This window comes from Setaria viridis, chromosome 2, assembly GCF_005286985.2.
Source record: "Setaria viridis chromosome 2, Setaria_viridis_v4.0, whole genome shotgun sequence".
Taxonomy (NCBI): Eukaryota; Viridiplantae; Streptophyta; class Magnoliopsida; order Poales; family Poaceae; genus Setaria; species Setaria viridis.
Window position 1 is genome coordinate 19,618,404 of NC_048264.2, and position 72,089 is coordinate 19,690,492.

At 45.6% G+C, this 72,089-nt stretch overlaps 1 pseudogene; it reads left to right on the forward strand.

Moving 5' to 3' along the window:
* Positions 1–30,927: 30,927 nt before the first annotated feature.
* Positions 30,928–53,156, forward strand: LOC117844170 (cycloartenol synthase-like; annotated as a pseudogene).
* The last annotated feature ends 18,933 nt before the right edge of the window (positions 53,157–72,089 follow it).

Genomic DNA, 72,089 nt, shown 5'->3' on the forward strand with positions numbered 1-72,089 from the left:
TAAATAGCCATCTTTAGAGATTTGTAAACAACACATCAATCAATACAAACAAATCTACTTTTTCATTGCACTTTACTTTCAAGTCGGCGACTTCGCCAATACTTTTCTTATTTCACGAGTTCGTACAGGTTGGCAGGGCTGCATCGACACGATCCCCGGCTGATTCTGTAAGTTCCGTTTATCGAGTAATATCTAAGCTTTAACTTCGGCCGCATCGCTGTCGTTTCGTTTAGATTTATTCACAAGTTATCGACATTTACTAGAATTATAGGTGTTATCTAATGTTCTAGTTTTATCATCAGTTATCCAGCTTGAGATTTGAACTATCGGCTCTATTTTTGTTACTTTTCATTCATCATTATCGCATAGCCGATTAGATCTATTTCAAGTGTTGCTTCCCTAGCTTTGTCTAGTTTACTCTAGTAGTTTTCTTCGCAATCGCTACGTGATTGTCGGCTGTATCATAGCCGATTATCTTTATATAGCAAATCGGCCGATTCGCTGATACGCTTTTCGAGATCAGAACCTTAGCCGATCGGAACCCCTGAAATTTGACATGTTTTCTTCCTTGCCAATCAACAGGTCAGATTGGCTGGCACGCCGCACGAACCGCACCAGGGCGATCACCCGAACAGGAGCTAAGCAGATTCTCCCGGGTCGTGTGTCCGATGCTAAGGGTCAATCGACTGACTTTTAGCGCCAACACACTTTTGGCACGCTCGGTGGGACAACCTCAACATCCACCATGTCAAAAGCTGCCGAGATCTCCGAAGACAACGTCATCGAGGTGACGGAAGCAGATCTCAAGGACGACCAGAAAGAAGAGTTGGCAAAGTAGATGGAACAATACAGGAAAACATGCTTGCAATCTTTCAGTCGTACCAGGAGCGGGGAGACCATCAAGAAAGCTCCTTTTCCAACTCCCGCCAGATCACCATCGCTGAGGATTCGGCCAAGATGTCTGACATGATCCAACGTTCTGTCTACCAGGCCTTCATCGATCAATCCCTGGCGATGGCTAACACGGTGTATAGTGCCGTCATCAGCTCCCTGGCCAATGGCGCATCTCAAGGATATCAGGGGCCAGCGTACGCCCCACCCATCGCAGCCCCAGTCAGGAGCTTACCAAGCACATCTCAATCGGCTCCTCAGCCGATGCCAACACAGCATGGAGGACACAACACTTCACCGCCTTCAATGCATCCAGGATACAACGGTGCGCCATGCTTTCAATCACAAGCACCGCCGCATCCTGCTCAAGTTTCCTCCGTGCAATCATTGCCATCAAACTCAGTGCCTTGGGGGGCACCATCGACAGCGGCCGTTCTCGATTAATCGGCTGGCTATGGAGGCTCTCCGATCCAGGCACCATTCCAGTCGGCCACCCGGCTGACGGTTCCACAGTATCAACCGAACACGTCAGAAATCAGCCGGGGGGCAGACGCTGCTGAGGAACTCCGAGGTGCGGCACCAATGATACTGTACGATGAGATGGCCGGTTCGCTGCGCCATCAACTGTCATCTGCTCAGTCGGCCACGTTGCCGCAGAATCCGCTGCACGCTTTGATTCATCACCCGGTCGTCCCGCCGCTGATCCACCAACATGTGCCGATTCCCCAGCCAGTAATTCATCAGCAGCAAGTAGACTTGATGGCAAACATAGCGGAGGTGATTCAAGATCAATTCGGGTTGAAGCCAAAGGTACAAACTTACACGTACAAAACGCCATACCCGCCTGCCTACGATCTACTGCCGTTTCCCCATCGGTACAAAGTTCCCGACTTCACTAAGTTTTCGGGGCTGGATGACACCTCAACTGTGGAACACGTAAACAGATTCATCATCCAATGCGGGGAGGCAGCTACACAGGATGCTCTACGGGTGCGTCTATTCTCATCATCCCTACCCGGGTCAGCTTTCCAGTGGTTCACGACGCTACCGCCCAATTCCATTGTCACCTGGACCAACCTGGAACAACATTTCCAAAAATACTTCTACGTGGGAGTCCATGAGATGAAGCTCTCAGATTTGACCAGCCTCGGGCAGAGGAGCGACGAGCTTATGACCAATTATGTGCAAAGGTTCAGGGAAGTCAAAAACAAATGCTACACCTTGATCCTGACCGATACGCTTCCTAGGAGTTCGAGAGTCTGAGTCAGATCGTCCACCGATTGTCCGGTCAAGAAGTACGCCCCTTTGATCAGCGAAGAAATTTTCAGAAGAAGGTGCCATACTTAGAGGGATCTGAATCTGAGGAGGAGGTGTTAATCGGCCTAGTAGAGTGGGTTAAAGGAAAAAATCCGATATCATGTCCTTCCGGGAAAAAGGAACCGGAGGCGTTCGGTTTTGACACGTCAAAGGCCGACAAAATTTTCGACCTACTTCTCCAAGAGGGGCAGATCAAACTCTCCTTATCATACGATCCCATCGGTCGAGCAGCTAAAAAAGATGAAGTATTGCAAATGGCACAAAGCCACGTCCCACGACACAAACGAGTGCAAAATCTTCCACCAGCAGATACAATCGGCCATCGAGCAAGGTACGCTCAAGTTTGAGGATCCGACAAAGCCAGCAAAGCCAATGAAGATTGATCAGCATCCTTTCCCTACTAACATGGTTGATACGGGAAGAAACGCGCTTCAAACCAAGGTGCTGATGTCGGAATCAGCTAAAAGGAGCGGCGCTGTGGACCTCAGGAATCAAGCTACGGTCGAAGACGTCAAGGGGAAGAGACGAGTTGACGATGAGGATGAAGGATCGGAAAGGCCGCGCAGACCTATTACCTCCCAGTTCTTGCTCAACAAATATCACCGGCAATAGGAAAGTTCGAGATATCGCGAAGAAATAATGCGACGACACGAAGATCATTGGCGGTGTCCTTTCTTCATCCATTGCTGGGAAAACAACCTCAGGTTGCCATCAGCCGACAATTGCCCAGAATGCAACGATCCATACCGTGGTAATCGCCCGTTCAAGAGGTCTCGCTCTAGGGACAGAGGGTCAGAGCCAATCAGCAGAAACTGGCGCGAACAAGAGGATCGGCGCCTTTCAGTGCGTGATCGGCTGGGGGGCAGAGTTGACCGGTATGATCGGCCAAGAGGCAGACTTGAACAGTATGATCGGCCGGAGGGCATGTTTGACCAGCACAAGCGACCGGGGGGCAGAGTCAGCGTACACGATCGGCTAGAGGAGATGGCCGACGCCAAGGTGTCAGATGAAAACCCCCTAGGACGGGAACCGGACTGGGAACGCGCTAGACCGTCGGCCAAACCGGTGAACCCCAGATGGTGCCCTGATGGATTGACCAAATCCCAAAAACGAAGGATCCAACGTCTACGCCAATGGGAACAACAGGAAGAAGAGCAGCGACAGATGGTGGATAAGAAGGATGACAGATCTCGGGTTTGGCGCCCCAAAAGAAACGACAAAGAGGAAGGCAGCAATTAGGAATTGGCAGTTGACGTCAGCATGGTGTTCATCTTGCCGATGGAGTTTATGGCTCCCACCGATCGGTATGACACGACGAAGATGGAGGAACAGATGGCACAATTGGCTTTGGAGCCAATGACAGCCACTTTTGAGAAACCTGAAGATTAAAAACGGCAACACCTCAAGGCACTGTTCCTCAAAGGACACGCCAATGGTCGACCTGTCACCCGGCTACTAGTAGATGGAGGCACTGCAGTCAACATCATGCCGTACGCCATGTTCCGTAAACTCGGTAAAAGCGATGAAGATCTGACCAAAATGGACATGATGCTCAAAGACTTCGAGGGCAACATGTCTCCTGCGCGTGGGGCGCTCTACGTCAATCTCACCATCGGCAGTAAGACCCTTCCCACTACTTTCTTTATTATTAATGGCAAAGGGTCCTACAATATGTTGCTCGGACGCGATTGGATACACGTGAATTGCTGCGTCCTGTCTACAATGCACCAATGCCTCGTACAATGGGTCGGCAACAACATCGAGATAGTCACCGCCGATTCTGCCTACAGTGTTGCTGCAGTCGATACGCAGTAGTGGAGCTGCGAACACGTCAAGTGCATATCCGGAAGAACTTGGGACACCGATTTCTTGAAAGTGTTCGATTTTGGCCTACAGCCGATCCAAGCAGTCGGCTCTGAAGATTCAATTTAGATGGATCAGTTCGTCCGAGAAGATGGGAAGCTGGGGCACGGGTTTCGTCGGCCGATTCATTAGAGATGATAGATTTAGGTGATGGCATCAAACCAAGGCCGACGTACATTAGTGCTAACCTGGATCCCGAATATAAGTATAAATTGACAAATTTATTAAAATAATTCAAAGATTGTTTTGCTTGGGAATACCATGAGATGCCTGGTCTAGACCGGTCCATTGTTGAACACCGATTTTCTATAAAGCCAGGATATTGGCCATATCAGCAGCCCGCACGACGATGCAATCCTAAAATTTTACCTGATATAAAGGCCGAGATTACAAGACTGATTGAAGCAAAATTTATTCGGCAATGCCGTTACGCCGAGTGGATCTCTAACATTGTACCCGTATACAAGAAAAATGGAAAGCTACGCGTATGCATTGACTTCAGGAACCTTAATCAGGCTACGCCGATGGATGGGTATCCAATGCTGACAGCCGATGTTTTGATAGATGCCGTCGCGGGACATAAAGTCATCAGTTTTATGGACGGTAATGCTAGGTACAACCAAATATTAATGGCCGAAGTAGATATTTCGAAAACGGCTTTCAGGTGCCCAGGCGACCTCAGTTTATTCGAGTGGGTAGTAATGACCTTTGGATTAAAGAACGCCGGCGCTACATATCAACAGGCTATGAATTACATCTTCCACAAGCTCATTGGCGTCCTGGTGGAAATCTACATCGACGATGTCGTAGTCAAATCAAAAGGGCATCAAGAGCATCTGGCCGATCTGCGAGAAGTATTGTAATGCACAAGGAAGCATGGGTTGAAAATGAACCCGAACAAGTGTGCATTCGGCGTATCGGCCAGGCAATTTCTGGGATTCATGGTTCACGAGTGCGGGAGAGAAGTCAACCGAAAAATCATAGCAGCCGTCAATAAGGTTGTGGCCCCACAGAACAAAATTGAGTTGCAATCCCTAATCGGCAAAGTTAACTTTATCAGAAGAGTCATATCCAACTTGTCCGGGTGTATTCAAGCCTTCACGCCATTATTGAAGTTAAAGCCTGACCAGGAATTTGTGTGGGGAGAGGAAAAACGGAAAGCACTGGAAGACATCAAGCAATATCTGATCTCGCCACCTATATTGGTCCCACCACAAGCTGGCAAGCCGTTCAGACTATACTTATCGAACGATGAATGGGCTATCGGATCGACGCTGGTGCAGGAGTTCGAAGGAAAGGAGCGGGTAATATATTATGTTAGCAGAAGACTTCTGGACGCCAAGACAAGATATTCCCCGGTAGAACGGCTATGCCTATGTCTTTATTTCTCATGCACCAAGCTCAGGCACTACCTGTTGTTGGTAGAGTGCATAGTCGTATGCAAGGATCACGTGGTAAAATACATGCTATCATTGCCGATTTTGAAAGGATGAATTGGAAAGTGGATCCAGGCTCTATCAGAGTTTGACCTAAGGTACGAATCGGCCAAAGCTGTCAAGTGTCAAGTCATGGCCAATGTCGTGGCCCAGCACTGCGGACCGGAAATCGCTGTCGTTGAGCCAGTTCCATGGACTCTATACTTTGACGGTTCGTCATGTGGGGTCGGATCAGGAATCGGCATCGTTCTCATATCGCCTCGGGGGGCAAGTTATGATTTCTCTCTGCCGATAGAAGCATCCGCGACCAATAATCAAGTGGAATACCAAGCTGTCCTAAAACGCATTCAATTATCGAGAGAGATCAAAGCCGATGCTGTTGAGATTTTTGGGGATTCCATGCTCATCGTAGACCAGTTAACGGGAAGATCTGAATGTAAAGACGATGTCCTGAGGATCTACTATGAAGATTTCCTCCAACTCTTAAAGGAATTCAAGTCTACGGTTATTGAGCATATTCCCAAAAGTTATAATGAAGAGGCTAATAGGCTTGCCCAACACGCGTCCGGGTATCGGCCGATTCAAGGCACCATGACTCTGGAACTCACGGCTGACGATTGGCGAAAGGAGATCACCGACTACCTAAAGGATCCCTCCAAAAAAGTGGATCGGCGAGTGCGTTTTCAAGCGACAAAATATGTATTACTCGAAGATGACTTGTTTTACCGAACGATTGATGGGGTGCTGCTCAAATGCCCGGGGACGGAAGAGGCAAAGATCTTGATGGGGGAGATCCACGAAGGCGTGTGCGGAGCTCACCAATCGGCTCATAAAATAAAGTGGATGATTAGGAATAACGGATATTATTGGCCGACGATACTCGAAGACTGCTTCAAATATTAGAAAGGGTGTCAGGACTGTCAAAAGTTTGGCAACGTACAACGTGCGCCAGCGTCGGCTATGGATCCGATAATCAAGCCATGGCCGTTCAGGGGTTGGGGAATAGACCTCATCGGACAGATTTATCCTCCATCAAGCAAGGGACACAAGTTCATATTAGTAGCTACCGATTACTTTACCAAATGGATGGAGGTGATCCCATTAAAGGCCGTGACATCGGCCGCTATGGTCGATTTCGTAAGAGACCACATTGTATATCATTTCGGTATCCCTCAAACCATCACAACTGACCAAGGGACGATGTTCACTTCAAGAGAGTTCGAGGAGTTCACTGCCGATATGGGAATCAAGTTGCTGAATTCTTCTCCATATTATGCTCAAGCTAACAGCCAAGCTGAATCGTCCAATAAGGGGATAATTAAATTTATCAAAAGGAAGATTGAGGAACAACTTAAAAGTGGCACTTGTGTTTGACCGAGGCTTTATGGGCTTACAGGATGGCCTGCCACGGGGCCACTAAAATATCTCCTTATCAATTGGTGTATAAACGAGGTAGTGTTGCCTTGAGAATTAAGGACGGGGTCAAGACGCACATCGCTTCAAGATCAGTTGATGGCCAATGACTATTTCCTCCTCATGAAAGGAGAGCTCGATGATTTGGCAGGTCAATGATTGAGGGCTCTGATCAGCATTGAGGAGAATAAAAAGAGGGTGGCTAGGTGGTACGACAAGAAGGTCAAAGTCAAGCAATTCTCCCAAGGAGATTTGGTATGGAAGTTGGTACTACCGATAGGGTCCAAGGATCCCAAGTTCGGTAAATGGTCGCCCACCTGGGAAGGGCCGTACAAAATTGGCCGATACGCCTCGGGAAACGCATATATACTGGAAACGATCGAAGGAGAGGAGTTCACAAGGGCCTTGAACGCAAGATATCTGAAGAGGTACTACCCTAGTATATGGGTCGATGCATAACTAATGGTGGAATGTATCGAGATGGTGCGGCCAACTCCTATTAGATTTGATAGCCGATGCAAAATAATATCGCCTTAAGAACAAAACATTCGTCTGATCTGGCCGATTTATTATTCGGTACAAACAACGGGGTACATGGCCGACATGGTACAAGTCGCCCTTAGAACAAAAAGTACCAACACATCTATTAACCACGCTTTTTCTTAAGCTCCCTCTCTACCCGACATAACTCTATCAAGAGGCGGATACTCCTTTCCTCCAAATCCTTCATCGCGGCTTCAGCCTCAACTTGGCGAGGAAGAGGGTGGCTCCGATCAAGCGGTGGTTGAGACGTTCCTGCTGCAGCGTCTTCAAGGGTGACTGGGCGAGGGAGTGGATGACTCCTTTCGATTGGCAACCACCTGGAGCAATTGGCGTTGATGTGATCCCAGATCCTCTAGACTTAAGCAGGGATGTGATCCCTGAGGTCTTCGCAATGGGCTCTGATCAAATCTTTGTCCTCCTGCAACAACGGTTCATCGGAGTGCATGATCTCGATCGCCCGTTCCAGTTCGGGACTAAGGCGTCTCGACTGAAAAAATTGACAGATAACCGCTTGACGTCAGATTGATCAAAATGTCAGACCGGGGAATGGAGGGCGAAGGAAGCTCGTACCTGGTTGACAGAGAAGGAGGAAAAGGAGGAAGACGAAGAAGACATTTTGGTGAATAGTCTGATGGTATGAACTACTAGAAGAGAAGAGGACGAGCGAGGCGAATGCCCTTGGAAACAATACGGGGTCTCGTACTTATAGAAAGAAAAGGGGTGAGAGTTTGGTAAGACGCGTCCCATCAGAGTAATAGGGGTAATAAATGAAAGGCCACCACAAAGGATGGGTCAGGATTGGATCCGCACGTCAACGGTCAAAAGACATTAATGTTTTTATAGAACGGCCAATACTTTTATAGTTCATCTAAGGAGGGCATTAATAGCCGTAATCGCTCGCTGCCTAACCTGATCGGCCGAGTCTAAAGTTCGTTGGTAGTCGTCGGTCGATCCAGGGACTTCTGGCATATGGCGATGGAGCTTGATTGCTTCATGGGCCAGGCTCTACCTCTCTTGCTTTAGCTCGGTGATAACAGAAGGGAGGTCTTGGAGTTTTTTCTCTTTGATGGCTATATCCTTGGTCACCTGCTCCAGCTCCTTGGCGAGCTCTGCCCTTCGGCGCTTGAGGCGGTCTATAGCACCAACAATACTCGGGCAGGAACTTTCAAGGAAGTTGATTCGGTGATGTACATCTTGGGCTCGGTGCTTGTAAGAATCTTCCTCCTCATGAGCTTTAGCTAGCTTGGCGCGATCGGCCATGTGGTGCAAAGCCCTGAACACTGGAATCCGCATTGATTCAATGTATGTGGCGGGCGTCAGAGCTTCTTCCGCCTCTTCTGGGACTCGGCCGCTGATATCACTGAAGAGCTGCCGAATCGGCGATGCGTCCTCCACCAATCGGCTGATATCTTCTTGGAGGAGGGTCCGTATGCTCTCAAGTTTGGCGCGGACGTCATCGGGGATTGAGCTCAGAGTGACCTGACGTGAAGCAACCTCCTCGTCATCAGAAAGCGCGACCGCGAAAGAGAAAAGGTTGTTGTTGGGAGTATCTTGTTCCTGTGGAAGAGTAAAAAATAATAAGTATAGATTAGCCGATGGCAATGGGAAATCGGCCGATTTGGGTGATGAGTCTCTTACCTCTTTGAAGCGGATTTCTTCTGCTTGTGCCGGCGAGAGTGCTACCCTTGGTTCAGGAACTGGTGCGACCAGCTCATCAGAAATGGAGGATTCGACGATTATTGGTGCCCTGCTCGGACAGGCCTCCTGGAAAGGTACGAGGAGCAAATTCTTATGAGTATAATATAGATGATTAGATCTGATGACATGTGGTGATTGCCATACCTCCGTGGGTTCCCTGGCCGATGGCTTTTGAAAAGGTACAATTGACGTACCAAGGGTAGCCTGCATCAGAATCGGTCAAGCTTTTGATTAAGTATCAAAAAATTGAGTTAAGGGATTCTTTACCTCGGTGGGAGGAATTACTGGCACTCCAATTTCTGCTTGGGGTGTGGCCAATTGCTGCGGAGGTTGCTGTCGGGTGATTTGTGCAGCCTGATAGAAAGAAGTTAATATCGGAGGAATACTCAAAAAGGCATAAGTGCGAGGTTACCTGGATAGCTTCTAATAGCAATGATGCAGCGGCCACTCCAGCTTCTATAGCAGCTTGGGGGTCAACTTCTTCGATGACCGGAAGAATCGGCACAGCCAAAGATTCAGCCGATGCCGCCGCCGACTGATCGGCCGATTCTGTGCGGGCACGCACTCGGCGGCTCGTCTTCTTTAGAGTTGTCTTCGGCGTTTGTTTCAATCGGCCGGTGGTGATGTCGTCAATGGTTGGGGCGTGATGGCCGATGAGTGGGAATTCCGTATATGAGTAGCGGTTCTCTATCGGCCTGCCACTCCGGCTACGCGTTGGAGGAAGTCGACTCTCGGACTATAAAAGAAAGTAAGAGTTAGTGATAAAATTTGTAGCATAAGAAGGAAAATGACATAGAAATCGGCTGAGGGAAAAGTAGTACCGCTGCATTCGGGTCGATGTTCTCAGGATCCAGATCATTGCAATATGTCACGGGAGACGCACAAAATAGATGCTGCTTCTATTCTTCCCACCATAATTTGAATGGTTGGACAACAAAAGGAGCTACTATCCAGTTGTTCAAATTGATGGTGCTAGAATCGGGCACTCGGTTGCACAGCCGACTGTAGTCAAGACCCTTGGTGAGCTCGTGTCGGAATTTCACGCGACTGGCGAAGTAGACTCGAATCGGCAGCTGACCTAGGACAAACTGCCGTGCCGCAACTGATGGATTGTAAAACTCGTAAGTAGGGGCATTCTTCCCTGAGAAAAAGTTCACCAGTAAGATCCCTGGTTTGATCAAGATGTCCGTAAGATCATTATCAAAGGTGTTGGACGTCGAATCATAATAGAAGGGGAGCTCAAAACACGGCTCTGTCCTCTGATACGGGTACCAGCTGGTGGTTTCTTCACTGAAGTTGTTGTAGAAACATCTGAAATATTCGGCTACTTTGGTGGCAGTGAGCTGGCAACCAGGGAAGACTGATGCTGCATCGCCGAAAGAAGTGCATCGGCGTCGTACGGTGGGGTTTTCTTCTGACTCAATGTTGGGGAATGTCATGTGTTCCACCTGATGCTGTGAGATCTTGCTCATATACAAATTGAGCCAGAGATTGATGAACCATCAGGGGCCACCTGGGTTTCCAATCGGCTCTCCCTTTGATAGCTTGACGCCGATTTGGTGTAGCATGTGATAGGCCGATCCTAGTAGATGCTTCCCAAGGGGGACGGAGGCTCCTCTTGATAGTGCTTCGGCCAGAGCTTGTGTATTGGAAGACGGACCGACTGCCCTGCCGCAAAAAAGATGTTTCTCCAGCCACATCATCAAGAAGGCCGCGTATTCTCTCTCGGAAACTGTTCCGGCCTTCATGTTATTTTTAATGTACCCCTTCCACCCACCGATTCCTTTTGTCTCCAGCCGATAGGTCGGCTTGACCAGATTTTGGAAGGGAGTATCGGGGGAAGAAATGTCAAGGCCGGTCAACATCACAACATCAGCCAGAGTGGGGGTCATGGGCCCATGGCCGAAAAGGAATGCGTTGAGGGCGTCGGACCAGAAGTAGGAGGCTGCCATCACCAAGGGTTCATTTCTCTGCATCTGAGACAGAGAAAGATTGATGCACTGGCCAATTTTTCGCTCGTCCCATTGAACTCTCTTGGAGTTGGCTACCCTTTGGTACCACTCTTTCCAACCGGGGGTTTCATTCGGCCAAGATCTAAAGGTGCCCGACCATTGGTCCGAGTCCATTGGTGATTGTTTAAATGGAATTCTATGAGTCTCTAAATTTATCAGATCGGTTGGGTCTGGATTCCCCATAGGACCTAGACACATGAGGCTAGGGGCTTCGGAAAGGCGAATGGTGATTTGGTGTCTGACCGCCTAAAAAAGGTAAAAAGGGAAGAACTAAGAATGGATCTAAAAAAAATGCGTGGACGGTAAAAGTAAAAAGAAAAGTTCCAGATGAGTACCTCCGGGATGAAAGTCATCGTCGCCGACGGGCTTGCTGGTGGAGCTGCCGCCACTGATGAGGCCGCTGGTGGAGCTTCCGTCGCCGATGGAGCTGCTGCCACTGCTGTTGGAACTGCCGGCGGAGTCTCCGTTGCTGGTGGGGTTGCTGACGGTGCCGCCATTGGGAAGATGAAGCAGAATGCGGATGAAAGGGGGATCGCCGGAGGATGCGGTTGGAAGCAAAAAGGGTGCCGGAAGAAGATGGGAGTTAATGCGCCGAAAAGGAAGTTACTGGCTTGTGAAGAAGAAGTGCGGGGTATGCCAGTATTTAAAGGCGGTCTGAGAGGGGTAAAGGCAGGATTTTTACCGCACCGTCTACACGAATTTCGGAGGAGCGGTTGTCTCAAGCGCCCGTTTCGAAAAGATTGCAATCATCATGTAGAAGACCATGAAACGGAAGGAGATTTGTGATGCGTTTGTTTCAGAGGAGAAGTTGAAAAAGAATTTTGAAGTAAAAGTCATGTGTTGATGCCATATTTTGACACATATGGAATCGGCGCCAAGGAAAGAAAGGATTGGCCGATGCGGCAGATTGAAAGGTCATGACTAGGAATCGGCCGATTGGTGTTGCCGTTGGGAATTGGCCGATTGGCGCTACAGTGTTTTGGCGGACGGAGTTGATGGAGATCAGCCGATTGGAAGGCTGGAGCGATTGGGCCAATATGGGCTTAAAGTGGATTAGAGAAAGAAGATGGAGAAAGATTGGCCCGTGGGAGTACAATAACCAACTCCGATATGAGTTGTGCTTGTAAATATTCGTTTTTGTTTAAAATTAGAGATAGATCCTAGTCGGTTAGAAAATTGGTTGTAACAAACTATAAATAGATCCTTTAGAGATTTGTAAACAACAAATCAATGAATACAAACAAATCTACTTTTTCATCGCACTTTACTTTCAAGTCGGCGACTTCGCCAATACTTTTCTTCTTTCACGAGTTCGTACGGGTTGGCAGGGCTGCATCGACACGATCTTCGGCTGATTCTGTAAGTTCCGTTTATCGAGTAATATCTAAGCTTTAACTTCGGGCGCATCGCTGTCGTTTCGTTTAGATTTATTCACAAGTTATCGATATTTACTAGAATTATAGGTTTTATCTATTGTTCTAGTTTTATCATCAGTTATCCAGCTTGAGATTTGAACTATCGGCTCTATTTTTGTTACTTTTCATTCATCATTATCACATAGCTGATTATATCTATTTCAAGTGTTGCTTCCGTAGCTTTGTCTAGTTTACTCTAGTAGTTTTCTTTGCAATCGCTACGTGATTGTCGGCTGTATCATAGCCGATTATCTTTATATAGCAAATCGGCCGATTCGCTGATACGCTTTTCGAGATCAGAACCTTAGCCGATCAGAACCCCTGGAATTTGACACGTTTTCTTCCTTGCTAATTAACAGGTCAGATTGGCTGGCACGCCGCGCGAACCGCACTTGGGCGATCACCCAAACAGGAGCTAAGTAGATTCTCCCGGGTCGTGTGTCCGACGCTAAGGGTCAATTGGCTGACTTTTAGCGCCAACAGGCGGTGAGCGGCAGGGATGACATTGGGCGGCGGGGTTTCCAGTGGCGTTGGGGCTTGGAGGTGGCGACGGGCGAGCACCTGAGCTTCGTGAGGTGGCGGCGAAGCTGGTGGTGGTGTCGGCGAGGTGCGGGGCAGCACGGAAGGGGGAGCTCCACGGAGAGGGTGTGCAGTGGGGCTGAGAGTGAGAGCAGGGGAGCTTTGGCGAGTGGCAAAGGCGAGCGGGCAAGGGGTCTCAGGCAACGTAGCGACTCCCTTTATAGGGCCAAGCGGAGCAGGCGAGCGAGGTGGAGTCGCGGTGCTAGCAGACGGGACTGGAGGGCGTCGGGGCACAGCGGTGGCCATTAATGGCGGCGGCGCCATTGGCGGACAGGGGAGGGAGGGTGGCACGGCAGGCGATGCGAAGGCGTCGGGCGGAGCGAGCGTGCGCGGCCATAACAGCTTTGCCGGGCCGCGTCACTGGCGAGGCGGGGTGGGGCGGTCGTGGCCGGGCGGCATATGGCGGAGGCGGCGGCGCCGAGCAAGCGTCCGCAGGGGCGTGCACTCAGGGTGGGGCGTGTCCTCGGGTAGAGCGGGGTGGCGTAGGCACGACAGGGCGACCGCGCGCTCATTGGCCGCGGGATGCGCGAGGCGTCTCCCTGTCACGGCTGGAGACTATGCAGAGGCGCTGCGTCGGTGAGCGGTATCCACACGGCGGGCGGCGAGCAGAGCGCGGCGCGCACGTGCTCTGGCGCCCTCTGGCCGAGGGATCCGTGGGATCGCTTCGCCGGGCCGATCTTCAAGCGCCAAAATCTCTCGATTTTTGAACTACGCGACCTTAACTCCCCTTACAAAAGTTGTAGTCCTCAGATCCAAGTATAACTTTCATAATTGAACCGAGTTCAAATTCACAGCAGATTTGAGAATACGAAGCTTCAAAGTTTGGAGGAACGCCGGATTTCTAGACTTAGGCAAAAATGGCAGTTTGGCCGATTTCAGGGTTTTTGGCTGACTTGAGCCCCAATTTTGAAAAGCTTCTAATGCGAATTTGACCAGAGTCCAATTGAGGAAGTTTTTGTAGAAACTTAGGTCTCAAACTCTTATAAAGGGTTTTACTAGAGTTCCGTTAAGGTTTTGTGAGATAAGATTAAGCCAAGATGAATGGTTGAACTGCTTCCAGACTTTGCCTAGATTGTTGATTGAGCCTGGGTTGACTGAACTAGGTGACTTTGACCTAGGTTTTGGAAGCCTTCTGTGTGGATTTCAACCTTACTCCTTTAGTCAAAGTTGTTAAGGGCTTGAAGCTGTAAAACTTTTGTATATAGTTCAACTTGAGTTTATTTTGGAAAATTCTAGATAAAGAGCTCCAAAGTTGGGACTTTATCTATTTTTCTTAAATTGACACAGATTAAAATTTTGAGTTTTTGAAGGTCTTCTACTTAGATTCAAGCAAAACACCAAAAATAAAAGTTGTTAGAAAAGTTGAGTTCTACAACTCTTAGTTGGGCAGATTTTTATATTCTTAAGAAAAAATTTGGGTTATGGCTTAAACAGTGGTTTGGTTTGTGAGGGGCAAAAGTGTCTTTTTACTTGTTTTCACAGCTGCCACTTGTTCTCTTATGCTCTAATGACCTTACTTAAGATTAAAACACGGGTTAATTAGGCTAGGTTGTCACATTTTCATATAAATTCTACACAATCAAACAATTAGTATTCTTCACGAGTGCAAATGGTGCGTGGCTACAAAATTAAGCATTCAAATGCGTACTAAGAACTCACCTGAGTATAAGCCATCAACTGTTGTATCAAGCTCACAAAGTCTGATATCGGTGGTAGCTCTTCCAGAGGGCTCTCAAAAATTTCAACTTTCTGCGACAACCTTGGGGCCTCGGCCGCTACACTGGCCCTCACACTTGGTATAAGGACCAGCTGTTGAGAAAAAGAAGCCCTAGCTTCAGAAACATCCTTGCCGGCCCCCTGCTCAAGCACAGTAGTCAGCTCAACCTCCTCCCCAGATGCCTCGACACTTTGTGAGACTACTACAGCCCCCTCTTCGACACTCGCCACTGTCATGGTCGCTGCAATCTCGGCTGTGGGGGGAGGATTGTCATTAATAATCTCAAGGGCTGGCAGCGCCGGATGCTCAAGTGAACAAATTACATCCTATGGTATGGTGGCTACGAGAGTCACCGCACCTGTGTCACCAGTCTGCGTTGGGTCTACACTTGTCAAATCGACAACTGGTGCCACAGCAGAGTCCACGCCCAACGGATTTTCAACTTGCTGCGCGCTCACTTCTTCGAGAACAATATCCTCGGAAGTCCTGATATCAAACACGATCAAAGATTAAGAACGCGACTATTGATCGTCAAGTCAGTAATCGAACCATCACAATAGAGTACTTACTTGGCAGACCAGGGAGGAACTCATCGATGTTTCTTCACCATGGGGACCGGCTATAATCTCAAAGCTGACTCACTAGCCGGTACGGGTGGCAACTCCTCGATGTTTTTGCCAAGACCTGAAAGAACCAACTCAGAGACAACATACGCGCGACTACTACCAGTACTCGCGTACTCATCAGCGGGGGCTTCAGGCAAGGTGGTGTCAGAAATTGCTTTGGGCGTTTTCACAGTTCCACTCATGGTAGTTTCTAACAGGTCACCCGCTCCACCACTCGAAACTTCAAGATCAACGACTTCAGCAGACATCTCCAAAGAAACCACGCTAGCAGCGACGTCTTTAGCTATCGTGACTACATCATCGGAAGTAGTTTCGGCAGCTCCGTACATTGCGTCCACGGACTCCTCAATGTCCTCATCCACTTCATCAACAATTTGCAATCACAAATGTCAAAACAAGTCAATTCGACTACTCAAGGGAGCTATATAAGTACTCATACTTCAGTGCATTGCTCTTCAACAAAGGTAATTACCGGTGGCGGAGCTTTGAATGTCTCCAAGTGCTTGCTGACCGATCGCTTATGCACTATGGTCCGTCTCTTCTTCGGCATTGGAGCTTAAACCTCTTCATCACCAACATCTCCCACTGGATGCTTTGAGGTGTCGGCTCCAAATTCATAACCTTTAAGAACTCAAGACTGCACAAAAGTATGATCAGATAACTCAGAGTCAGACGACGCTATATCTGAATCACCAAGCAGCTCAGAGTCCTCATCCTCCTCCTCTTCTTCTAAGGGATCATCAGGTAAACGCACGTAGTACACAGATCTCGCATTTTTTGCAACATCGGCATCAGGAGGAGGAGGAAGAGAAAAGTATAAAAGGACATCCTCCTGCATAAGGAATTACTGGTTGGCAAACATGATGACTACTAATTATGAGTACTCAAAAGGAAAGCAAGTTACCTCTCTAGGTTTATACTAGCTGTCAAACTCCTGAATGGACTCATCAACTTTGAGCACTCCTTGGAAATTCTTGAAAAATTTGCCCAACAAGTCTTCAATAGCTTCATCAAATATACCTTCAATAGACATCCGCGAAGCATCATCAAAACCTGAGTACTCATAGCCCCAAGTTTGGCGCAGCTGCAATGGTTGTACTCTTCTCTTCAAAAAACTGGCGACTACATTGACCCCAGTCAGCCCTGCCTTCTTCAACTCTGCAATCCTCTGCAGCAACTCGGCCACCTGATGACTATCCACAATGCTAGGCTCTTCAAGCCACTTGCTCGAGTACTTCAGACGGTACTCGGTGATTACTGACATTGGAAGATCATGGCTCTCAATGTAAAACCACTTTTCCTTCCAGGCACCATGGGATGCTGGAGTCTCATACTCCAAATACACATCAGAGTATCTCAGCTGAAATCCCGCACCTCTGAGTAATGCCATCCTATCTTGACTAGGTTGGAGCTTGTAGAGGAAAAGCTTGTGAAACAATTGAAAATGAGGCTGTATCCCCAAATATGCTTCATAGAGATGCACCAAGATTGCAATATGCAATATCCCATTGGGATTCAGGTGAACAAGCTGAAGGTCGTAAAAGTTGAGGATACCTCTAAAGAACTCTGATGTAGGAACAGTGAGTCCTCTCTCCACAAAATGAGCCCAAATCACTGTCTCTTTTGGATGGGTCTCAAAATTCTAGGCATTGGCATAGGTGCACCTCGAATTCATGATGGCCTCCTCCTGCAGCAATTTTGCATCCACCAACTCTTGGATTACTTCCTTCTTCATGGTGGACATCTTCCAAGCGGAAACTTGATTTGGCGGAGCAGTCTGATCGGTAGGCCCACATTTGGGTGGAGGAAGTTGCGGCTCCTTCCCCTTCCTGGAATCTTTCATCATCTCCTCCGTGGCTTGTCCCTTGGACTTGTTAGTCTTCTTCCCTATCTTCTTCACACGCATCACCTTGGGACGCGTAAGGGGAGGAAAAGAAAGCTACTTAAGGTCTCTACCTTGGGCTCATGGCGGCGGCGGCGCAAGCAGCAGCGCTAGGGTTTTGTGTGTGTCGTAGATTGCGCAGTGACCGCGAAGGAGCCCGAAGAGGAGCTTGAAGCCTAGTACCGCGAGCCAGAGCCCCAAGACCCGTACCACGAACAGGAACTCCCGGAAGGCTTTGAGGATGGCAAATCCAATCTCATCCTTTGATGCATATTTATCCTAATTTTTCAAACACAACCTATTGGCCTGTTTTATAAAATTGCATATTGTTTTACTGTTGAAACGCGGATGGATAGCCAACCCTTGATTATTATGATTATTCCTTGATTGTCTTATAATTATCTCTAAATATGATTTACTCAGTTTGGATGATAATTACTGCTAGAATGCTTAGGACGTTATTACTCAATGCAAGCATGACTACAATGTGTTTTGTTAAAGAATAAATGTGTGAGTCTTTTTAAAAAGGAAAATGGGTTTTCAGAAATAAAGGAAAGAAATGCTTAGATGAGATGGATGGATGTTTCTTGTGAAATGCCAATAAGTTGGGCTCGTACCTTTGTGGTTGAGCAAGGTTGGGAGATATCCATCTTGTCACAATTAAGGACCGAGTTGATGTGTCATCTTGCCTAACCCAACCATCGTGCAACCACTCGACCATTGGATGCGGCAACGGCTTAGCATAAATCCCACTAGCTAGTCTGTTAGCCATCAGGAGAGCTAGTCAGCAACGGGAGACCATGGAGAAGGAGTAAGAACTTTGTGAACTTAGATCCTGGTTGATACCTCATTGGTACGTCATTAACCCCTTGGTTGCTTCCGTGTTGGCTAGTCAGGCTTAGCTAAGGTGGGTAATGGCTTTGATAGGATCTGCACTGACACTAAGGTGATCGTGCTGTGGTACCGTACTTGTGGGTAAAGTGTACAACCTTTGCAGAGTTAAAACCTATCCGGGTAGCCGTGTCCATGCTATTGGATGAGTTACAGCTTGGTCACATAACTAGTGTTAGGAGATGGATGGTTTTCATGGTGTGTGTTGGAATTTAGAAGTGTCCGGCAGTTGTGCCGTGAGCTACTGTGGACGGGGAGTCCGGTAGCATTAAAACTTGGATCCTTTGTGTAGGATCAACCCCACTTAATGATTCGGTTACTAAAGAAAAGCTTTGCGAAAACTCTTTTGAAAATGGACTCTTGCATGTGTTGAAAATCTAGCTTTATTGCAATAAACCTTAGCTTTATCATTGATATATCCTATACATATTCTTGATTGTATCCCCCTCCATGGATGGGGTTGGACTTGTTGAGTACTTTTGTACTCACCCTTGTTTTGTTGCTTCAGAGGAACACCCGGACTTCATTGCCGAGGATTTCGAGTAGGAGGTCGCTTCCGCACCCGACGTTGCCTGTGGTGTTGGCCTTTGCAGAATCCTTCCGCTATCGTGTAGTCCCGAGTGCTATCTTTTAACAGTAGCTTGGCTCGCTGCTGTTGTTTATTTACTTATCATTTTGGCGTGGCTTTCGCGCCCACTCCCTCGAGTGGTGTACAGTTTATGAACCATCTGTCGAATAAATGTGTTATCAGCCTCCTAGGACTGATATTTGTATCACATTCAGTCTTTGCTTACGTGGGGACACTTCACAATGGTGCTCAAATCTTTTACAAAACAACGGTAGAATCCAGCAAGGCCTAGAAAACTTGTGACTTGAGTGACCGTGGCGGGAACCGGCTAGCGGTGTATGGCCTCAACCTTGGCTTGATCAAATTCAATTCCCTGCGATGTCACAACATAGCCAAGAAAAGAGACTCGATCGGTGCAAAAGATGCACTTCTCAAGGTTACTAAATAAGCGTGCATCATGTAGAGCATCACAAACAGCACGCAAATGATCTAAATGTTCCTCTATTGATCTGCTATATATGAGAATGTCATCAAAGTATACCACCACAAATCTGCTAATGAAAGCATGCAAAACTTCATTCATTATTCACATGAAAGTGCTGGGTGCATTAGTCAACCCAAATGGCATGACTAACCATTCATACAAGCCAAACTTAGTTTTAAAAGTTGTTTTCCATTCATCTCCTAGCTTCATGCGAATCTAGTGGTAACCAATATGCAAATCAATTTTAGAGAACACAATTGAGCCACTCAATTCATCAAGCAGATAATCTAACCTAGGAATAGGATGACGATATCTGATTGTGATGTTGTTTATCACTCTACATTCCACACACATGCGCCATGACCCATCTTTCTTAGAACTAAAAGCACAAGAACATCACAAGGGCTAAGGGACTCAAGCACATAACTGTCAGCCATACACCTATGGGCCTACCGGGAGGCTTGGACAGTCCTACAATACTGGAATGTACACCAAGACATATCAGACATGGAGACTACGGTGCAGGACGGTGTGGTCTACATGGTGGACAAGGACTAGTCAAAGATTAGGAAACTACTCGTAACAATTAGAGTAGGACTCTCTGGTCGAATCTGACTAATACTCTTGTACAACGACCGATCTCTAACCCTGCCCTCGACAATATAAAGCGAGGCAGGGACCCCCTTTCCAAAGATTGTACCATCAAACATCAATCACACTGATTTCTTGAAGGTGTCCGATTTCGGTCTACAGCTGATCCAAGCAGTCGGCTCAGAAGAATTGTCTTAAATGGATGAATTCGTCTGAGAAGATGGAAAGCTTGGGCACGGGTTTACGTCGGCCAATTTGTTAGAGATGGTAGATCTTGGAGATAGTACCAAGCCAAGGCCGACGTATATTAGTGCTAAGTTTGACCCTGAGTATAAGAGTGAGTTAGTAGATTTGTTAAGGGGATTTAAAGATTGCTTTTCTTGGGAGTATCTTGAAATGCTTGGTTTAGACCGATCCATTGTCGAACACCAGTTGCCCACAAAATCAAGGTATCGGCCATATCAGCAACCCGCAAGATGTTGTAATCCTAAAATCTTACCTGATATAAAAGCTGAAATCACAAGATTGATTGAAGCAAGGTTTATTCGGCAATGTCGATATGCCGAGTGGATTTCTAACATTGTCCATGTATACAAGAAGAATGGAAAACTACATATTTGTATTGATTTTAGAAATCTTAACCAAGCTACGCCGATGGATGGATACCCGATGCCGACGGCCGATGTTTTGATAGATCCCCCCGCAGGACACAAGGTCATTAGCTTCATGGACGGTAACGCTGGGTACAATCAAGTATTAATGGCCGAACAAGACATCTCCAAAACGGCCTTCAAGTGTCCTGGTCATCTCGGTTTGTTCAAATGGGTAGTCATGACTTTCGGCTTGAAAACTGATGGAGCTACATATTAGAGGGCCATGAATTATATTTTCCACAAGCTTATCGGCGTTTTTGTACAGATTTACATTGATGATGTCATTGTCAAGTCAAAGGGGCATCGACAACATTTGGCCGATTTGCGTGAAGTGCTGGAGTGCACAAGGAAGCATGGGTTAAAAATGAATCCGAACAAGTGTGCTTTTGGCATTTCATTTGGCCAATTTTTGGGTTTCATGGTCCACGAGCATGGCATCGAGATCAACCAGAAGATTATAATTGCCATAAACAAAGTTGTGGCCCCACAAGACAAGACTGAGTTGCAGTCCTTAATCGGCAAAGTCAACTTCATCCGGAGATTCATATCAAACTTATCCGGGCGCCTTCGAGCTTTCACCCCTTTGTTGAAATTGAAACCTGACCAAGAATTTGTTTGGGGTGAAGAACAATAGAGAGCGTTAGATGATATCAAACAGTATCTGGTGTCCCCTCCCGTGTTGGTTCCTTCGCAGGCTGATAAACCTTTTAGATTATATTTATCAACCGATGAGCGAGCTATCGGTTCGGCGCTAGTCTAGGAGTTCGAAGCAAAAGAAAGGGTGATCTATTACGTCAGCAGAAGGCTCTTGGACGCTGAAACTAGGTATTCACTGGTGGAAAGGTTGTGCCTTTGTCTATATTTTTCTTGCACCAAACTCAAACACTACCTATTATCGGCGGAGTGTGTGGTCATGTGTAAGGATGATGTTGTCAAGTATATGTTATCACTGCCGATCTTGAAAGGGAGGATTAGAAAATGGATTTTGGCCCTCTCAAAGTTTGATCTGAGGTACGGATCGGCCAAGGCAGTCAAAGGTCAAGTAATGGCCGACTTCGTAGCCCAGCACTGTGGACCAGAAATTACTATTGTCGAGCCAGCTCCATGGACATTGTATTTTGATGGATCTTTGAGTGGGGCTGGATCAGGAATCGGCATCATCCTCATATCATCTCGGGGGGCAAGTTATGATTTCTCTCTACCAATTGAGGCTTCCACCACTTATAATCAAGCAGAGTATTGGGCTGTCTTAAAGGGCATCCAACTATTGAGGGAGGTCAAGGCTGACGTGGTGGAAATATTTGGGGATTCCATACTTATCGTGGATCAGTTGACTGGGAAATGTGAGTGCAAGGATGACATTCTAAGGATTTATTATGAAGAGTGCCTCCAGTTACTGAAAGAGTTCAATATCATAGTTATTGAACATATTCCTAGAGATTACAACGAGGAGGCTAATAGAATTGCCTAGCATGCTTCTGGTTCACGGCCGATTCAAGGCTATTTGGCTCCGGAGCTTGCGGCCGACGACTGGAGGAGAGAAATTGCCGACTATCTAAAAGATCCATCCAAGAAAGTCGATTGGCGGATACACTTCCAAGCTACAAAGTATGTGTTACTTGAAGATGATTTGTTTTATCGGACGGTTGATGGAGTATTACTCAAATGCCTTGGCAAAGAGGAAGTGAAAACTTTGATGGGTGAAATTCATGAAGGTGTATGTGGGGTCCATCAATCGTCTTTCATGATGAAATGGATGATTAGAAACAATGGGTATTACTGGCCAACAATACTTGAAGATTGTTTTAAATATTATAAAGGATGCTAGGATTGTTAGAAATTCGGTAACGTGCAACGAGCACCGGCCTCGGCTATGAACCCAATAATAAAGCCATGGCCATTTAGAGGCTGGGAAATTGACCTCATCGGGTAGATCTATCCACCATCAAGCAAAGGACATAAGTTCATATTGGTGGCTATTGACTATTTCACCAAGTGGGTTGAAGCAGTTCTGAAGGACCGAAAAGGCGACCAGAGGGGGGTGAATAGGAGCCTCAAATATTTCTTTTGAAATCTTAGGCTTCTGTCCCAAATTCAAATCCCAAAATTGAAGTGAGAGGAAGACGAGAGATCCATGAGTCAACTGGGTGGCTGGGTGTCTATGGTGATGACCGATAACACAGCGGGACTCTCAAGAAACAACTGGAAGCAAACTACAAAGATCCGGAAAGCAAATTACAAAGATCCGGAAAGCAAACTCCAGAGATCTGAGTCAAAACAGGACTCAAACTGCTCCTGTCGTAAGTTCAGACCCCCTATCGGAAGTTCCGATACCTATTAGAAGTACCGGGGATCTCCCGACAGGAGTTCTCTGTCATTTCAGCAATTTTCCCTTCGGAACTTCCGACAGCACAGAAATCAGCCTTCGTGAGTAGAGAAGAAAAATCCAAAACTCGATCAAACGACCTCCAAAAATCATGAAATTTTAACCATAGCATCACAACAACATACCAAAGCTGTTCCCAAAAGATCTCGTCAAAAAGATTTGTCAAACAAAGGGAATTCCAAATCTTGTGGAGAACATCGGTTTTTCAACCCTAGAACTTGAATCGCCCCGATCTATGAACTCGTGAGGTTTCAATCAAATCCCTTTGGTGGAAAGGTTAAACTCACATCCTAGTTCATTTCCAAAAGACCAGTTTGACCCAAGAACTCCCAGAAATCACAAATCAACCAAAAATGTGAGAGGGGTGAGAGGGAAGAAACAAAGAACGCGAAGAACACAAACGCGAATCGCAAATCCAACCGGGATGGGACAAGATGGCACGAAATAGATCATTGGATTACTTCACCATGTCCGGTTACAAGCCACTCCTTAGCACAATCAAAGCTAGGATGGCGAAAGGATCAAACAAAGATCCACACCTCTCTCACCTCACCTCTCTCCCAAAGCCCCTGACGAACAAATGAGTAGACTACCACCTACTAGCCCAAGAGAGATGGCTTCCCCAACAGCCCTCTCCTCAATTATATAGGCACTTGGCTATTTCCCAAGTTGCCCTTACATGAAGCATACAACTCCAAACCCCCTAGGGGCAAAATCGTCTAGCTTTTTCTTCATTCATCGGATGGACCCGGTGCCTTTATGGCTTAGCTTCGCCTCGACGCAACCTTTGTGATGGTGCCACGCGTCCTCCGACTTGACGCCGTCCGGCCGCACCGAACTCGCCCCCGGTTTTGAGGTCAAACCGGTCAAACCCTCTTGCACGCCCTGCAAGGCGTGACTCACCGATGTCGACGCGTGTCCAGCCTCCTCCGAGCCTTCGATGCCTCCAAGTCTTTCACTCCCGGCTCCCGGGCCGCCTACTCGACTTGTCTCCATCCTGCTTGACTCAACCAACGCCGTCTCCATCACCGTCCATGTTCTCTTGCTCTTCCGTGCACCATGTGGATCGCCCATGACTCCGCTCGGACTCCTCGGGTCCCTCGGTCCAAGCCTACTCGTGTCCACCCTTCACTGTCCTAGTTCATCGGCATGGACCTTTCGCACTTGACCTTCACCTCATGCTGTCGACCACCACATCACATCCTACACCTACACATCACAAGCCAAGAGACACAACACACAACATATAGTTTACATAAACACCACAATACAACACACTCAACACAACACATCCGGTTAGCCGTTAGCATAATCATGCACATATGAGATATGGACTCAACCGGTAAAGCCTCAAATCATCCAGTCAATCACTCATCACAAATAGACCAAGGCACTTCACAACTGGTGCGGTTGAGGGCTCGGCTGATGTCGTGGCTGATTGGTCAGCTGTCTGGGTTATTGCTGATTCAATACGAGCTCGTACCCTGCGGCTCATTTTCTTTGTGGTGGACATCTTGAGCTTGTGCTTTAATCGGCCGGTGGCTATATCTTCCATCAATGGGGCATGGTAGCCGATGACAGGGTACGACGTGTATGGATGATGAGCCTCTATCAGCTGGTCGCTCCGACTGTGCGTTGGGGGTACGTGGCTATCAGCCTATGCGGAGAAGATAGTGATGAAAGTTTTGTGGCATAAAAGTGAAAACGAGGAATCGGCCAAGAAAATTTTGTTACCTCTGTGTTTGGATCAGCATGAGCAGGGTCCAGCTGGTTGCAATACACTACAGGAGTTGCGCAAAAAAGATGTTGCTTCCACTCGGCCCACCATAACTTGAATTGCTGAGTAGAGAAGGGTGCTACTAGCCAAGTGCTCAAGTCAATAGTGCTGGAGTCCGATATCATATTACATAATCTGTTATATTCAAATCTTCTTCAAACCTACTCTCAGAATTTCACCCGGCCGACGAAGTAAATTCCAATGGGCATCTATCCTAAGCCGAGTTGTGGGGCTGCTACCGACGGGTTGTAGAATTCGTAAGTCGAAGAGTCTTTCCTAGAGAAAAAGTTTGCTGGCAGGATTCTAGGTTTGATCAAAATGTCCATAATCCCGTCGTCAAAGGAGTTGGTACTCGAGTCGAAGCAATCAGGATTCTCGAAAGTTGGACTCTCTATCTGGTACGGGTACCAGCTCGTTGTTTCTTCGCTGAAGCCATTATAAAAACATCAGAAGTACTCAGCTGTTCTTGAGGGAGTAAGTTTACTTCCTGAAAAAGATGATACAACCTCTCTGAAAGAGGTGCAGCAGCGCCTTGGTGATGGGTCAGTTTCTGATTCAACGTTGGGGAAGGTCTTGGTCTCGATCCTTTCTCTGCAGATTTTGCTCATATATAAATTAAGCTAGAGGTTAATAGACCACCAGGGACCACCAGGGTTCCCGATGGGCTCCCCAGATGATAGCTTCATGGCAATTTGATGCATCATATAGTAAACTAACCCCAGCAAGTGTTTTCCCAAAGGGACAGTAGCGCCTCTTGCTAGCGCTTCGGCTAAGGCTTGCGTGTTGGAGGTAGGGCCGGCCGATTTGCCATAGAAAAGGTGTTTTTCCAGCCACATCATCAATAAGGCTGTGTGCTCTCTTTCCGTGATGGGCCCAGTCTTTATGTTCTTTTCAATGAAGCCTTTCCATACGATGATAGCTTTTGTTTCTAGCCGATGAATGGGTTTGATTAAAAGATCAAAAGGCGTATCGGCGGAGGAGATATTGAGGTCGGTCAGCATCAGAACATCGGCCAAAGTAGGAGTCATCGGTCCGTGGCCAAAAAGAAATGCATTAAGAGTGTTGAACCAAAAATAGGACGCCGCAATGAGCAAGGAGTTATTCCTCTCCATATGAGACAGAGACAGATTTATAGAATGGCTGATTTTTCCTTCATCCCAAAAGACTCTCTTGGAGTTCGACATCCTGAAGAACCACTCTCTCCAACCGGGAGTTTCATTCGGCTAAGACCTGAAGGTGCCTGTCTAATTGTCCAGACCCATAGTTAATTGTTTAAATGGGATCCTATGAGTTTCCAAATTAATCCATTTGGTTGGGTCAGGATCTCCCATAGGGCCAAGACCGATGAATCTACGAGTATCAGTTATGGGGATGGTGATTCTTCGTCTGAGTTCCTGAGAAAATATGAGAAAGACTAAGAACAGATCTAAGAATCATGAAATAGTAAAAGGTTAAAAAGGGGGAAAATTTAGAAGATTTACCTCTAGGATGAAGGCCATGGTGGCTGAAGGGACCGCCATTGAGATTCGAAAGACTAGTGCAATTGATGAAGGATGGAAGAAGGTCACCGGAATGCGCTGGAATGCACCTGGAGGCGGAATAAGCAGGGGCGCCGGAGTGCGTCGGAAGATGATTTGCTGGAAGGGAAACTTTTTCACCCAGGGAAGAAGAAGCGGCAGAAGAGATGAGTATTTAAGGGATGGTTCTAGAGAGGGGTAAACACGGAATTTTTACTGCACCGCCCCAACAAATTTCGAAAAGAGCGGTTGCCCGCGGGCACTCTGTTCGAAAAAAAAGATACAATCATCAAAGAGAAGATTTCGGAGCGAAAGGGGTTTTGCCACGTTTATTATTGCGTTATCTCCGGAGGAAGGAATCGGAGTTGAGAACATTTTGGAGCAAAAGATATATTTACCCCGAAACTGGGGGGCATGTGTTGACTCCGATTTTTGACACGTGTTAAGATCAGCGTCAAGGAGAGGAAAGTGGCCGATGTGGATAAGCAAGAAGCTGTGGTTAAGGGAATCGGCCGATATAGCTACAGTATTTCGGCTGATTAGCTGAGGGAGCCGATAAAGACTGGCCGATTGGGAGTCAGAGCAATTTGGCTGATGTGGGCCTAAAATGGGCCAAGGCGGTGACCAGATGAAGACAAGGATTGGCCCATAGAAAAGTTGAATAGTGTTCGACTCCGATACGAGTTGTATTCGTGTGTAATATTTGTTATTTTGAATTAGAGATAAAATTATAGTCGGTTAGGAAATCAGTTGTAGCAGGGTATAAATAGGTGCCTCGCAAGGCTTGTAAAACAACACAACAATCATTAATATAAATCTAATTGTTCATGTAACTTTACTTTCAAGTCGGCGACTTCGCCAAATACGTTTTCTTTTCACGAGTTCGTGCGAGTTGGTAGGACTGCATCAACATGATCTCCGGCCAATTTGTAAGTTCTGCGTATCGAGTAATATCTAAGTTTTAACTTCTAGTGCATCGCTGTTGTTTCGTTTAGATTTATTCACTAGTTATCGATATTTACTAATATTATAGGTTTTACCTGTTATTTTAGTTTTTATCACAAGTTATCTAGCTTGAAACACGGACTGTCAGCTTTGTCAATATTTTGTTTATTATCATACAGCCGATTAGATTTGTTCCAAGTGTTGTCTCTGTGGCATTGTTTAGGTTACTCTAGTAGTTTCTTTTACAATTGCTACGTGATCATCGGCTGTTTCATAGCCGGTCATCTTTACACTAATTCGGCCAATTCGCTGATACATTCTTTGAAATAGATTGGAACTTCAGCCGATCGAACCTTTGGAATTTAATATCTTTCTTTCCTTATCAATCAACAGGTCAGATTGATTGGCACGCCGTGCGAACCGCACCAGGGCAATAACCCGAAGCCAGAGCCATCGTCCGATTTTTAGCGTGAACAGACCCATCATTGCATGATCCAAGTTAGCAATTTGTTTTTATCAGCAGCTTGGTAGATTAAGTTGAAATCCCCTGCAATCAGCCATGGACCGTAACATAGAGCTCTCACGTCACAAAGTTCCTACAGAAATGCTATCTTATCCTCATCTTCCTCAGGACCATTGACCCCTGTAAACAACCAATTACGACCTTCTTGTTCCTCGAATTGGGCTGAGATAGAATAAGTGTCAACTCTAGAGGCTAGAATCTAACAGATGTTACTTTTCTAGGAGATCAACACTCCTCCCCTCGTGCCATTAGCTGGTAGTGCCACATATTTGTCACAAGCAGTGCCAAAAACTAAAAGGAAAATCCGCTGATTCACAACAACAACCTTGGTTTCTTGAAGACAAACCACTGGAGCATTTGTGGACCAGATGACATCACTAACAGCATTACACCGATTTTTTTGATTAAGACCATGTGCATTCCAAATCAGAACAGAAGATGGATTCATTGTAAACACAAAAGGGAAATGACGACTGGCAGCAAGCAATCAGGGACTAAAGGATGTCCCCTGCTAGTACCTAAGAGTCTTCATCGAGGCTCCAACCACAGATAACTGCCATGGCAACCACATGGTTCTCCGCAAGTCAACTCCCCATGATTTTGAAATAGGCATCTTGGGTCTTGGGATCAATTTTAGCTTTGCAATCCAATCCCAGGCTCCGCATCACTCTCCTTTACGATTCAGTGGTGATAGGCCCCAAGGAACATGGATAAGCACCTGCTACCCTTCTACTATGTCGAGGTAGAGAGCCCGGAGCAGCGGCTCTGATGCGCCTCTTGTGAATTACAGACTGCGGAAGGAGCATATCAGTTGGCTTGCGAACCTTAGAGAGTTGAGGAAGTGCCAGCGTTGGGGTAGCGGTGACATCTTCTTCCCTGGAGGTAGGAGGGGGAGCTAGTACGGACGTGCGAGCGTGAGTACATTCACAGTGCCTCAGCCCTAGAGCCGCTAGTCATGGAGGTGGGGGGCACTGCCGTTAGGTCTCGAGACGGAGCAAGCGTCGCCGACGTCTCACTGGATTGCTCGACAGTGGGGAAGGGCTGGAGATGATGGCCCATGAGAAAATTTTCCAAAACGGGGTCATCCATTAGGAATTGGGTCGCTTCATCAGGTCCATCATCCAGCCCACCAGAAGAAGAAGAAGACCGAGAGTACACCAGGGGCAAAACCTGACCCGAAGGTGAATCGTGGGCATTAGGCCCGGGCGACCGGGAGGCAGAAAGTTCTAGCAAATCGATGATAGGTTGGGGGGCTTCAATCAATGAGGGTGCTGCCGAACCCTCTGAGGAATCCTCACTACTGGGCCATTCGGGTTGCACGCTGAAATAGCTTTCAGATTCCAAAGAATTGAAGAGGGGAGCCTCAGATGTTCCTTGCGCAGGGAGCTCAACAGTTATGGTCGCAGATGAAGCAGCGCACGCGGGCTCCTCGGGACTGGGCGTGGGTAAGCCAGATGGCCGTGGAGCCAGATTAGGCAACACCTCGAGAGCAAGCCTCCCATCCCTGATGGACCCTTTGGGTTGCGTGCTAGTATTGTTAGCCGATGCATCTTCAAGCTCGACATTAGAAATCAACAAGTTGCACGAAGAATGAATAGGCCCAGCCTTGCATGCACTGGGGGGGCATGCCATAGAGGGGTCTCCCTGCATCGCCTGCGCAGAGTTATCCACCGGCGAGCCACACTTCCGCTGCCAACGCCTACGACAGCGACCACCTTGATGGTCAGCCAGAGGCGGGGATGGGGGGGCATCAGCAGGTGGAAACTGATCGAAACTAGAACATGAAATCACCACCAGATAGATGAGGCTCCGTTTGACTTGGTGGGCATCATCGCTAGCCATTGGTGGCTCGACGAACCCTAAATCCATACCTGCGGGGATACGGCTTGGCGAAGAACACCATGCCGCTAACCAAAACACATCCCGCTGGTCCGTAGTGTCAGGATGCAGGCCGCCGACCCAGCAAAACTCGTTGAGTAGGTGTTCCGCCGTTGCCAGTTCCCAGGTGTGAGCAGGAATGCTACGCAGCTCGACTTCGACAGGGATAGAGAGCGCCGCCGCGGTAGAGTGGAGAAAACGAGACTAGTGCATGATGTGCAAGTGGTGAAAATGAGAGATGATCGGTCTTCCTTCATTGTAGACCCATGTCGCAGTATCAGCATCGGGCAAGGACACCAAGAAACTGGTAGCACTAAACTGACGAATGATGATCCCATATTCCTCCAAACCAAAACATTGGGCAATCGTGGCCTTGATGGAGTCTGATGATTCATCGAGAGAATTCCCGAACATAGACACAACCAGGGCACGAGAAAGCTCTTCCTCCTGTTGCACCAAGGTGGCTGAATGGTCGATGATCCGTCGAGGTCGCACAACCGAGGCTCGCTCCTCATTGTTGGAGGCTGAGAGGGGAGCATCGCCGGCAACCACCCCCTCAGGGAAGGGGTCGGGGACATTGGACGATGGTTGACCAGCAGCAGCATCCACACGCCGTCCCCGGCATCAGCACCACCATCGCTGTCCAGGAGCATTCGCTCCAGCACCGGCATTCGGGAGGGTCGCCATGGAACTCACAGGAGGAGGGGGTCTTCACAGAGGACCTCACTGGCCGCCAGACCAACCGGTGATCCGAGGAGGACTTCGGGCACGGAGCTGAAGGTTGGTGCCGACATACATAGGAACGATGACCGATTTCCTAGTAGTGGAAACAACGTGGTGCGGAATGGCAGCCAGCCGCCTGGTGGCCCAATGAGAAACAATTGAAGCACCTGCCTTGGAGGTCCGCAGGGACCGATCGATGAGGCAGGTGAGTGACACACAGACGCGCGCAACAATTACGACGACTCTATGCAGTCCACCAACCCTCCGCGTCTAGCCCCTAACGAATGTGGGGCAAATGATCTGTCAGACGCAGCACAGCACGAGGCGATGGCGCCTCTAGCGACGGGGCTAGCACGACGCGAGGCGAGGGCGCCTTTAGCGACGGGGCCTGCACGACGCGAGGCGAGGGCGCCTCCAGCGAGGAGGCCGGAGAGGTCACCTGGTGAACGCTGTCCCTAGGGCACCGCTGAACCGCCCTCGGGGAAGCCCCCTTGAGGAGGGCATCCTTGAACGAGATGGGAGATACGCCGGATTTGGCTGAAGAAGGCGAACCATTGAGCCACCATTGGGCCTTGGAACGACCAGTAGGCGCCCCGAGCATGACCACATGGCCGCGAGCAGAAGGGGTTCTCGACGCCGGGGAAGGGGAAGCTGGTCTAGGGAAGGATGCAGCCAGGAGGGTGGCCGCCGTGCCCAGAGTAGGCGATGACGTGGGGATGGTGCGAGGGGAGGTGTCGGGAGGGAGAGCGGGGAAGAGGACCTGAGCCATCTCTCCACCTAAACGAAGTACCTGATGGTATTTGAAAAGCTATCAGTTGGAAGGTTATATAAACTCATATAATAATTTTATCTTGTTTGTTTGTGAGATGTCCATTTAGGATCTTGATTATTCTGTCGGGAGTTCTGCTTTGATTGGACTGCAGGAAGATTTGTACTATCCGCGTCCATTTGTTCAAGATATCTTATGGGTCACTCTCCATAAGTTTTTGGAACAAATTATGGTGCGTTGGCCTGCGAACAAACTGAGGGAGAAAGCTTTGGAAACTGTGATGCAGCAGCACATTCACTATGAAGATGAGAACACTCGATACATTTGCATTGGTCCTATAAACAAGGTACATTGAGGAGTGAGGACTATGACTTCTTGTTGAATCTTTATCAAAGCAGGTGGAGATCTTTTCTTTTGCCCTTTCCATGCTGCAAACGTCATGAACTTTTTTTGCATCACGAGGCCATACTCTTGCAACTTTAACATGCATTTGTTTAGCTCTCCAGTTAAAAGAGGTAAGACATTAAGGATTGCGGTGCTTTGTAGAGTGCCTCCTCAGTCCTCACCACCTTTTTTGCCTCGGAGAATTAAAAGTATTTCTGCTACCTCTGTTGGTTAAATTATAATTGCAGCAGAATGTTCACTGTCTAGTTAGTTTTGCCACTTCTGCATGCACGATGATCATATTGTGAGCTATAGCCTATCCAATTGGTAAATTATGTATCATTTGATGCCATAAAGACTTCTGAACAGTGGTGCAAATGCAAACTACAGCCCTATGTACTAGCATATAATAAAGGAAAAGGTCCATTTTTAGCCCTAAAACTTTTAGCCCTTGAACTCTGAAACCATACAACTTTGACCCCTTAAACTATTAAAACTGTACATGTTTGACCCTCTGACCGATACATCCCTGTTTTGATGCACAAATCACAATGGGCCTACTTGTCAGCATCCCAACCTCGTTATCTTCCTCATCTTCCCTCCTCCACATTGGCATGGGAGATGGCACTGCGCGAGGAGTTTGCTAGGTGGCTCACTTGTGCCTCTTTTGGGCTTTGAATCTGATTGGGGAGGATCAAATCAACGAGGCTAGGGGACGGATTCAAGCAGATGGCAAAGCTATTCCATAGTAATGGATGGATTGTTGGGGCAGCGTCGGATTCAAGCAAATGTCCAGGTGTCCTGGAAGAAAATAGCAGGAAGCAGAACAAGGATGGGGATGCAGACAGACAGGAGAAAGATGATGAGGCCAGGAGGCTTACATGTAGCGCATTAGCATGTATGCGCCATGTCAGTACCCAAATAGCAAAACCACTGCCATGAAGGTACCAAAGGATGTTTTGGCTGAAGGGCAAACAGTGTTGGGTTTTAATAGTTTATTAAGGGTGTCTTGTTTGAGGTCAACAGCTAAGACCGGATTCTGGTGATTTTTCGAGTCAAAAAAGGGCTTCATCCTAAGTCTAAACAAATTATGGTTTATTCGTCTTTCCTTTTTCCTGACAATATTGTAATGTTAACAAAAGCAAAACCCTTCTCATTTCACTTTCATATCTTGAATTCCTCAATCATTTTGAACCACATTGTGTTTCTGGACTTCTGCTTCTTGCTTTTGCGGACTTGTGCTTTCTCCTTATCCTGTTGCTTGAGTGAGAAAGGATCCACATGATGATGCAGATTATTGTTTGTAGGTTTTAAACTTGTATCAGAAATCTAGCTTACTAGATTAGTGTAATATTTGTTAATTGTTTTTTTTTGACGTGGTTCAATTTATATATAGCTGCAAGGAATTATATGCAGGTAATGAATATGCTTGCTTGTTGGATTGAAGATCCAAACTAGAGGCATTCAAACTCCATATCCCACGAATCTATGATTACTTGTGGGTCGCTGAAGATGGCATGAAGATGCAGGTAGCTAGTGCTTCCTTTATGTGCCATTTTCCTTTTACTTTCTGTACTTTCCATTCATGCGGTTTTTCTTTGAGTGTTAATGCGGCTATTATGTGTCAAACTTATTAATGTATATTTTTAGTTGTTTGGCACTGGAAATTGTTTTTGTGTTCAGTTAGCCCTAGGTTTCCTTATTTATTCAGTCTTCAAAATAAGAAGTAAACAGTAGCTGGTTTCACTCAATACAGCCACTCGGGTTGAACCCGGGGCTCACCATTTTGTGGGTGCCTCCTGGCTAGTCAGGGCTAGATACTCCTTCAATATAAGTCAGTTAGGACATTGCCATGGTCTCCAACATTGCACTTTTGGCCAATAATATGTATAAGAATATACTATTTTAAATAGAACGATTTCTATAGTATCAAAGTATGTACATGACAAATCTAGTAACATCACCCTCATACTATCAATCTATATGCCTTTTCAGATGTTGATGGTCAAAGTAAAAAAATGTTTGACTTAGAACAAAACTAAATGGACTTCTATTTTATTTAGGATTTGAGTACTCTGATATTTTAAATAACTTTGCCTTAGGGAGTCTCACCCTGTGGTTAAGATAAAAAGTCTTCAAAATCTGTAACGTATCATAAATCTAGAGAAGTGTGCAGCACTAGCGTGCCTTTTACTTTGAAGAGACTTAACTTCTGTTCTGTAGGGCTACAATGGTAGCCAGCTCTGGGACACAGCTTTCACGGTTCAAGCCATTGTGGCTACAAATCTTCTTGAAGAGTTTGGCCCCACCCTTAAACTAGCGTATGACTATATTAAGAATTCACAGGTAAATCTCCTTTTTGTCTACAGAGGCATATATAAGGCCAATTGTACTTACAATAAATTCAATTTGTCATGGAAGGTTCTCGATGACTGCCCTGGAGATTTGAATGACTGGTATCGCCACACATCTAAAGGAGCATGGCCGTACTCTACAGCTGATCATGGGTGGCCTATATCAGACTGCACCGCAGAAGGACTAAAGGTACGGCGAATTTTCTTTACCTATGAGGAAATTTTATTTAGAAGTTTAAGTTTTTTTCCTCTATTGAGTTGTAGGATATTGTTTTCTCAGCGTCTCTAAACTCTTTGGTGCACATGAGATAAAATGTGGCTCTCTTATGCTCCTCAGCATTTGTGTGCTGGTATACTTGAATATAGGCCCAAGTGCATTGTCATGATTATTAGTTTATAATATTTTCATTTCTGCTCTTTTATTTTATCTCCAGGCCTCATTATTGTTAGCAAAGATTTCTCCACATGTTGTCGGCGAACCTCTGCAAGCTAATAGGCTTTATGATGCTGTCAGTTGTCTGATGTCTTATATGGTAGGTATCTTTGGACCTTTTGTTTTCACAGACAAAAGAATCTCGAATTTCATTACTTTCCTTTCTCAAACATGCAAGATAGCTGCATGTCGTTGCATTGATAGAGGAGGATAAAACAGCCCAAATTTCATTCCTTACTAGCAACAAAATGCATCTTTGAACTATAAGATTGTAAACATTAATTATATCATTATGGGAACACTCACCGAGTCCTGTAGATTCTAGTACTGGGATTGTAAAGCTTTTCATATTTTTTGAAGCAGCAGTATGGTGCGACATCCCTAGTGTTTAAAAGGATAAATCCAGAGAAATTAAGGAGGAGATTAGAAACAAACCAAATTTGCGAAGTGTCCAATTCAAAAACACTTCAAATTTTTCTAAGTGTTGAAAACACCCCCTAAATGGCACTCATTTGGGTAGGATTTAAAAACAGATTTTTATATAAAAACTCAACTTTTGGCCAATGTAAGAGTTGTAGAACTTTTCAAACTAAACAACTTTAATAATTTGCACTTTCTCTATTTTTATTGGAAAGCATTCAAAAACTAGGTCAAAATTTGGTCAATTTCAAGTCGAATTCAAATTAACTTTGCCCGACGTTCTACAAAATTTCACCCGAGTTTATCTTCAAATCTGTTAGAATTTTCACCTATTAGCTTTTTTAGAAGTTGGAGTCCATAGTTCAACCTCGAACTTTTACATTTGAAGTTTTCAAAGTTCACTTCAAATTTTGGAAGCAAATCCAGCCAAAAGATCCAGCCTACGCACAAACCCACGTGCGCCCGGATCGCGGTGATCACGCACGGCGTGCACGCCGACGCCACATCGTGCCGCCCGGCTAGCCGCTCCCTATCGCCCAATCGCTGCCGACGACAAGACCGCACGAGCACGGTATCATGTATCTAGTTCAATTTAAAAATGCTCATGAGCATATTACTATCCTGTATCTAGTACTAGAATTTATTTTGGGTAAAAGCCATTAAAATGCCTTATAAATCTTGTAGTGCTCCAAAAATTGTGAAACCAATTCTGTTAGCTTCCTTTTAACATGCATGTTCCATATCTGCAACTTGTGTTAGTGGAATCCATGATGTTCATACTATTTTAAATCTAAATGCCTAGTTGCTATCTTAATATTGTTATTTGCTTGATAATTAGTGTAAAACCGATAAAAATGCAAAATAAGTTTGGTTATATTCTTGATACTCATGCATGTCTAGTAAAAATATTTATCCTTGTGAAATATGTATTTTTGGTTGCTTAACAAAATGCATGTTGTTTAATATTCTTATTGTGGAATAAATAGTTCATGCTCTGCAACTCCTGATAAACTCACAGAGTCACAGCAGCCTTTGATAGTGTTCAAAACCATCATGTAAAATTTGTGCAAATAGACTGATTATAGAACTCTATTTAAAAATAATTTTTCATATTTTGCAATTTAACACTGTTTGATTTTTAATAAATTATGAACTTGCCAAATTCACCTCAAAATTTTACAGTAGATTTATTATGAAGAGGAAAAGTTCCTGGGAAAATTTCATGTTCATATCTTAACAGATGCTTTCTAAAACATTTAATCATGTTGCATGCTAGTTAATCATTAATAATAAGTACTATTAGAACTTGTAGGCTCACGAGTAATTATTGTGCTTTTCTTTAGTAAGTTTATCACTCTCAAGAAGGTTGCTAAATAGTACCAACAAGACACCACCTTATCTTTTGAATACCAAGTTTCTAAGAATCTTATATGTGTACACAATCACCATCAAAGTAAAACACATGTTTTTTCACAACCAACCTTATTTTGCGAAGAAGAATTGTTATAAACTTATCTAGGTGAATGTGGTCACAGGAAAGAAATATTTACAAACCTTCTTTAGGTGAATGTGGCCGAAAATGCACCCTATGTTTTTGCAAGATTAACGAAATGCAACCTACATCATGAAATCTTATACATGAAATCTTATGCATATGCATCTCGTGTAGAAGCTAACCTCGATGACAGCACGTACGAGTTGGTTCCAGAAGCTGAAGAAGAACACTCCACTGCTACATTAAACTTGATCGAGACCACTCAAGACCCGAGCCAAGCTTCGCAAGAGCTTGAGGCTAGCGTAGGACAAGAAGGCAAGCCTCGAAGCATAATCCTATTTTCCAAATTATGCAATACTTATGTTACTTATGTTTGTGCATTAAGTTCATAGGAGTTGCTTGAAACCTTAGTTGCATGCTCCTAGTACCATGACTTGAATACTAGCACGTTAAGTCGCGTAGTTGTTATGCTAAATAGGGACATGGTAAAGGTCGAGTGATTTCCTATCACTCGTGAGTTATAGGAGTTGCCTGTTTATTTATGTTCGAATCATAAGGTTCACGGGCACGGCTTGGTAATATGCTCTGAAATGGTGGATGCCTCGTCTATTTAGAGGAAAACTGGTAAGGTCGAAATGTGTTAGAGTTGTCGTCAAGTGTTTGAAAGTACTAAACACATACCGAGTATGGGATCGGGAAGCCTATTACCTGACTGAACCAGCGCGTGGACTTTATCCCTGCTCTCTTTGGAACCGGGTTCGCCTGATGCATCATGTGGGTAAAAGTACAGCCTCGGTACAGTGTCATTCTGGGACTGTGGGGCATTGTATCCAAGGCAAGTGGGCCCTGGACACGTGCCGAGGATCGATCGAAACATTGGATATATGTCAATCCGGCGTGGTACGCATATGTCAACCTAGCGTGGTCCACCTTGCAAGGTTAAGAAATTCGATTCAAATCATCTACTTCTCATAGTCTGGGACTGCTTGACCGCCTTTCTGCACTGAGTAAGAAGAGCAACAAGTATTATGTTTAATATTGATGCTCGATTAAATTGCTTGTTCTACCATGCTTTCTTACAATAGGTGTGTACCTAGAATAGTTAATCAACTAGAACTTGATGCTAAAACTTGAAAGTAAGGATCTACTTTAGAAGCTTTTGGCAAAAATAAACCCCTCAGCCAAAAAATCTTGCATGTCTAGGAGTCGGTGGATTAGATACCATCTAACGGGTAAGTCTTGCGGAGTATTAGTATATTCAGCCTTGCTTGTGGCTATATTTTTAGGTACCGTTGATGTTGAGGATATGATTGCTAGTGTGACTTGACCGTGCCAGCTCCCTCCGGGATGGACGATTGAGTGGAACCCATCCTCGGTGGGCGAGGACCATGGCGAGTGATATCACGGTCGGCTTCACCATGGTATCGTATATCAACATTAGATCTATCGTTTTCTTTTCCGTTGCTTTGAACTCTGAAACTACTTTATGCATTTGAACACTCGATTTGTAATGAATTAAATTGGGACCTCTATAGTCTTTTATCTGGATTATTGTAATCTATGGGCTCATCCTGGTGCGAGTTTTGTATGCTTGTTTTGATTGGAAATACGTGGTTGTATCGGGTGAAACCCGACAGACTAACATTTTAATCCGATTAAAGTGTCTATTCGCATTTGAGGCGATGTTGAGTGCACTTTTGCTGGGTTAATATGGATGGTTCTACCACAACTGGTATTAGAGCGAAAAGCATACACTAGAGAAAGCAACAAGTCTTAAAAATGTATTTCGATAAAACTTGCCTAGAAAAATTGCATTTGAAAAATGTGTTGGTTTGTTAAGGATGAAAGTTAGTCCGTGAAGGCCTAGGGGATTATGGGTTGATCAGGTGGTTAACTAACTTATTGGTTATATTATACTGACTTCCAGCACATTTATTTTCAGTCAAAACTTACTTTCTTGCACAATAGTTGGCACAGGGGTACGGCGATTGGTGTAACGTACCCACGGCATCATATGGAAATATGATGGCAGCACATAAAAAGTGAATACGCTATCTTAGCATATGAACATTGCCCGTACAGCGAAAATCGTGCGGGTGCCGTTTCTATAGTGAACGGTAATGAATGTGGATGCTTTCATGAGTGCTGGCATGAAAGGTTCAATTTGTACAAATGATCTTCTGCAGGTACACTAACTGTGATTATGTTAAGTTAACGAATGGTTAGAAATTCGACTAGATATTATAGGGAGAGCCGTAAATTGTTGCCATGCCACTGGCACTAACCCCGTAAGTCCAAGTATTTGGCAATTCTTTGAAATTGTGAGGACGCATAGGTCATGCATGCATCATGTTAAAACCCACAAATTGGAAGTTGGAATAACTTTTGCATGTGTAACATATCAACCTAATGCCGCTCTCACAAAAACTCTTGCCGATCACCTATGGATTTTCTAGTGTCACGAACTGCAGCTACCTACTATTAGAATTTTTTGGGCTATTAAATGATCTTTGTTCTAGAAACATCCTATAGGAATGTGGTTCAAAAATTAGCATGTGTTATTCTGTAAAAATCTCATAAAATTTGGGCATAACTTGAGTATTTTTCCCCCTCAAATTATTAAATCACTGTTTGCTGAAATTTCTGGGTTCATAGCCGACCAAAGTTGAATTTTTTGACTACCTTGGGATCCGTTTCTGTGCCGTGTTGTAAAAGAAACGTTGTAGATACCATAGTGGAGAACCTTCTGGTACAATTTCATTATTTTTGGATGTGAAGCTTAAGAGTTATGGTCAGATTAGTGATGCACAGTTACAGAAAATTTCAGATTGGACCACAGTAGGAAAATCCAAGTTTATGGCCCTCTTAGAAGCTGTTTGGGAAACATTTTGCAATAACAAAGTTTTTTGGAATTTGATATCCTAAATTCTCACAAAATTTCAGCCTCATTGGACTTTTATAACTCGAGTTATGAGCAAAACATCACAGCTCGGCCTGCTGAAAAATAACCCGGACAGAGATGCAAAGATGGAATTTTTCGGCCTAGATAACACTTGATTTGGTCTCTAAGTTGAATACCAAAGTTGTAGTATGCTAAATTTTCTACTCACTGACCAAATATGAGAATTTATGGACGCTTGAGTCAGGAGATATGAATTTTTCTCCTATGTGACAGTTTTCTGCCTACATGGTTAACTGCATTTTGAACTTTAACATTCCGCACATATTTTACCTTGTTCATCTTCCTGTGAGCAAGTTTGAAAATTATGTATCTAATGGAAAGGCTCACCTTGTAGATGGTGCAGGGAACGCGTCAGAACCCTGGTGGTTTTGGACCTAGTGGCAGCAGGCAACATACACCACCACCACCCCCCCACGCTCTATGGAGGTGATATTGGCTACCCAAACTAAATTGCTGCAGCATCTTCTCCAAGGACAGCAGCAGCAGCCGCCGCCTTAGGGTGGGCGGAATGTCCATCAGCTCTGGGATGCAAGCTACGAGGATTTCTTAGGCACCAAGCCCCCTTTGTTCCGCAAGACAGAAAAGCATCTAGATGCGGACGCTTGGGTTCGCACTATCGAATCCAAATTCTCGCTACTCACGGCAGCTTGTCCGGATGAGAACAAGCCGAAGTTTGCCGCATAGCAACTTTGTGGCTTTGCATGATTGTGGTAGGATCATTATCATGCCATGCTCCCAGCCGATCACGTGGTTTCTTGGGATGAGTTCAAGGTTGCCTTCAGGGGCCATCATATTCCAGAGGGTTTAATGGAGAGAAAACTGAATGAGTTTTTGGCACTAACTCAGGGCACACACAATGTGCTCTAGTATGCTCAGGCTTTTAATAATTTGTGTCAGTACTCAGGTTACCATGCTGACTCCAATGAGAAGAAGAGGGACCATTTCCGCAGAGGTCTCAACACCAAGCTCAGGGAACGGCTGAATCCCATCAAGGTGAATAGTTATAATGAGCTGGTGAACTTGGCGATCTCTCAAGAGGATTGTATCTTGACTCATCGGGTAGACAAGAAGAGAAAGGCTCCAACGGCCTTGCCTAGTGCCCCAACTCCAAAGTTCCGACTGGTTCAAAATGCTCCACCCCGAGTTCCTTAGAGAACCCCTCAGCTTGGATGTTGGGTTATCAGGCCACCTCAGCAGCTGGGAGCTCCACGTTTCCCTAACTTTCAGCAATAAGGCCCAAAGCCAAATGCTCCACAGCCAGCTCGTATTGGCAATGGGAACCAATGCTTCATATGTGGGAGCTCAAATCATTTTGCGAAAGAATGCCCACAGAATAGGCTCCAGAACCAGGGACAAGGCTCATACCAGAACAAGGGCAAGAGGCGGAAAGTCCAGGTAAAGCAAGGGAGGCTTAACTTCACCACTCTCGCCGATCTTCCTAAGGGTGCACCAGTAATGATGGGTATTTTCTCTATCCATAACCAGCCTGCGGTTATATTATTTGATTCTGATGCTCACATAGCTTTATTGGAACAAAATTCAGTGCTAAATGTGGATTGGATTTCTATCATACCAAGGGTCTTATATGATTTAAACACGTGGTGGTAAAATTGCTTCCAACCAAATAACATTTTGTGTGCCACTCAAATTGGGTAGTAAAATTTTCAAAACCAATCTTATTATCTTGGGTTTGTAATGAGGACATTCCTAGCATTCACTCATCTTCACATGAAACTCCACTTGGTATAGCTGATCCAATTACAAGAAGTAGAGCTAAGCAATTGGAGAAGAAAATTCATTCTCAGGTGAACGCTAACCTTATGTTTAATAATCAGTTTATGTTGAATGAGCCTATACTTTTGAGTTCTTGTTCCAATGTCCTTAGGAATGATGGAGTGTATGAACCAGCATGGGATGAAGATGGATTCAAGCCTCTGGACATTTGAACCAAGAAGCCTATGGTGTGCATGAATAAAATGGTGGTTCATCACCTTTGCATGGGAATGCAACTAGAAGCTAGATGACTGACACATGGTACGAATTCCAAGCATCACCGTGGACAGAATACAAGGAGTTAGACGGTGTTCTATATGTGGATGGAAGCATCTTCAAGTCTATTTTCCACTCCATCAAACGGTTCATTATTTGGACTTCCCAATAAAGAGTTATACTCATTTTAGTAACTGCTGCCAGAAGCTGTAAGCGCGCGAACCAGCCACGAAATCCACTAGTGCATGCGCATGCTGCCATTTACTCCAAGCTGAACGCCCCTATCTCTATATATATCTTGTACTAGACAATGAAAGGTCAGATCTTGATTGACTAAATTCAGAATACACAAACTCGTGGAGTTTTGTTTATGCGTGAGTCTTGAGAGGCTTGCAACACTTGTTCTTTTCGATTCCTGAGGGAGTTGTAGAACGCCGAACTGCGGTTCATCCAGTTCGTGCCTTCACGTCTATAGGGTGTGATTGCGTGGGCTGTTTCGTCGGTATGTGGAAGTGGGATTGTCTCGGTAGTTCATCGCGTGGACAGCCTCATGGTGCACTGCCTCTTCACCAGGTCACGCAGCGACAAGTTATCAAGTTCGCGGATCCTACGAGAGGATCGGGCCACACAACTTTCTACACGCGTTGCATAGGCGTGTGCATATCAGTTTGGAAGGCATAGATATAATTTTGGGGATAAATTGGATGACTTAGCATAAGGTCACGATAGACAATGCAGCATGAGCCGTCCAAATAAATTCACCTACACATGGATCTTCCACACTTTACTTGCTAGCCCAAGAGTGCATAAATTTGTGCGCTTATCCAGCAATAGGGTCCCGATTGGAGGATATTCCCATGGTATGCGAGTATGCCGATGTTTTTCCGGATGACTTGCCAAGAATGTCACCGGATTGGGACATTGAATTTGCCATTGAGCTACAACCAGGCACTGCACATATCTCAAAGAGACCTTATCGAATGCCGCCCGTGGAGTTGGCAGAGTTGAAAATCCAGCTTCAAGAGCTATTAGACAAGGGCTTTATTCGCCCAAGCACATCACCTTGGGGCTACCCAGCTCTCTTTGTGAAGAAAAAGGATGATAGTTTGAGGATGTGTTTAGATTACCGACCTCTCAATGCGGTGACTATCAAGAATAATTATCCACTACCCCATATTGATGTCCTCTTTGATCAACTTGCCGGAGCCAGAGTATTCTCCAAGATTGGTCTCCACTCTGGCTACCATCAAATTAAGATCCATCCGTGTGACATCCCTAAGACCTCCTTCTCTACTTGGTATGGATTATATGAGTACTTAGTCATGTGTTTCGGGCTCACGAATGGTCCTGCCTACTTCATGTATCTCATGAATTTGGTGTTTATGCTCGAGCTTGACAAGTTCGTTGTGGTCTTCATTGATGACATCCTCATATATTCCAAAAATGAGGAAGAGCATGCTCAACACCTCCGCATTGTTCTTCAACGCCTTAGAGATCATCAACTCTATGCCAAATTCTCTAAATGTGAATTCTGGTTGGATAGTGTAAAAAACTTGGGACACACCATCTCTAGTGAAGGCATAGCAGTTGACCCAAGCAAGATGCAAGAGGTGATGGACTGGAAGCCACCCACTTCTGTTCATCAAATCAAAAGTTTTCTTGGTCTGGCAGGCTATTATCGTCGTTTCATTTCGGATTTCTCAAAGACATTCAAGCCAATGATCGAGTTGTTAAAGAAAGGGGTTAAGTTTGTATGAGACAAAAGTGTGAAGAAGCTTTCCACACTTTGTGAAAAACTGCTCACCTCGGTGGCAGTCTTAGCCCAACCTGATAATACCAAGCCCTTTGACTTTTACTGTGACACCTCTAGCACTGGTCTCGGTTGTATTCTTATGTAAGATAATCGAGTCATTGCTTATGCTTCACGTGCATTTCGGCCTCACGAGTAGAATTTCCCAACACATGACCTTGAGCTAGCAGTAGTGATTCATGCTATGAAGATCTGGAGACATTATTTGATGGGTGCTCATTGTAATATCTACACCAATCATAAAAGTCTCAAGTATATCTTTACACAGGCCAATCTGAATATGCGTCAAAGGAGATGGTTGGAACTATTTAAGGATTATGATCTAGAAGTGCATTATCACCTCGGGAAGGCTAATGTGGTTGCGGACACATTAAGTCGCAAGACTCATTGCCATTGCCTTTCCGCAGAAAACTTCACAGAAACCTTTTGTCATGAAATGAGGAAGCTTAATTTGGAAATTGTTCCTCAAGGCACACTGAATCACATCTCTATCAAACCTACCCTGCACGATCAAATCATTATGGCATAGCTAGGGGATAAAGAGATAAAACTCATTAAGCAAAAGCTTTCTCAAAGGGACGAAGGATATAAGAGTTTCCACCAAGATTGGAAAGAAGTTGTATGGTTCTAGTACCTCTCAGTTGTTCCAACAGATCACGATCTCCAAAAGCAAATCCTGGATGAGGCACATCTCTTCCAGTTCTCTATTCACCCGGGTAGCACCAAAATGTACGAAGACCTTAGGCAGAATTTTACGTAGATAGGGATGAAAAGAGAAATTGCTCAATATGTGTCAGAATGCGACACTTGCCAAAGAGTAAAAGCAAGCCACTTAAGAGTAGCCAGTACTCTTCAACCGTTACCTATACCATCATAGAAATGGGAGGACATAAGCATGGATTTCATTGTTGGTTTGCCCCACACCTCTCAAAAGCATGATTCCATATGGGTTATAGTTGATAGATTGACCAAAACCGCACATTTTATACCGGTTCAAACAACCTACACAACCAATAAATATGCTGAGCTATATCTTGATCGCATTGTTTGTCTACATGGAGTACCCAAAACGATCATCTTAGATCGAGGTGCTCAGTTTGTGGCATGCTTACGGGAACAGTTGCAAGCTTCTCTTGGCACTAAGCTAATCTGCAGCTCAACCTATCACCCTCAAACAGATGGACAAACTGAAAGGATAAATCAAATCCTTGAAGATATGCTTTGAGCTTGCGTTATTCACTATGATAAGAACTGGGGCAAATGCTTACCCCTAACAGAGTTTTCTTATAACAACAGCTACCAAGCTAGTTTGAAAGTGGCACCATTTGAGGCCTTGTATGGTCGCAGGTGTCAAACTCCGTTGAGTTGGTCCCAAACTGGAGAGCAGAAAGTATATGGGCCAGATTTGGTAATTGAGGCGGAAGAGAAAGTAAGGGTAATACAAGAACACCTCAAGGGCGTCCAATCTAGACAAAAGAGCTATTTCGACAAAAGGAGGAAACCATTGCAATTCAAAGTTGGTGACCATGTATACCTTCAGGTTTCACCAACCAAAGGGTGTGCAAAGGTTCAGAGTAAAGGGAAAACTAGCTCCTTGATATATTGGTCCATACGAAATCACGAAAATTTGTGGATCCGCGGCCTATCGAGTGAAACTTCCACCTAGACTCTTGGCTATCCATGATATCTTTCATGTATCTCAACTCAAGAAATGTGTTCGAGTTTCAACCGAGATTATCGAACAACAAGAAGTATGGGTAGAACCGGATCTATCTTATGTTGAGTGTCCCGTCAAGATTGTTGATCGCAAGGAAAGGAGAACTAGGAGGCAAGTGGTGAAAATATTCAAAATTCAATGGAGCCATCATACCGAAGATGAGGTAGCATGGGAAATTCAAGAATATCTCAACAAAAACTTCCGCGGTTTTCTATTCAACTAGAAATGTACATGCGCATCCACACTAGTTTTTCATTACCTGAATCTCGGGAAGAGATTCTTTTTAAGTGGGGTAGGTTATGACATCCCTAGTGTTTAAAAGGATAAATCCAGAGAAATTAAGGAGGAGATTAGAAACAAACCAAATTTGCCAAGTGTCAAATTCAAAAACACTTCAAATTCTTCTAAGTGTTGAAAACACCGCCTAAATGGCACTTTCTTGGGTAGGATTTAAAAAAAGATTTTTATATAAAAACTCAACTTTTGGCCAATGTAATATTTGTAGAACTTTTCAAACTGAACAACTTTAATAATTTGCACTTTCTTTGATTCTGAGTGGATGCATTCAAAAACTAGGTCAAAGTTTGGTTAATTTCAAGTCAAATTCAAATTAACTCTGCCCGGCGTTCTACCAAATTTCACCCCATTTTATCTTCAAATTTGTTAGGATTTTCACCTATCAGCTTTTGTAGAAGTTGGAGTCCATAGTTCAAACTTAAACTTTTATATTTGAAGTTTTCAAAGTTCACTTCAAATTTTGGAAGCAAATCCAACCCAAATATCCTGCCTACACGCGCCAAGCGTGAACCCACATGTGCCTGGATCGCGGTGATCGCGCACGGCGTGCACGCCGACACCATGTCACGCCGCCCGGCTCACCACTCCCTATCGCCCAACCGCCGCCAATGACAAGACCGCATGAGCATAGCCTTCACCTAACCGTACGCCGCGCGATCTTCCCCTCCTCATGCCAAATCTCCACCAGCCAACCCCTGGGTGAGGGCCACATACGCGCGAGCTCCACACGCCATCATCGGCCAGTAGAGTGCCACCTCTGCCTACCACCTCTGCCCGGCCGCCGCCGTCCACGCTAATGTGCACCTAGCCCGGCACGAGCATGGCCTGCTCCCCCACACCGCATTGCCACTATAAAAAGGCACTCACCCACCTCACCGTCGCCACACCTCCACCCACACCGAACTTTGCCGCGTCACCATTGACACCCCACCACCGAGCTCCCCCTCCCGAGGCACACCTAAGCCACCTGAGCCCTCCTTCGCACCACCCGACCCTCACACCACCTTCCCGAGCCCTCCCCCGGCCTCCTCCACTGTCACCTTCGCCGAAGATGAAGCTCCCATGGCCACGCCGCCACTGCCTTGTGGAGCACCACCGCTAGACCTCCTCCGCCCTCGACCCCCACAGCTTGACGATCACTGATGAGCCCCTCGTCACGCCCATGCCCTTAGCTTACACTCACCTCACCGGAGCTCGCTGGAATTTCATCGCCGCGCCGCCGGCCAAATCCCCAAGGACCACATTGCGAAACCAAAAATATTCCTAGGATCTTAGGTCTAAAATGCAAGGGCCGTGTTGTGAAGCTTCAAAAGCTTTAAGGGCCTGGTCGTAAAACGTGTTTTCCTTTTTTGGTTTTAAAATGCATTTAAGCGGCTGAAATATGGAAAATGTCTAGGAAATTGTAGAAAAATGAGAAAAATATGAAACTTATTTTGCTAGGTTCCTGATGGTGTCTAGTTCAATCTAAAAATGTTCATGAGCATGTTACTATCCTGTATCTAGTACTAGAATTTATTTTGTGTAAAAGCTATTAAAATGCCTTATAAATCTTGTAGTGCTCCAAAAATTGTGAAACCAATTCTGTTAGCTTCCTTTTAACATGCATGTTCCAGATCTGTGACTTGTGTTAGTGGAATCCATGATGTTCATATTGTTTTAAATCTAAATGCCTAGTTGCTATCTTAATATTGTTATTTGCATTATAACTAGTGCAAAACAGATAAAGATGCAAAATAAGTTTGCTTATATTCTTGATACTCATGCCTGGCTAGTAAAAATATTTATCCTTATAAAATCTATATTTTTGGTTGCTTAACAAAATGCATGTTGTTTAATCTTATTATTGTGGAATAAATAGTTCTCATGCTCCAATAGTGTTCAAAACCATCCTGTAAAATTTGTGCAACTAGACTGATGATAGAACTCTATTTAATAATCATTTTTCATATTTTGAACTTTAACACTGTTTGATTTTTAATAAATTATGAAGTTCATCTCAAAATTTTACAGTAGATTTCTTGTGAAGAGAGAAAGTTCCTGTAAACATTTCCTGCTCAAATCTTAATTGATGCTTCCTACAACATTTATTCATGTTGCATGCTAGTTAATCATTAATAATAAATGCTACTAGGACTTGTAGGCTCACGAGTAATCGCTCTCAAGAAGGTTGCTAAACAGTACCAACAAGACACCACCTTCTATCTTTTGAATACTAAGTTTCTAAAAATCTTATATGTGTACACAATCACCATCAAAGAAAAACCCATATTTTCTTCACAACCAACCTTGTTTTGCGAAGAATAGATTTGTTATAAACTTTTCTAGGTGAAGTGGCCAAAGGAAAGAAATGTTTGCAAACCTTGTTTAGGTGAATGTGGACGAAAATGCACCCTATGTTTTTGCAAGATTAATGAAATGCAACCTACATCATGAAAGCTTATTCATGAAATCTTATGCATATGCATCTCGTGTAGAAGCTAACCTCGCTGACGACACGTACGAGTTGGTGCCGGAAGCTAAAGAAGAACACTCCACTGCTGCGGTGAACCTGATTGAGACCACTCAAGACCCGAGCCAAGCTTCGGAAGAGCCCGAGGCTAGCGTAGGGCAAGAAGGCAAGCTCCGGAGTATAACCCTGGTTTCCAAATTATGCAATACTTATGTTACTTATGTTTGTGCATTAAGTTCATAGGAGTTGCTTGAAACCTTAGTTGCATGCTCCTAGTACCATGACTTGAATACTAGCATGTTAAGTCGCGTAGTTGTTATGCTAAATAGGGACATGGTAAAAGTCGAGTGATTTCCTGTCACTCTTGAGTTATAGGAGTTGCCTGTTTATTTATTTTGGAATCATGACGGGTGGGGCTTGGTAATATGTTCTGAAATGGTGGATGGCCTGTCTATTTAGAGGAAAACTGGTAAGGTCAAAATGTGTTAGAGTTGTGGTCAAGTGTTTTAAAGTACTAAACACATACCGAGTATGGGATCGGAAAGCGTAATACCTGATTGAACCAGGGCGTGGACTTTATCCTGCTCTCTCTGGAACTAGGTTCCCCTCATGCATCATGTGGGTACAAGTGCTGCCTCGGTACGGCGTCGTTCTGGAACCGTGGGGCATTGTATCCAAGGGAAGTGGGCCGTGGACACGTGCCGGGGATCGATGGAAACGGTGGATATATGTGAACCCAGCGTGGTATGCATATGTCGTGCGTTTAGGTCCACCTTGCAAGGTTAAGAAATTCTATTCAAATCATCTGCTTCTCATAGTCTGGGACTACTTGACTGCCTTTCTGCACTGAGTAAGAAGAGGAACAAGGATGATGTTTAATATTGATGCTTGATTAAATTGCTTGTTCTACCATGCTTGCTTAGAATAGGTGCTTACCTAGAATGGTTAATCAACTATAACTTGATGCTAAAAGTTGAAAGCAAGGATCCACTTTAGAAGCTTTTGGCAAAAATAAACCCCTCAGCCAAAAAACCTTACATGTCTAGGAGTCGGTGGATTAGATACCACCTGACGGGTAAGTCTTGCGTAGTATTAGTGTAGTCAGCCTTACTTGTGGCTATGTTTTCAAGTATTGTTGATGTTGAGGATATGATTGCTAGTGTGACTTGATCGTGCCAGCTCCCTCTGGGATGGACGGTTGAGTGGAACCCATCCTCGGTGGGTAAGGACCGTGGTGAGTGATATCATAGACGGCTTCACCATAGTATCGTATATCGATGTTAGGTCTATTGTTTTCTTTTCCGCTGCTTTGAACTCTGAAACTACTTTATGCATTTGAACACTCGGTTTGTAATTAATTAAATTGGGACCTCTGTAATCTTTATCTAGATTGTTGTAATCTTTGGGCTCGTCCTCGTGTGAGTTTTGTATGCTTGTTTGGATCAGAAATACGTAGTTGTATCGGGTGAAACCCGACATACTGCCATTTTAATTCGATTAAAGTGTCTATTCAAATTTGAGGCGATGTTGAGTATACTTTATCCAGGTTAATTTGGGTGGTTCTACCACATATGGTAAATGTCACATAGTTACCTCTCTCTTGAAGAAGTCATGTCTTCAGGAGAAGGCTTGTAATGTAGCAAAATGTCATAGGAAATGACAGCTATGTGTGTTCATTTTTTTATTATCAAAATGGTTGCAGAATGTCTAATATAGCAGTTGACTCATTAAAATCGCAGAAATAGACTTATTATGGGTATAGATATCTTTTCGAAAAGTATATGTTGAACATAGAAATCAACTTTTTGTTGCCAGCATTTCTGTTTGATTGAATCTTTTTTTATTTCTCTATGTTTTGAAATATTGCATGCATATTTCTGGTGGAGGTACCATTCCTCATAAGTTTTGGTTAACCTTCACAGAATAAAAATGGTGGTTTTGCATCATACGAGCTCACAAGGTCTTGTACTTGGCTGGAGGTGAGCAGTGACCTTTCAGGACCCTCATTTACATGTACGTGCATGTCTAAGCATGGCAGTACTGCATATCCGTTTTTGACGTGCTAGCATCCAAACTGGGAAGTTACTCTTAATCAGATCACTGGTAAACTTTTTAATTTACATATTGATTTGAATACAGCTTTCCTGGGCTCTTTAGTTAGATGCTTGTTTTCTTCAAAAGTAGAACTAAACATTATTCATCTAAGATTTCACATTATTTACATACTTTTATCAAAACCGTCCAGATTATCAATCCTGCTGAGACCTTTGGGGACATTGTGATTGATTACCCGTAAGATACAATATCTCTTCTGTTATCAATCCCTGGTGCTAATTTGTCATGTATCAAGCTAGTGATGTAACACTCAATTGGAAGGTATGTTGAATGTACATCAGCAGCAATTCAGGCATTGTCATCATTCAGAAAGCTCCACCCTGGGCACCTCAGGAAAGAGGTGGACAACTGTATCAGCAAAGCTGCTAATTTCATTGAAACTATTCAAAAAGTGACGGTTCACGGTTAGTATTTAGACTCCATGCACAAGAGCACCACTAAACATGGTTTTTTCCTTTTATGATCCTCGAATCGACATAGGTAGAAAAGATATATTTAGCTGATCTGGAATTGCTGAAGGAAACGGCCTCCAGGAAATTCTAACGTTCTCGTTAGGCTGGGTTGCCTTTTTTGTTGTTGCAGTCTAACTACAATTTTAAGACTACGTATTATCTATCCTTGTTCATATATTCAGTTGGGTCCTTCTATATTGTTCTAAAAAAAGAATACAAATTTAAATCCATATAACACTTTTGGGTTCTCTATCTTTTCTCCAACAGGTATGGTTCTTGGGCTGTTTGTTTTACCTACACCACTTGGTTTTGTTGGCAGAGCCCCTAGCTAGCACTCACACTCGCGAACACAGAAACGCCAGTGAGGGAAACACAGCTCGAGTTTGCCGGCGACGAACGCCGCGGAGCCACTGCTCCTGTATCTCGGCCTGCTTCTATTCAAAACGGACTCGGCAAATATCACCGAGTATCTCGGCCTGCTTCTATTCAAAACGGACTCGGCAAATATCACCGAGGAGTTCTGGGGCTACAAATAGGCCAGGGGTCCGTGGAGCCACCCTCCCACGCCCGGCCTTCGCGCGTGATCCGTTGGACGTGCTCGACGTCGCCGCGAGCCGCTCGCTCGTCCGGACGACGCGGACTCCTCCCATAATCACTCCACGCACACAACTCCTCTAACCAATTAAGATCGTGCGTTCTACAGCTCTCAGCACACACACGATCTATCTCCCTAGACCACGTGACACACACGTACAACAACTGGACTCCTGTACGTGACATATACACGTACAGGACCTGGACACTCTACACGAATCGGACACACGCGCCAGGAACATACCATGGCGTGTTTATTCCTAACAGGTTTGGAGTGAAGGGATTAATTGCAGCGGGTAGAACATTCAAGAACAGTCCTGCAATCAGAAAGGCTTGTGACTTTCTGATGTCAAAAGAGCTTCCTTCCGGTGGTTGGGGAGAAAGCTATTTTTCATCTCAAGACCAGGTAAATTCATTCTTACCAGCTTCCTGAAAATAACACCACCTTCCCACTACCAGTATCACGGATATACTTGCGACGTTGTTTGCTGCATTGCGTGCTATGGTCAAGGTTTCCATAGTGTTATCTTTTTTGGGATTTAATGTTCCTAATTTATGTACTGGGTCAATACAGTGGAAACAAAGTCAAGAGAGGAACTCGTTATATTTCGCAACGTGGATTCCAAAACGGCACACTATTTATCCAGTGTTTTCCGTTCATTCTTTCCAGCTAGTGGCTCAAACAGTGGTTAGGCAGATGCAGAGATTGTAGTTGTGTACAATGGGAGGATGAGGTTTGGCACCCCGTTGCTCCATCGTTTGGTGGAGTGAGCCCGAGCGCTGGGAGGTGGGTATAGGTGAGCAGATAAGTTTATTTCTTGCTTAGCCAACCTGTTGCCATCTCCATCTTTAGAGAATAGATGACTGCCAATAACAATCCAAATCGACTGGAAACAAACTGACCAAACAAAATCTTTGGAAGGGAAGGAAACTAACGTATCTTATCTCCTGAAAATTTGCCTATCCAGCGTTATTATGGACCTGTAGTGTGTCCTGCACTCTTGCAAGTCAGGCGTGTCATTGCTGGACCTGGGTCCTTGCGGCCCTGGCGGTGCCTCTGGTCTGGGACGCACAGCATGGCATGTCTCCTTGTTAAAACATTTTGTCTTTTTTTCTCGAATGAAAACAGCTCTTCCTTGACCTGAAATTGTTAAAACAATTGCACTATCTTTTGGTTTACATTCAATCAGGTTTACACGGATCTACAAGACAAACATGCTCATGCAGTGAATACTGATTGGGCTATGCTGGCTCTTATTGATGCTGAACAGGTATCCTTTGTTTCTTTGATTTAGTTTGTGGGGTTTGGTAACCCGATAGGATTTGCTGATTCCTAATGCACTAAAATCTTGTTGGTACAGGCTGCGAGAGATCCAACGCCTCTACATCGAGCAGCAAAGGTTTTGATCAACTTTCAATCAGAGGATGGAGAATTTCCTCAGCAAGTAAGTCACAAATGATCCAGAGAGAAAATAGCATCAGTGCTTTCTTCCATACATTTACTCCTCAGTTAAGGTGAAGTTAGAGCTGGCAACCCATTTCTGTACTCCCAGGGGGTTATCTGTCCCGGCCTCAAAAACTAACTGGTAATTACTGGTAAACTAATAATCTTCTTGTAAGCTCTTGAAACTCGAAACCAAATAAATGATCTTTAGATCAAAGAATCAATACTGCATGGCATTCCTGAGTCATGACTCCAACCTTAGGTACAGCATAAATTAATTGGTGTCGTCCAAGTTGTTGGTTGCAAAGTACTCCCTTCTCCTTAATAAATTATGTGTATTGTACGTTCTCGGGAAAAGAAAGCATTGGTCTTTTTTGGACGTTGTACTTTGCCTTAGTAACAAGGTAAACATGGTGGCGTGTAAAGTTTTCATAAAGTGTGTAGCCAAATTTAGTAAATTACACATTATATTCTGGAGGTAATATTCTTATGCAGTTTTGGGTGGAACGGGTTTTAGATCAATTTATTGTTACCTCAATATTAACCTGATGTTCATGCTTAAATTACTGTATTCCTAATTTACAGGAGATAATAGGGGTCTTCAACAAAAACTGCATGATCAGTAACTCCCAGTACAGGAATATCTTTCCGATTTGGGCTCTCGGAGAGTACCGGTGCCGATTCCTGGCCGCTGGCAACTAGTATTGGATCATCAACTAGTACGTGATTTGGCTGGCTGGTTTACGTACATGGTTGAAGTTGAAGAGTAGGCTTGGAAGAGCTTTGTGAATCTATTGATGATGACGTAGCTCTATGTTCAGGTGCTGCTCAGGGGTGAAAGATGTAGCTAGATTCAGGCTAGAGGATTTAGTTTTAAACTGTCTTGCATGGCATTTTTTTTCGCACAATCCAATCGATATCCAGAATGTGTGGCAACTGGCGATGCGGGATGTCTTCCTGATGTTGCCGAGGCCACAGAAGATCGAGCATCATCATCCCACTCCAGCCTCGTGCTAAATTTAACCTTTCATGCGGCAGCACACCAACTTTCTACTTCCTCTGGCCGCAAATATAAGCATTTTTGGGTTTTCTCCTAAGTCAACTTGTAAAACATTTTTTAACTTTGACCGTCAAAACAACAATTTTCATAGCCATACTGAGGGTTAGGTGTTGGGGGACTGTTCCCCGGCCCTCGCATCGTCTCGCTCCAAAGCGGCACGGGGCGACTCCCACCCGTCACCACTCAGCCCTATCCAGCAGCCTAGCTGGCCATCGCTGTCACCAGCCACCGGCGGCCCCTCCCCCTCCTCCTCCTCCTCCTCCTCCTCCTCTCCTCTATCCTTCTCTCTCGAGCATATGCTCTCGGATGTGGTCACGTCGGCTCGCTGGCTTGTGCAGGCCCTAGACGTCGTGTTCGCGGATCTGGGTGGTGGTGCACCGGATCCGAACCGTGGCCCACCGGATCTGCGCGGTGGTATCCATTTGCAACTGGTGTTTGGGCTGCAGCAGTCTTGGTGTGGGGGTCGGCCAGCGGTGTACGCGGCCCTTCCAACTTCGTCGTGCGCCGCCATCCTCGCCATCACTCCGGCTCCAGGCTTTGCCGCCGCTTCACGGTGGTGGTGACCGGATCTGCTAAGCTACTAGAGGGCTCGCTCAGATCTAGGGAGCTGGGTGGCCTCATCAAAGCAGCCATCGCGTGCGGCAAGGACAGCGAGGCGGAGGTCGGTGGCGCCAGCGCCGGCCCCACCGTCTTTTAGGGCACGCCCGAGGAGAGCGGGGCGCGGAGCAGCACGGGGGACAACAACACCTGCGATACGTCCACAAGGTCGCTGCGCATGATGAGGAAGAGAGGCCCGTCCTGGCCGAGGGATCGGTGGCGCCTCGTCGTCAGGTCGCTGCGCAGTAGAAGGCGGCATCAGCGGCGGGCACACCAAGGAGCATGAAGGCAGCACCGCCGAGGAGCAGCTTTCGGAGGGAAGGCACCGGCCAGCGACTGCACCACTAAGGTGGGTGCGTGGGCGAGGAGGTGCAGGCCTGCTGCGGCCACGCGTGTGAGGTACCGGAGTGGGCTACTGCTCACGTGGAGGAGGCTGGCGAAACGAGTTGGCGCGGGCTGTGTGGGCGTTGCGGGTCTTGACCGTGCTAGGCGTGGTGGATGGCGGCTTTGCGTGATGGCCGGAGCAACCTCGTCGTTGGTGTGGTGGCTGCCATATGCAGCCAGTTGGTGATGCAGGCGGCGTTCGTGTTGGGCGGTGGGCGTAGGTGTTGCCTCCCATGGTGGTTCCTTACGTGGCTGTGGGAGATGACAACGCCATGGAGACGGAGTTCAATTCATCGATGGTGTGGAGATGGCGTGAGCAGCAGCTGGACAGGCGGCGTGGTGGCCGTGGAACATGCGTGGCATGGCCACGACAGCAACCAGGTGAGGTGGAGGTGACCTGGCTGCATGGGCGAGGTGGCGGCGCAAAGCCAGAAGGTGCAGCTCCGCAGCGCGGCGCGAGGAGGCACAGCGGCGACGCCGCTCCAGGTTTTCCATGGTCGTGATCTTGGTACCGTCAAGCTGAAGGCGTGCAGCGACTAGGGATGTGATGCTCCGGGCGAAAGCCTTACCGGCAATCTTGGTAGTGGCGACGGTGGTGGCACCCTTGGGCATCGTTCTCCCCATTGGGGGCATCATGTTGGAGCTCTATTCCTGCTGCATGGGGTTCTCTGGGTAAAAATCCTATCCAGTTTCTGGACGACCGACGGTGGCACCATTGGCGTCGTGCCCTTCTTGGAGGTGTCATTTCTAGAGACGCAACTCGGCTTCTGGCAATACTGGTGACGCCGATGGTCATGGGAGGCTGCGGCTGGTGGTGGCGGTCCTACTGCTCAGGCTTGCGGCGCGGCAAGCCGGCATGGCGCAGGATGGCAAGCTTGACGGGAGTTGCCAAGCTCATGTGGAGGTGATCGTTGTTGTGGTGGCGGCCAGGGGTTGCCACATGTTTGTCGGGATGGCTGCTTGCAGCAGACCGCGGCGGCCAGCATTGCTTGGCAGCTCTTAGTGTAGCGTGGGACTGCATTAGTGGATGGTGCTTGCAGCAACGACATCATGGGACGACTAGGCTTGCAGCAGACTGCAGCGGATTGCTCAACTTTGCTGGACTACTCATCAGAAGACGGCGCAAGTGACTTATTTGGCTCGCTAGCACGGTGGCAGAGGCTATGTGCGCGGGTTGAGCAATGAATCGAAGTCGGCCTGCAGCAGCGATTTGGCTGTTTGATGTAGACCTTGGGAAGCAAGGCAACATTGGGCGACTAAAGAAACAGATCCACGACATGGAGTACTATGGAGGATGTGGCGAGGCCCCCACATGTGGTGTATCTTCGAGGCGACGAGAGAGAGGTGGAGTCCAACGACGGATGTGGCGAGGTCCCGTGCATTGTGTTTTCGTAGTGGCGACTTCAAGGCACCCTGCGAGAGGTCTGCATCTGGTGGTTCCACTCTGTCGAGCGGAGTGTAGTGTTTGCAGCGGCACTACAGCGAAGGGTTCCGCATGGCAGTGACCTTCTCGGTGTGGTGCGGTCTGCTCCTTTCGGTTCCCTGTCGACGCGGAGTCACGCCTGCAGGTTCAGCGACTACATGAGCATGAGATTGTCAGTGGGGGGGTGCCTTGTTGCGTGTCGAGTGATGTTGTGAGTGGTGTGACCGCGTTGATGTCTTAATCCAATCGGTTGAATTTGACGGTTTTAAGTTGAGCGTTTACCCGCGTTGATGTACCAATCCAACCGGGCGAGCCATTTTTTTTCTTTTCTGTTCTTTTTCCTGCCTATAGCCTCCTAGGGCCTGTAGTCTTATATTTTTTCTGCCATATCAATAAAAACTCGCACTTTCTTGTGTGGTTGGTTAAAAAAAATTTCATAAACATTATTAAAGTAAGAATGACATTATAAGTTTTGGCATCAAACCAACTATACTCTATCTATTTAGAAATATATTATTTTTATAGGTATTATTAGTCAAAGTAGTATATTAAAACCAATGAAATATACCGTGTCTATTTAAAATAAAGTAGAGGCAAGATCACCAAAGTTCTTGCCCCAGTTTGAAGTGTAATTATGATTTTGCTCTCGACTATTGTCAATACGATTTTGCCCCTAATCAATAGTCAAAACAGGAGCAAATATGAAAGACCAAGCATAAAATTATAATGACTTGTGAATAGTTGAGAGCAAAATTATAAAGTTACCTATACAATTGCACTTCAAAGTAGGGGCAAGATCACCAAAACTTTAAATTATTTTTATAGGTATTTTGGTCAAATTATTTATGGATGGAGACAATACAAAGAGATTGCGAGTTCGTTAGGATCAACCGCCGTTGGATGAGCACGCGCTCCCTAGAGGACGGCATTACGGCGCTGTAGTACGCCACCTCAGTGCCCCTCAGTCTCTGGGCCTCTAGCGCGGTAGCGCCCCACCCCATGGCAACCAAAATATTGATTCTGGTATCACTTTCCCTTTCAATACTTTAGGACTTGTCTATGTTTGATTAAATTTATATAAAAATGTGATAGTATTTACATTACAAACAACATACTATCAAAAAATATTTTATAGTGGATCCAGTAAAATTATTTTAGTATTGTAGATGTTGACTTTCTCCTAGAATTTGGTCAAAGTTGTTGAAGTTTGTCTTATGATAAAACTATGAACTGTAATTTGGGATAAAGGTATGAGTTGGGCCGGCCTAGCGCCTAGGGCCACTTTATTGGTCGATTAGACTAGCTGGGCCTTTTTGCTTCAGTGTTGTAGAATGTAGGTGTGGAGAAATTCAGCTCTCACCTAAGCCATGGCTATAGTGACCTTAGGTCTTTCTCCACCCACCCATGAAGGAGGTCTGTAAGTCTGTAACATAGTCATGCCTCTCTTTGAGCTAGCCTAATAAAACAGCTTAGGTAGGCAACTTGTTTATCTTTCAATCACGATTCTAAAGAGCGACAATAGGAGACCTGCGTGATGTCATATGTGTTAAGAGGAAAATAATTGTCTGAGTACGAAGCTATTTCTACACACTAGTAGAGAATTGGCTTTCGATCCGCCCCCTTTTGTCCCGGTTTAAAGTTGGCCCGGGACAAAAGGGGGTGCGCCATGGTAGGCAAAAATGGAGGGGAGATTTACTCCCGGTTGGTAATTGCAACCGGGACTAAAGGCCCCCCTTTAGTCCCGGTTGCAACGGCTAGTGGGGAGCTGTCGGTGGCGGGACCCTTTTATCCCGGTTGGAGGCTCCAACCGGGATAAAAGGTGAACCCTTTTATCCCGGTTGGAGGCACCAACCGGGATAAAAAGTTTAGTCCCAGTTGGTGCCTCCAACCGGGATAAAAGGGACACCCTTTTATCCTGGTTGGAGCCTCCAACCGGGACTAAACTTCCAACCGGGACAAAAGGTGTTCCTTTTTGTCTCGGTTGGAGTTTTTAACCGGATAAAAACTCATCCCCATTATATACGGCCAAGACAGAGGACTTTCTTCCTCCTCCAGCCCGAGCCAGTCCAGCACATTGACAGAGAGAGTTGAGCTTCACCTACTCTTCGGTGGTGCCGAAGCAAGCAAGAAGGTGCTGCCCGAAGTTTTTTCCCTCATTTTCGTGGGAATTTCACTCAGCCAACACAAGTGTTGCAAAGGTTTGCTACTTCATCCTCGTGTTATGCTTTGATTTATGCTTTGGAGATGGAAAGATTATTTGCTAGAATGTGATGATGAAGTAGAAAAATGGAGAGGTATTTTGAGCTAGAATGTGAGGGAGATTGATGTGTCATATATGGTATGCATTATTGCAGTGGTTTAAAAATGATGCTACCTTGTCTAGACGGTTTATCTTATCAAATTCAATATGGTTTTTTAAATCCATACTTGTTGAACTTGCATACCGTGTTCATCTCTCCGATGATGTTCTCCGCCGAGCAGCAACGTATGTCAAGAAGGAGGTTCGATTCTACGAGAAAGAGTGGATACGGACATCGTGACCGTGTCCCCTTTTCCGTAGCATCTAACCTCTTTCATGATAAAGTGCAGTGCCGCCCAGTTGAGGACATCCTCGCGAGATGATCACGGTCTTCAAGTTGAACAACTTATGCAGTGTTAAGATAATAATTTTTGTACATAGATGGCTTCTGCTACTGGAGGAAGTGGCGATGGTGGGGGCGATCGTGGTTCCTATTGTGGCAAGGTTCCAATCATAGTTGGCCCTCAGCATAAGCCGAAGAAAAAGAGCGCACTGGAAAAAGCAATGCTTCGTTATTTGCAGCAACGTCATGAAGAAGCTGTTGCCGCGGGTCAGGAACCTCCTTTTGGTGGTCGTTATGCTCCACCCTCAGTCCCGGGTGTTTCACGTCCACTTAGTACTACCGTTTCAGGCGGCACAAATAAACCTAAGGATGAGGTTGGGTCAGCGGAACCTTTGTCTTCACCGTCCAAGGATGCTTAAAGTCCTCCTTGATAATAACTAGTGGATGGCTTGTTGTATTGTATCATGTTGTTTGGGACTTTAATTTAAATATGTGTATTTGGATCTTCATGTTGTTGTATTGTACCATGTTGTTTGGATCTTTAATCGATTTTCACGCGTAATCCATTGTCAAGTGTAATCCATTTTCATGCGTAATACGATGCAGATGGACCGGCAATGGATGTATAATGCAGACAGGCGGAGCAAGGCGTTTATTGATGGCTTGCATTATTTTCTCGAAGTGGCAAAAGCGAACAAGCCAGAGAATGGGTTCGTATGTTGTCCATGCTTCCAATGCAATAACAGGAAGGAGTATTCAAAGGATTCCTGGGGGACTATTCACAGCCACTTGTTTAAATACGGTTTCATGCCTAACTATTTGGTTTGGACTAAGCACGGTGAACTAGGGGTAGTAATGGAAGATGGCGAGGAGGAGGAGGAAGATGACACCATTCCGGACTGGGTTGCAGGCCAAGCTTTTGCAGGTACTACAATGGGCGAGGCTGATGAAGATGAGTTTGCAGAAAATGGCCCTACTGATGACCTTGGTCAGGTGATACGAGATGCATACAGAGATTGCAAAACTGAGAAGGAAGCAGCAAAGTTGCAGCGCATGATAGATGATCACCAAAAATTGTTGTACCCAGGTTGCCAGCAGGGCCATAAAAAACTAGGTACGACACTAAAATTTGTGCAATGGAAGGCAAAAAATGGTGTGTCCAATAAGGCATTTCAGGGGATGTTGAACATTGTCAAGAAGATTCTCCCCGAGAATAATGAATTACCGTCCACAACATATGAAGCTAAACAAATTATTTGCCCTCTCGGGTTGGATGTTCAGAAGATACACGCATGCCCTAATGACTGTATCCTCTATCGTGGTGATGAATACGAGAAATTGGATGCTTCTCCCGTCTGCGAAGCCTTGCGGTATAAGATCAGGCGAGATGATCCTGGTGATGTCGAGGGGCAGTCTCCCAAGAAGAGAGTTCCCGTGAAGGTGATGTGGTATTTCCCTATAATACCACGCTTGAAGCGCTTGTTCAGGAACAAGGCGAATGCTAAGTTGATGCGATGGCACAAAGAAGACCGTAAGGAAGATGAGATGCTGAGACACCCCGCAGATGGGGCACAATGGAGATCAATTGATAGAACATCCCAGACTTTGAAAGTGAAGCAAGGAACATAAGGTTTGGTTTAAGCACTGATGGATTCAATCCATTCGGTGAGTTGAGTAGTGGCCATAGTACTTGGCCTGTGGCCCTTTGTATGTTCAACCTTCCTCCTTGGCTGTGCATGAAGCGGAAGTTCATTATGATGCCAGCGCTTATCCAAGGCCCAAAACAACCGGGCAACGACATTGACGTGTACCTAAGGCCGTTGGTTGATGACCTTTTACAGCTCTGGAAGGAAGAAGGTGTACGTGTGTGGGATGAGGATACACAAGAGATCTTTAATCTATGAGCATTGTTGTTTGTAACCATCAACGATTGGCCTGCATTGAGTAACCTTTCAGGACAGACAAATAAGGGATATCGGGCATGCACCCACTGTTTAGACGACACAGACAGCATGTACTTCAAGCACTGTAAGAAGGTCGTCTATATGGGTCATCGTCGATTTCTCCCTGCTCACCACCAGCTGAGAAAGAGCGGGATGCATTTCAAAGGGGCGCCAGACCATCGTAAAAAACCTGCACACCGTAATGGAAAGCGTGTGTTCGAGATGATGAAGGATGTAAATGTAGTCTTTGGAAAGGGACTTGGTAGCCAACCTGTTCCGAACGACGATAATGGACATGCACCCATGTGGAAGAAAAAGTCAATATTTTGGGAGCTACCTTATTGGGAAATCCTAGAGGTTCGCAACGCAATAGACGTGATACACCTGACGAAGAATCTTTGCGTGAACGTGCTAGGCTTCATGGGTGTTTATGGAACCTCAAAAGATACATTGGAAGCACGACAGGACCTGAAAGCCATGTGGCAACGAGATGACCTACATCCGGAAAAGAGAGATAATGGACAGCACTACTTACGTCCTGCCAGTTACACTCTCAGCAAGGAAGAGAAGGATAGCATGTTTGAATGCTTGAATAGTATGAAGGTCCTGTCTGGGTACTCCTCGAATATAAAGGGAATAATAAATATGAAACAAAAGAAGTTTACAAATCTCAAGGCTCATGACTGCCACATGTTGATGACCCAGTTGCTTCCGGTTGCACTGAGGGGTGTTCTACCAGAAAATGTCCGGTTGCCGCTCGTAAAGCTATGCGCGTTTCTCAATGCGATTTCGCAGAAGGCAATCGATCCATCCAAGCTATCAAAGCTACAGAACGATGTGGTGCAATGTCTTGTCAGTTTTGAGTTGTTATTTCCACCATCCTTCTTCAATATTATGACGCACTTACTGGTTCACCTAGTAAAAGAGATTGGTATTCTCGGACCTGTATACCTGCACAATATGTGGCCTTTCGAGAGGTTCATGGCAGTCCTAAAAAACTATGTTCTTAATCGTCCCCGTCCAGAAGGAAGCATCGCCAAGGGATATGGAACAGAGGAGGTGATCGAGTTTTGTGTTGATTTCATTGATTCAATTGACTCGATTGGGGTTCCAACTTCACGCCACGAGGGGAGGCTCTGAGGAATGGGCACCCTTGGAAGGAAATCAAGTTTGAGCAATGATACTGATTTGTTCGACAAGGCACACTACACTGTTCTACAACAGTCATCCTTTGTGTCTCCGTATATCGAGCAGCACAGGCAGATGGTAGCTTCCAAAAACCCGACCAAATCCGATGCTTGGCTTACCCGTCATCAGATGGAAACTTTTCCCTCCTGGTTGCGCCAACAACTTATGGGTAACTCTGAGATTCACCCACAGCTTAACTGGTTAGCCAGGGGACCTGCTAGCACAATCGTCAAATTCCAAGGCTATGAGATAAATGGTTATACATTTTACACGAGAGCCCAGGACCAGAAAAGCACGAACCAGAATAGTGGTGTCCGCATAGATGCCATGGACAGAAATAATAGCAAGGAGTCATATTATGGTTTCATACAGGAGATATGGGAACTCGAATACGGACCGCTGTACATCCCTCTATTTCTTTGCAATTGGGTGAAGCTAACTGCCGTAACCAAAGATCAGTACGGAATGACAATAGTAGATCTGAGCAAGACTGGATACAGTGATGACCCATTCGTACTTGCCAATGATGTGCATCAGGTGTTCTATGTGAACGACATGTGTAGCAAACCCAAGAGGAATCCAGAAGAGACATGGGAGCCAAAGTGCCACATAGTTCTTCCAGGTAAAAGAAAAATCGTGGGAGTCGAGGATAAAACAGACCAATCAGATGATTATGATCAGTTTGATGGCATGCCTCCATTCGCCGTTGAAGTTGATCCAAGCATCCTGCTATCCAAAGAAGAGGCTCCGTACTTACGCCGCGATCATGATCAAGGAACTTTCGTGAAGAAGAAATTTTACAACGTTGTATTGTAATGCGTTAAATGTACATGACCTTTGTGTATTAATTGATACAATTTGTAATTTACCCTATGTATGATTTCATGTGTTCTTAAATTTGTTAGGTGAAGATTTTTTAGATAAACAAGAACAATGTTAACCACATACAAACATGGATTTTTCTGCGCATTGAAATTATTTAATTGAATAATTTCTTGATCACAGCAATGCAGTAAAATAAATATTTTAGAGGCTAAATGAACTGGTATAGAATTAATGATTAATTCATACTTATTGTCAATTTACTTGTTAATTAAATATATTTTTGCATGTACAAAATCTGTGAAGGTTTTGTTTTTCATCCTGAAATGCAGTGAAAAGATAAAATAAAATCCATTTCCAAAAAACAGGCGGGAGAAGAAAACTAGGAAAAAAGACCTTTTGTCTCGGATGCTAACAGCAACCGGGACAAAAGGCCCCCCTTTTATCCCGGTTGCCGTTATGTTTCGTCTCCCGCCCGAACGTACCCTTTTATCCCGGTTGCCAACTGCAACCGGGATAAAAGGCCCCCCTTTTATCCCGGTTCGTGGTGGCACCCGGGATAAAAGGGTACGCTCCCAGCCCCACCTGGCGGACGCACCCTTTTATCCTGGATCCCGTCACCAACCGGGATAAAAGGGGGGGGGGCCTTTTATCCCGGTTGGTGACGGGACCCGAGACAAAAGGCCCTTTTGTCCCGGGTGCCATTACGAACCGGGATAGGGGGGGGGGTTAAAAGGCACTGTACTCCCCTTCTACCCCTCGCCAGTTACACTTAGCAAAATTTTCGCCAAGTCCCGCGCGTTCTGCTCCGCCGTCACCGCCCGTCCGCCTCCCTCGCCGGCCGCCGCCGTCGTCGTCTCCCATTGCGCCGGTTGTCGTCGTCCCACCGCCGACCGCGCCCAGACATCGTCGTCCTCCATTGCCCCGGCCGGCCTGCCTCGATCCTCCTCGTCCGTCGCGCCCGGCCCCCACCTCATCGCCTCCGGCCACCGGCTCCATCCTCATCGCTGGCTCCATCCTCGTCGCCGTCTCGTCGCCATCCCGCCTACGCCGTCCCGCACGCCTTGGTGGCTCATCGTCGTCGCCTCGGCCGCCGTCCTCGTCGCACCGGCCGCCGCCGTCCTGCCGCCCGGCTGCCGCCGTCCCGCCGCCCCAGCCGCCGCCGTCCTGCCGCCCGGCTGCCGCCGTCCCGCCGCCCCAGCCGCCGCCGTCCCGCCGACCCGGCCACCTCATCGCCCCAGCCACCGTTGACGACCGCGCGCAAGAGGTCCGCCGCCGCACCGGCCGGCAGCGCCGGGAGGGCCTTTTTTTTTAAGTTAGAAAATTAAGTTATATTTTTATGATAGATTTTTAAGTATGATTGTTAAGTTAGAAAATTAAGTTATATTTTTAAGTTAGATTTTTTAGTTAGATTGTTAAGTTAGATTTTTAAGTTATATTTTTAAGTTAGATTTTAAGTTAGATTTTTTTTAAGTTAGATTTTTTTTAAGTTATATTTTTGTATATGTGTCGCCTCCGCCGTCCCACCGCCGTGACCGCCGCCATCACAACCTAGTAGGCACCGCTCGTGGTTCCGGGGAACCGTCCCCGCCTCCGTCGTACCGCCGCCCTGACCGCTGCCGTCACAACCTAGGCACCGCCCGTGGTTCCAGGGAACCGTCCCCGCCTCCGCCGCCCTGACCGCCGCCGTCACAACCTAGGCTCCGCCTCTGCCGCCCTGACCGCTGCCATCACAACCTAGGCACCGCATGTGGTTATTGCTAGAAATTCGTAGAAATTCGTAGAAATTCGTAGAAACTTGTATAAATATTCCGGACTTTGTAGGATTCATGTTATTTTATGATTTCATTATATACATGTATGATTCCGGACTTTGTAGGACTTTGTAGAAATTTGTAGTAAGACGATTTCAATGACTGTCATGTATGATTCCATGTATGTTTCCATCAATAGTTGAAATGGCAGACGATGAGACCGCAAGGTATATCATGGAGCAGATAATCGCTGGTGATGGTAGTGGCGACAACGTTCCACTATCATACACGGATGAAGAGGGCACCCAGGCGGACATGTTCCTCAACATGTCCGCCGATGGGAATGAAGAGCAACAGCCGCAGCAACAACTTGCCGTGGCGGAAGGTTCCGGCGAGGTATATATAACCATTCTTGTATTGTTTCACGCCACCGTTACTACTACGTAATAATTAACGAATCTTGAACTGTTAGCCCTCCGGATCGACACAAGGGCAGAAGACCCGAGGTCGTACAAAGGTGATGGAAGGGAGGCTTGTCATCACGGAAGTGATAGAAGAGGGCAGGCCGGTTGCTCCCGAGAAAGTAGCAAAGAAGTACGTGAGTCAGATCGGGGCAATCGTCTGGGACAACGTGCCTATCAGCATCAGAGAATGGAAGGGCAGAAGCACTAATCCGTACACGCTCCCGGAGACAGAAAAGAATATGCTGTGGGAAGACGTGAAGAGACATTTCACATTCCCCGAAGGATATAGTGAGAAGGATGTCAAAGCGTGGACGCTTAAGAAGATGGCTACTCAATTCCAGACATTCAAGAAGATGCTGGATACCCACTACATTAAGAAGGGCCGAACTCCAGACTTCAACGCGTGGCCAAAGTTGAGGGAGCACTGGGATGCATTTGTTGAATATAAGAGGAGTGAAGACGGTGTGAAAAAGATCACGACCAACACAGCAAATGCTAGTCAGAAGGGCTACCACCATCATTTGGGGTGAGGTGGGTATGGCTCAGCAATTCCCAAGTGGAGGAAGATGGAACAAGGTCTGATCGAACGGGGAATCGTACCTGCAACTATTGAATGGCCCGAACGATAAAAAAATTGGTACTACGCTCATGGAGGCTCCCTAAGCCAAGAGGATGGGACGTTGATTTTTAATGACACAATATGTGAGAAGGCCGAACATCTCATGAAGAACATTGAAGATTCCAAGGCTGGGAGGTTGAAGGTGGACCGAGAAAATGATGAGCTCACATTGGCCCTCGGTAATCCAGAGCACCCAGGACGTTGCCGAGGGTTCGGGGTGGTTCCGTGGAAGTTTGCTTTCCGAGGCGACAGCGCCTCGTACAGAAGCTGGAAGCGAAGAAAGGAACAGATCGAGGAGAGCTGGCGGCAGATGCTAGAATCTAAAGTGCAGGCACAAGAACAAAGAATGATGGACGAAATCAATTGGCGGGTGGCCCACGCAGTTGCGGAGTTGACCCAATCTGGAGCATTGCCGATTCCTAACACCGCAAGCCCTTCTCAACGCCTCTTGAGCAGTTGTGCTTCTACAGGGGTCCCCGATGCGCAGACGCCCAGGTTACCCGTGGAGGAGCAACGGTTCCCCGTGGATGCCATCACACAACGGACCTCATGTGAGTTGCATGCACTGGTCGGCAACCTCACTATTAAGGTATACTTATACATAATATTTATGCAATCTTGTCAATTGATCCAGGCCTCGAGATCGGAGTTCAACTTGTTTACTTCTGCTATATGTACAGGTAGCGTACGGGAGTGTGTTAGCAACCCTAGCGGGGTAGAGCAGTCATGGCATGGAAATTCCACCAGGCTACGCCAGCGTCTGCGTAGAGCAAATAGTTGATAGCCAGTATGAAGGTCTAGAGCTCGACTTCCCGGGAGGCGACGGGGAAAAGACATTGGCAGATGCGCTTCATGGGATCATTCTATGGCAAAAATGCTACATCATTATTCCCGGCACGAAGCCATCTCCTCAGACCTCAAGACCGCTCCCCGTAGATCCCCAGCAGCGACCTTCTCCTCATACCTCGAGACCGTCATCTCCTGCTCCAGGACCGTCCCTTCCATCTATATCAAGGTCTCCATCTCCACCACATCCTGGTGCTGGGAGCAACGACGATAATAACAACACCCCTCCCCGATCACCGTCGCCGGCACCAAGAGCGGCCCCCTTGAAGGAACCTGCACCACCACTAAAGAAGTCACGAGCACCGTCTCCCAAGCAAAGACAGAGAAAGAAGAAAATAAAGGAGCCTAAAGTGACTTGTAAGGAACGCTGGGAGGCAATGTCTCATGCGGAACAGTGGGCAGAAATCCAATGAGAGGCCAGTGAGTGGTTCAAGAAACAAGCCGAAGAAAAAAAAGCAAGGGAGATGGAGCCACCGCTAGTAAGTCGGCGAGATTTAAACTTTTTTATCAGGATGGAAGAAGGAGCCAAGAAAAGGATACCACTCTTGTCAAACTATGAACGGGCTCTAGTAAAGGCTGATGAAAAGGATAAAAGGAAAGGAAAGTCATCTTCCAGCGGTCCAGTCCCCGACCTCAGCCATTTATCAAAAAAAGATGCTCAACGGGTAAAAGCAATGCCCTTGGATCAACAAGCAAATGTATTGAAGTTCATGGAAGAAACAGGTCTGGGACTTGATGAATGCATAGGGCAAGTTGAGACGCCAACTGCACCGCCCCCTGAGCCGAGATGGCCTTATGAGCTAGGCAAAACTCTAGTAAAGCCTTCATTGGTACGGAAGCTATCAACAAAGATGTACGCATTCCATCAATGGTACATGATGGCATCCGCCGACTCGAGGGAGATGATCGGCATGAAGGTAAAAAATTGATAGATTTTCACGGTGAAAGGGAGAAAGTGTTGTGGCTAGACTTCAAGGATATATACGAAGTGTACCATCATGATGCCCTGGACGTCTCTCTGATCAGCGCTTGGGTTCTGTAAGTGTCCGTTTATCTCTACATGTAAATTTTGGCGTGTGTCACCGTACTAACTTCATCTTCCATTTCATGTAGGATGCTAATTCAGACATGCCGCCGAGCGGCGTACCTACATGTAGGCTTCATGGATCCATCTGTAGTTAACCAACAACAGATACAATTAGCGCTGGAAAAAACCTTTGCGGAAGTATACAATTTCCTAGACAAACAAACATTCAAGGATTTCATACTACTTCCATACAACTTCAAGTAAGTGTGTGTATACCGTCTACTTTCGATGTCTTTTTCCTTATCTCTACATGTTAGTTAGCTCTAATATGAATGAACATTTTACGCACGCAGCTTCCACTGGATCCTTATTATAATTGAGCCTGAAAGAAGCCATGTCACTGTCTTCGATTCGTTAAGGAAAGATCCAGTGGACTACCAAGAACTGCAAGACATGCTAGGCTTGTAATAATTCTGGACCTTTATCTCTATGCAAAAGTTTATTTCCTAAATTTTATCCCTGTTACACTATATCATTCATTATTCTAATCCGCAGCGCATGGAAACAATTCATAAGGACACACAAAGGTCCATTCAAAGAAAAACTTACATGGAACACAGACTTCCTGGTACGTATGAAGTCTGCACATTTATTACATTGTATAACACGAATATTTCATAACTTATTTTTTTTCGCACTGAAGTGCTTAAGACAGGAACCCGGGAATAATCTATGTGGCTACTACATCTGTGAGCACATGCACAGTTTTATGGGACCCAAGTGACCGAAGATGACGCCGCACAACTTTAAAGTACGTAAAATAAAACTATTACTAGTTAATTATTTTCTAGCTCCTTATATGTATTTGTTCGTGTAACATTCACAAATTTCCAAATTATAGATGTTAAATATTCAACAAGGACTCTTGAAGGAAGAAAGAGTAGCGGCAATATGTGAAGGTCTCATTGGATTCATAATGGACGAGGTGGTAAATCCAAAAGGAGAATTTTATTACGATGGACGACAATTAGACACTCCGATCAGCAACACCACGACGGGAAGATTGTAGACAGATACTTTGATTTATTTATATATATAATACGCGCTAATTATGATCGATTTGTACTAAGCTAGTTGAATTGTGTATATGAATTGTGTATAAGGATTGTGTATATATATAGTAATTGTATAATTACAAATCCCATTCGTTTAAATACTAGTTGATTTCGTTCTAAAAAAATCTCAACTACTAAAGGTTAACAAATTAAAAGGGCCGCGGTACTACGTATACGTGATGCATGCATGAAAAATTCAGGCGCCACAGCAGTGCCATGCAGGCGCCATTTAGTCCCGGTTGGAATCCAGCCGGGACTAAAGGGTAACCCTTTAGTCCCGGTTGGTGTCACCAACCGGGACTAAAGGGCCTGTCCCGCACCTATCAGAGATAAAACATCATATATCCGAATTCTATCAGAGATAAAAAATCCAACAATTTTTTTAAAAAAAAGAACTCCAATTTTGCATGAAAATGAATATATACTACTCTCTCCAAAACATTTAACATAAAAACTACACATAATAATGTATTAAAATATGAGGGCACGGCAGTGGCGTGGCCGGGGGGCATAGGGGCCAAGGCCCCCCTAAGCCATGTGATTTTCCATTGAAACATTCAAATTTTGAAATATTTTGAAAAATTAACACTAGTGGCCCCTCCTAAGAAGAGAAAAATTCACTTTCTGGCTCCGCCAATGCGGCACGGCCAGGAGCAAGGCATAGCGGTGCAGCGGCTCTCTATCTGGTACGTCGAAGGTTGGATACATGGATAGGCGGAGCGAAAGCAAATGAATGGATTAGAGCTAAGGGATGGCCTAGTGCCATTATCTACTTACTGGCAGGGGCCAAAAAGTATACGCATTCGCTTGTAAATTGGGTAACTAATGGGCTGAATTTCAAGCACAAAGGTGCTGCCAGGTAGATAAAAAGAACAACTGAAAAACATTATTATTGGTGACAGAATTTTGAACTAGATAATATCTAGGGATTCTTAATTTATCATGTGTTTGTTTTTTTTTCGGGTAATCATGTGTTCGGCTATTGGTGGATGAGATGGTTACATCCCTATTTTTAACATAAGACCATCCAACCTCATGTGTAATTAGGGTATGGCTCATCTCACGAATTTTGTTTGGTTGGAGGCATTGAGATGGGTACCATTTTTAACCCTGTTAATTAGCAACAATCCATTGTGGACATCAAATGTCATACACGGTCCAACCTTTCATCATCTAAATCCATCTTTTTCTTCAGTTTTTATCCCTTATCTTCTTCCCCCGGCCATACGGTGCTTGCCGCTCCCTAGCCTTCCCGCGCACGGCGCGGCTTGCCCTTTGCAGGTCCTTCCACAGCGCGTGCAGCCCACCATCCATCCTGCACCACGCACGAAGCCTGTCCCCCCGGGCCTTCTAGTAGGGCACATTCCACAGCGCGTGCAGCCCACCATCCATCCTGCACCACGCACGAAGCCTGTCCCCCCGGGCCTTCTAGTAGGGCACCTTGCCCGAGCTGTCGCTAGCCTACCGTGTCTGATATGAACCCGCTAGGGTTGATTCCCGATCTTTCGATGAGAGAGGCGTGGATAACTCGATTGTTGGATGGAGACGACGTTCACGGCCCGACTACAGCCTTCCAAGCTGCGCCTTAGCAACCGATACACCACCTCCAATGGCTGCCGCGATCTTGTGGAGCGCGTCACCCGGCCACTAGGGCACTCGTCCTGCAAGCAATCGAAGAACTAGCAAGAACAAGTATAACAAGCAACTCAATTGCAAATATAGAGATGGAAACCAATCTGAACTCACAAAGTTGGGGTTCCGAATCGAGTAGAACGGATGGTCTAGTCGACACACGCGTCTACAAGGAAGTAGCAATGGCTAAACTTACATCAAAACAAAACCCAATCTGTTCGTGGCGGCTCTAATCCTTATTAATACCTAGGAGGACGACCAGGGGGGTGTTGGGGTCGTGCTCCAACCCTAGGACACGTCCCTAATGGACCCAACTTGATACATGGCCCATCGGGCCAAAATAGGGCGACGCAGCACCTGTGGACAGAAAACCTTTCGGTAGTATTTCGTGTATTGCGGCCTCCTCAGAATATATATGGACATGAGTCCAGATCCATATGAAAATAGACTTCATAAGGATTCCAAGGAGTACTTGAACGCCCAAAACGGAGTCCGGATGAGGTCGTGGCGGTCGTTGCAAGTTGGGCCAGAACTGTAGTCCGAATCCAGCACCAAAACGTGTTGGATTGGATCTCTTTCTTTCCTTGGGCCAAAAGTGACGTGGTGGCCTGGTGGAGGACGTTAGGAATACTTGGACTTGGCCCCCAATCTACTTCTTTGGTCCTCCATGCCTTCCATGTGTGTTTAACACTATTTTTGATCCATGTATGTATTTCTGAAATTGACAACGAATACACATCATGGTGCAGCATCAATTCATCAAATGTATCACATATAATTATGATAAAGAATTGCTTCACCTCGGAGTCAAAAGATGCCAATATGGTTGTATCCGAGCATGTGATGTCCTCATCATTCTCCCCTTCTTGGCTGCAAGTCGTCCTCGACTTGCTCCAGTGGCATTCTAAGGTGCTTGTTTTGATGTTGGAGCACGGAGCGACGGCCATGCTGCATGGCCACAACCAGTAATGCTCCCCTTCTTTGGTCTTACCCTGTTGCATATGGGAAAAACTAGAAAAACTTTGCAAGACATTATTAGTGTTAGTGCAGCCCTCTATTTGATCATGGTATTGTAGCCCAAAAGGATATTTCAGAGTGGAGCAAACATAAACTTTATGCACCAAATATTCTCCTTTGCTATCATATTTGCCAATTGCATGAAGCAAACAATGATTAAAACTTGGCAAACCAGAACCAAATTGAAGTTTCTCTTTTAGACAATTTAGATTACACAAAACATCAAATTCAATGTAACCCAAAGTATTTAAAGAGGATAGCAAATTCAGTTCATCTTGTGCACAAGTAATAGGATGAAAAAGCTTATCTTCAGCACATTTGTATGATTCCAAACCAAAAGTATCACACTTATTCACTACTTGTGGTATAGAAGTAAAAGAATCATCAGCACACAAGTCCTCTTTATCACAAGGAACAGCAAGTAATTCATTTTGTGACAAAGGAAAATTAGCAATGGGTTCCACTATTTTTTGCTCTTCATTAGCATGGAGAGTGGACAAATTTTGGATATAATGGGTCACATCATTCTTGCAAGTATTCACAGATAATAGAATCTCCTTTTCAGCATTGAGAGCAAGACAATACAATTGAGCAAGATGCATGCATGATTTGCTAATTAACAAAGTTCGAATTTCAGAATTGAGCCCTCTCATGAACCTACTCATGACATCTTCCATGCATTCATCTAATCCACCATACATGATACAAATTTTAAAATCATGGAAGTATTGTTTCACAGTCCTACTACCTTGCCTCAAGTTGTCTAATTTAGCAAGCAAATAATCAGCATAATATTCAGGAATGAATGCATCTCTAAAAAGAAATTTAAAGTCTTCCCAAGATTCTAGAACTTTCTTACGCCGACAAATGTGTTTCCATTGTAGCAAGGCAAATTCAGTCAAAATATTAGAGGCAATATAAATCTTTTGTTTCTCGGACAGGTCATGCTCATCAAATTCATTATCTACTTTTATCTCCCAATCAATGTAAGCTTTAGGATCAAACTTACCATCATATAACGGCAAGTGTTGAATAACACCCTGAATATGAGAGTCTAGTTTCATCAGCTCCAAAATCTCCGTATCACCTGCCATGGTTAGTAGGAAACAAGAAACACAAAAATAATATGTATCCTCCTGTCAACTACTATGATGTGTTGGTTGTAATTCTCTCAAACTCAACTTGTAAAAACAAGCCCTTACAAGTTCTTACCAAGCCAAACAGGAGGTGACGGCAACCAACAAGTCTGCAACCATGGAGTGAAGTGTATCGATGCCGCAGCAACAAAAGCCTGTCAAGCTGTAGTCGAATATGTGGAGCTCTAGGTGGGCTAAAGCAAGGAAATATACTAGCACCACGTTAGTCACAAAAGCAAGCTGAATAATAGTTCAACGGTGGTACTGTGCTGGTCCTAGCCTAGACCGTGCTAGAGACGCGAGCCTGGACACAAAGGAAGTCACAACACACCACCGAAAAACAACAGGGAAGCACAACGAACAGCCCCTTTTCTTCCTGTTTTTTTTTTTGTCTTTCTTTTCCTTTTTTTTTCTTCTGTTTTTTTTCTTCTTCTTCTTTTTCAGGGGATCCTCAAATCTGATTATATG